Here is a 60,948-nt window from a genome sequence, read left to right as displayed (position 1 = left end):
GGTGCCACTTGGGAAAACATTAGTGTTCTTAAGAAGAAATTTTTCACTTTTGTTTTTCACTTGGCCAATCTGAACTGATCTTAGGGGTGCCTATATAGGGGTAGAAGTTGGGTGGAGAGACATGTTCAACTCCCTCAAGTCTCACACAAAGGCCCCTTCCTCCTTTGGAACAAACCAATAACTAGGAGTTGGCTCCCTATTAGTAGAGCTGCCTAGGAATCCTAAGGGAGGTACACATCTCTAATGAACAATTTGTGATAACCAAATAAAATAGCTCTACTATATCTATCTCTCGTATGTACAATTTTCCCAATCCCAAGGTAAATGCATAGGAAAAAGAGAAGGCCAAGAAAAAGGTTGTTTGTACGATATAGGTTTTTCATGTGAAAGCTTCTCCTTACTTCTTTGATGTCCAAGTCACATGCATGCTTGCACCTCATAAGTGTTGTTTTTCTTTACAGGAACTGTTCTTATATGCATAGACCCACAAGGCTCTCTCTCCAACATTACTGCTTTGTTTTTGGAGTAGGGTCGTCTTCATTATGGCATCCTGGATTTGGCCTCTTGAACTATCAAGAGCTATAAAAGGCAGCTAAGGAGTCTCTCCTCGAGGGCTTTCCAAATAGTTTCTCTCATTCTACAAACTTATGTAGACCTATGTCGCTTCCTTTCGTTAGTTGATCCTTGTTTATGTTGGTGTAAGTGGATAATTTTAGCGAGTACCCCAGGTTTATTTATTGCAAGTCGGAGGCTTTTACCTACTTAAGAGATTGTAAGACTCTTTCGATAAGAAAAAGGATCTAAGGTTGTCACTCTTCAAACAGATAGAGAAGTTGAGAACCTCCAAAGAATTTGCACAATGGTGCAAGTTTGAGGGGATTCAAAATTATTTAACTACTACCTACATTCCATCACATAATGAAGTTCAACAGAAGAGCTCGATGATCATGGAGATGGTTCATGCAATGTTTGATCATGCTTCCCTTTAACACCTTTTCATGCTTATTAGGGGTGCAAGTCATCAGTGGCACTTCAAAGTATTTGGGTATTTACCAACCTTTTTCATGTTCCAAAGGTGAGGTGGGCGAGCTCGCCGTCGCTTATGTGGTTCGGCAAAGTATGTGAAGATGATAATTTGTTGTCAAGCAAAGCTGCATTGATGCTGAGGAGGAGCTCCTGCTGATTGAGACAATGGCCCAGTAAAGCTGGCGTGTAAGCAGTTAATCCCAATTTATGTACCATATATATATCACCTTTCCTACCTCCTTTTTTCATCCATGCAAACAATTCGCCCCAGCGTATGATCCATTTGTGATCAACCATGCATATCCTATTGATCTCTCCCATAATCAACACACTGTCAACCTATTTGGATATTTGGGTAGCTACCTAAATTTAGATTCATCTCATGACTCAAAAGCTCTTGACAGTATTTATGAAACTTGATTGAAAAACTTGAAAGCCCAAAAGCATTATCTCTACATACCTACAACCAGAAAATCCATATTCTCTCCTTGAAAATCACATTCAATTTTGAAGGAATGTAGCCCAATAGTGTGCAATAGATCACACGAAGATTTAGAAATTTTCTCATGTAGGAAAACAAAGTCTTTTTCAGTGTTTTTCATACAATGGAAAACATCATGAGCTTCTGCTCGAGAGGCACCTCATAGCTAGCTAGGTACGATTGAAGGCAGGGGACCACCGGCCCTCCCACTGGGCCGGCGGTCCCCTGCCCCCAATCGTACCTAGCTAGGTATGCGGTGCCTCCCTCACAGAAGCTCATGTTGTTGAGGTAAGTCACAATGTGGGAATTATTGTGAGAATTTGTCCAAAACTTCTTGTGGATGATAGTTATATATGTCAAGCAGCGTCAACATGTGCACGAGCACTTTGATCAGCAACCGAGAGTTGCTCTCATTAGTTGACAATTAAAAAAACAAGCATCATGTGCACCTGAAACGAAGCAAGCTCATGGGAGAGGTAAAGTTCAATGTCGAGAGTCTTTCGCCGAAGTGACTCGACGGCAGCGAGCTCACCGTCGCTTATGTGGTTCGGCAAAGTATGTGAAGATGATAATTTGTTGTCAAGCAAAGCTGCATTGATGCTGAGGAGGAGCTCCTGCCGATTGAGACAATGGCCCAGTAAAGCTGGCGTGTAATCAAAGAGAGTCCTTTGGCTTTCATGCAGCCCAAGAATGGAGTAGATGAGAGTGATGGCTGATGTGGGTCTCCATCCCCCAAGCCATAGGAAAGCTGCCTCTAGAGGAGAATGTTGATGACCTGTATATACATACATACTGCACACACATGAGCATCTCTCTCTCTCTCTCTCTCTCTCTCTCTCTCTCTCTCTCTCTCTCTCTCTGATCTCACCGGCCATGCTGGAGAGGGCAGAGTCGTTGGAATTGAGGTGCAGCGACTCCTTGTACAAGTCCAGGCACCGCCTAAGAAGCTCTGTGATGTGGGCTTTCCACTTGATGGGGAGCTGCTGCCATTCTCGCAAATTGATCGAAGAGAGAGAGAGAGAGAGAGAGAGAGAGAGAGAGGGGCGGGGGGGGGGGGGGGGGGGGGGGGAACCAAAAAGCTCAAAGCTTTTGCGATTATATATAGATCTGGTGCTCTTTCCATGTCAGCAAGCTCAACAGCCAATCACTGTCCACCACGAATGTACGCTGAAGGCCTTTTTAGGGCTTTAGAGGGGAACGTGTCGACCATCCAAGGGCTGGTGGCTCATTTAGGGGGATATCGTGTCCCTTCGTCCCTGGCCCTTTTTGCCTTGCCCTGATGCTTTAACGGCTGCCCCCCCCCCTCCCCGCCTCCCCCCCTCCTCACACTCCACGTGCTCTCTTTTCTTCCTAAACATTTATACCCTGCACGCGTCCATGCCTCTCCATTGTAGCCTAGACGCCCTTATCTGATTCTAATTCTCATTCTGATTCTGATTCCTCCCCATTTTGTCTCTTCACACATTTTGTGTCTCACACCTCCTCCTTCCCTAAGAGTCTAAATTTACCCCTTTCTAGGATTTTTGGCACTGCGGTAGGCGGTTGCTATTGCATCTATTCAGTTATTAGTACAAAAGTGTGGCCCTGTACTACTGACCAAAATAGTAACATCTTTTTATACTTGACGGCGTGCCCTGTTCGTTGTGCGTGAGCTCTCTCTCTCTCTCTCTCTCTCTCTCTCTCTCTCTCTCTCTCTCTCTCTACGTGGCAGCAGAGGATGAGATGCTATTCTTTCAACTAGCAGTGCCACTCGTCTTATGGACGCCTTGTTTTTAATGTTTTTTTTTGAGTTTTTTTTTTTTTTTTTTTGGGGGGGGGGGGGGGGGGGGGGGGGTTTGGTAAGGAAGCTTTTTCTCCCTAAATTGCCAAACTTCCTCCTCATAAAGATATAGACAAAAAATATGATTGGAATTTTACAAATTTGAATGATTCTTCAATTGTATTATAGTTGCACACTCAGTCAACCTAAAGTAAGTCCCCAAAATTTATTGATACCCCCCACATATTCCTCTACCCCCTTCCCATGTACATTGGCGCACCTAGACCCACTACCTACCCAACACCTTGCACATGCAACCCCACTGCTTGTGACCCCTGGCCCTGGCCCGCTGTGCCTGCTAGCCACCTCCTTCCCTTCCCCCACCTCCCGCATGCTCATCACATGAGTGCAGGAACTCTTCCCTGCGACACAGGAAAGAAAGAGCATTGAGAGAGAGAGAGAGAGAGAGAGAGAGAGAGAGAGAGAGAGAGAGAGAGACCTTGGGATGCTTGCATGGCTACTCCGTCCGCGACAAAGAGAGAGTGTTGCCTGCTCATGTGCCAGTGACAGAGATATAGAGAGATAAATCTTTCACAACATGCAGTGGCCCAACACCTCTTGCGCCTACTTTCTTTCTTCACATGTTGTAGTGTCCATGCATGAGTCCGTGTGAGTGCGTGAGTGAGAAAACACGTGTACATATTGCTCACGATGGCAGTGCGCGAGAGAGAGAGAGAGAGAGAGAGAGAGAGAGAGAGAGAGAGAGAGAGAGAGAGAGAGAGGGTATCTTCTTACATACCAGTTAATTTACCTTTTCTCAAAATCAATATCGACCAGACATATTGTTGAAGTGGTGTTTCTTCCTTTTACCCTCTTTTGCAACCAACTAATGTGAATTTCAATTAATTGTAGGCTTAGCTAATGCAAAACTTCCTAGGGAGGAGGGGGGTCCTTACAAAGAGTTCCATACATGTGTCAGCAAGCTTATTGGTTCAGGTGCATACGTGTGAACTGTGTACACAGTAGGATCAAACCTAGCACCAAAAAATCCACCAAAACAAAAAGTCAAAGCTAGCTGTGTCAAGAATTAGTGAGAAATATCTAAAATTTCAAACCCCGGTGGTGGTGGGAAGCTCTCTTGCTGTGAAGAGATATTGAGCAAGGAGCACATTAAAGGAACTCTTGTTCAATTAAAGCACTCTAGCACTGCGCACAACACAAAACGTTGACTCCACTTGCAGCCATAACCCTTCAAATAACCACATAAGAAAATGTGTGAAGGTGGGTGTGTATGTGTGTGTACGCGGGGGGAGAGAGAGAGAGAGAGAGAGAGAGAGAGAGAGAGAGAGAGAGAGAGAGAGAGAGAGGGGAGGAGGGAGATAAAGGTTATAACTGCATCACCTACCTCTAGCATTAGCGTGCAATGCTTTGGAGCCAAAATATTCAAATTTCACTACTTCTTTCTATTTCACCAAGAAAAACTTAAACCATTTGATATTTCACATAAAAAAATTGGCCAAAAAAATGATAGATCTTTGATCACTAAATTAATCATACCCATTTGATTAACATTAATTAGCATGCTTGATAAAATTAGAGAGAGAGAGAGAGGGAGAAGTGACAAAGCAAAAACTTTTCATAGAATAAAATATACAAAAATTTTATGAATCATCTTCAAAAAGATCTCTACAAGTAGCATCATCTAGATCTAAATACATGGCTCCTAAATCAACAAAGAGAGAAATTGAATCGTCCCATGAGTGGCCTTAAAACATCATACATTAACATCATAAAAATTATTGGAGCAGTAGTTAAGCCAAAACGCAAGACTATAAATACTCATGATGGACAAACCTTGTCCTAAAAGCTCTTTTCTTGCTAGAGTCATTTTCCAAAAAAAAATAGGACTAGACAGCATGCAATTGAACAAGCTTTTATTGACAGCATGCTTTCCAGAAAAAATAGGACTAGACAGCATGCAGTTGAACAAGCTTTTATTGGAGCTCAAAGAAAAGGTGGGAACAACAATTTAGCCACTTCTTATGGTTTTGTTGTGAGTGGAAAAGCTTATGTTGCTAATGCTTTTGCTGGCAACACTTCGTTTGGAAATTCTGGTGATAAGGGCAAAAAGAAGATGCATTGCGATTGTAAAGCTAATGATCACTTGATCAAGCAGTGTCCAAAATTGAAGGCAAAAGAGGCTGGATCCACTACAGGATCCAATGCAAGTGAAGCAATTATAGAGTCTTCTGTCAAAGGAGATTGTGATGTTGATGTTAATGTAGAATGGGCATTTAGTGCAGAGTGCACTTATGATCCTATTGTCCATGATGCATGTATATTAGTTGATGCAGATTCACATGTCTGGTATTTTGATAGTGGTGCTACAAAGCACATTACCTCACATCATGATTTGTTTACCTCTATTGAGTTTGTCCCTCATGGGAATACGGTTACTTGTGCCAACAATGCCTCTTATCTTGCTCAAGGAGTTGGAAAGATTGTGCTTACTGCTGCAAATGGCAGTTCTTTCACACTTGTTGATGCACTTTATGTACTTGGAATCAAGAAGAATCTTTTGTCTCTATCTACACTTGCTAGACTTGGACTTGTAGTCAAATTTGTGGATGACAGATGTACAATTCATGATCTCAGTTTTGGTGGTGAAATTGTTACATCTTGCCTTTTATGTCGTGGGTTGTATAAGCTCACTTTGTATGACAAGTGTCGAGGAAATTTTACAAATGCACTTGCAGATTCAAGGGCTGTTTCAGATGCAAAATTGTGGTATGCACGTTTTGGGCATTTGAGTTTGCTGCATTTACAAAAATCTAATATGGTTGCTTCTTTGCCGCCTCTTGAAGCACTTGTCAAACATGTTTGTGAAGGCTGTATTTTGGGTAATGCAGCGTGCTAAGTTTCCTAAGGATGGGTCAGTTCGTGCTACATGCAAATTGCAACTTGTGCATAGTGATGTTTGTGGACCTATGCAAACTCCATCCTTGGAAAATTACTTGTACTTCATGACTTTCATTGATGACTACTCTTAGGGGGGTGCACTATGTAATCGTGTTAATGTATAACGTGAGTTCGAAAGGAGGGGTTTTAAAATGCAAAACTTTCAGGCAATTTAACAAAGATACATTAAAATAAGGGGTTTTGATATTCACTTTTTTTTTAAATCCTAAAATAAGGGATCATTTTATTAATTTTTACATGTTAAAAGAGGGGTTTTTTAATACCCCGTGAATGCACATTATATAGGGGGGTAGTGAACAGTGAACCCCTCGAGTGAGGACTCCAGCATGCATGGGTATATCCGTTGAAAGCTAAGCCCGAAGTGTTCCTGTGCTTCAAGCAATTTATTTCTATGGCTGAAAATGTCTCGAAATGTACTATGGGCACCCTCTGCTCTAATCGAGGGGGGGAGTATATGTCTCATGAATTTAATGCATTTCTGGCTAGTCGTGGGATAAAACACCAATGTACAGTGCCATATACACCTCAGCAAAATGGTGTTGTTGAGAGGAAAAGTAGGTCTCTTATGGAAATGGTAAGATGTATGGTCAAGAGTCAAGCTTTACCACATTTGTTTTGGCTTGAGGCTGTCATGTGTGCCACTTATGTACTCAACAGGTGTCCTAAAAAAGCGTTGCAGTCTATGACTCCATATGAAGCATGGCATGATAGAAAGCCATCTATTGAGCACATGAGTGTTTTTGGCTGTTTGGCTTATGGTCTAGTGCCACAAGTGCAGTGTAGAAAACTAGATGATAAGGCTGTCAAATGTATTTTTGTTGGTTATAGTGCTGAAAGCAAAGGTTACAGGTTGTACCATCTGCAAACAAAGAGTATTTTGGTCTCACATGATGTTGTGTTTGTGGAAGATTCTGTTCAACGTTTGCTGTCATGTACCAGAGACAGTAATGTAAGCTCACATGACATTTATGACACTTTGTTGCCTCTTTTTAATGGTGGAAGTACGAATGTAAATTCCAATGAGGAAAATGTACAACCTATGGGGGTTTTTGAAAATGTTATAGATCAACCTATTACTGATGCAGATGTACATGATGTACTTGATGAGGAAAGAGATGAAAATGAGCAGGCTAGATGTAAGCCAAAATGGCTGGTGCATACTTTGTGTGACAGTAAATTGGATGCACCTTTGTCTAGTCGTACTCGTTGAGGCTCTCACCGAAGTAAAGACAGCAGAAGTTCACAGCATGCATCTTATGCATCAGTTTGTTGTGCTTTACCTGTGTCTAGCTTACATGATGTTGAGGAACCTTTGTCTTTTGATCAAGCACAAAATTCAAAAAATTGGATGGCTGCCATGCAATGAGAATATGATGCACTTATAGAAAATGACACATGGAATTTATGTGATTTTCCTCCTAGCAAAAAGGCCATTGGTACAAAGTAGGTCTACAAGTTGAAACGCAAGCCAGATGGTGAGTTTGATCACCATAAGGCTTGACTTGTTGCAAAACGCTATGCGCAGCACAAAGGCATAGATTATGAAGAAACTTTTGCTCCCACTTGTCGTATGACTACTGTTCGTTTTCTATGTGCATTGGTAGCTCATTTTGGTTGGGATGTACATCAGTCAAACATTGTTACTGCTTTCTTGAATGGTGACATATTTGAGGAAGTTTATGTACAACGCAGCCTAGCGGTTTGTCAAGAAAAGACAAGAGGATAAGGTGTGCAAATGTAACAAAGCTTTGTATGGGTTGAAGCAATCTCCTCATGCTTGGTATGAGAAGGCTGACACTCACTTGGTCAAACGAGGCTTTCGTAACAATCCAATAGAAAGCACATTGTATGTAAAGCGTGAGGGTGATGTACTTCTCATTGTGGTTCTTTAAGTAGATGATTTGCTGATCGCTGGACCAAATGAGAGACATATTGCTGAATTTAAGGCTGATTTGAATGCTACTTTCAAGATAAAATATTTGGGGTTGTTGCATCATCACTTGGGCATATAGCTTAAGCAGTGTGATGGTTGTATTGCATTGTGTCAGAAACACATAGAGACATTGCTATGTAAGTTTGGACTTAAGGATTGCAAACCTATTGCCATTCTGTTAACCCTCACGGCACACGGACACCCTATCGCCTACGATGGACGCGTATTATGTATTATTTAGAGTCAAGTACCGGGCTTGTCAGACCAATAAGAAAAGGGTAAGAGTGATCGCCGATGAGAGACGCACTCTAACTGGGACATTCAAGGGATTAGTTGGCTAAGCATGGGCGCCCAAGTGTGAATGGGGTGAGCTCATATAAAAGCCAACTAAACCTAATTTTTACTCATTCTCTCATTTGTGCAATAGAAGAGTGCTCTTGCTCCATCTCCATCTTCTTCTTCTTCACCTCCTTGTGTGTGTGTGTGTGTGTGTGAGAGAGAGAGAGAGGGAGAGTGTGTGTGCGATCGAGCATTACGAAGGCACGACGGCGGCGAAGCGGTTGAGCGCGGCACGACTGCAGCTTCTTCTTCATCGCGGCGAGGAATCCACCACGAAGGCGAGCGTAGAGCGGTGAGTGACACACCCTTTGCTCTCTTGAGCTTGCTAGTTTAGGCTTGTTGTGTGCTTGGAGCCGTCTGCGGCTCGCACACGGTGTATCGGCAAGTCCCTTGCTTGGACAGTGCGGCAAGGAGCGCACATTTTTGGCGCCGCTGCCGGGGATATGCCCTACACTAAGCTCGGTTAGCACTTTACGCTTTCTTGTGGTGCAATTTCTATCATAGGAAAGGCAGGGAATGAGGGTGTGTAGCTGTGTGGAGATTTCTGTTTTTTGCGTTTTCTATGTTTTATGGTTTGCACTGCGCAGTTAGCATTTCTTGCGTTTTTGCATTTTCTGCATTTTCTGCATTTTCTGGTTCTGTCAAGCTTCAATTTCTGCAATATCTGCATTTTCTGTGTTAAATTTTCTATCAAGTTCCAGTTTCTGCAATTTTCTGCATTTTCTGTGTTTTTTCAATTTTCTGCAATTTCAATTTCTGTAATTTCAATTTTTGCATTTTCTGCATTAAAAAAATAAAAAATAATAAAAAATATTTTTTTTTTAAAAAAAATCTGGAAAAAAATTTATTAAAAAAAAACGGAAAATAAAAACGCAAGTGAGTTAAATTTTCGAAAATAAAAAACGTGAGTTTTAAAACGGACGGGTTGGTTTGTATAAAAGATAGATCAGGATCGGGATCATTTCCCCAAGCCCAAGCCCAAGCCCAAGCCCAAGCCCAGGCCCAGGCCTCAGTCATATGATATATACTAGACTCACTCTTATATATATACCCTACTCCCTCAAGAGAGAATGAGAGCATGTGGGAAAAGTCCTCCCCTCTCCTCCCTTCTCTTCCCACTTGCACCTTTAGAATTGCTATTTGGAGCCTAGTTCCCTAGCTAGGAAAAGACTGTTTCGGGCTTTTCTGGAGCAAAATAGAACCAAACGGAAGGCTGTAAAGAGCGCGTCCCTCCTAGCGATACGCTCGTTTCGAGCTATCACACGGCCCATTCCACGACACGCTCTAAAAAATCTAGCAAAAAAAAAAAAACAAAAAACACGCAAAAAACTAGTCACAAGGCCTCCTAGTGCAACTTTTTGACACCTTAAGGTATCAAAAGCACATGCACTTACGCTCTGGGCGGGTGCTAGAACACGAGCATATTGAGAGTGCCTCTGTTCATACGGACACCCATTACCCATCCACGAGAGGCTCTAGACCCTCATCGGGGACACAAGGTAGCACCACCCAAGACCCTAAAATAGCCGCTAGTGATTCCTCCTCCGACTCACAAATCATGGAAGCATACCCTACCCAAAACACTGAGAGAGAAGGCCATGCACCTCTCGAAGCTCCACAGCCTAGTACTAGTATGTTTAGCCGTTTCATGGAAACATTAGGTAGAGCTACTCGCTCGGAACCTGATGCAAATGAAGCACACGAAGGGGGTGGGGAAGTGGACTCTCCTTTCACATCGCACGTGGACCCCACACCCCCAAAGAGTGTCCATGTGGATATCCTGCCAACTTCTTACCAAGAAGGCCCTGTTGAGCTGCCTCCTTCAGAAGTTCCCTCTAGAGTACCATTGGTGACAAGTAAAACCACGGGGAGTAGCATTGCTTCTACCTCACAAGAAACCGTTAACACGTCGACTCTAGAAGGATTGTTCATTAATGATCATTGGACATACGACCTCCACACTGAGGTGTTGACGGATCTACACTCTGGCCACGCCTACCATGTAGGATGGATAGAGATTGTACAATCCACCTCTAGTGCCACGAGCATTGAAGATCAACAGAAAATGATATGTAATGTTATCCATGGCATTATTCAATCAGAAAGGCAAAACCGAGGGGTAAATATACTCTCAACTAGCCCCATGAGATTTCTGGATACGAGCAAGGCTCAACAGCCTACTCTATCACAAATGGAGACTCCTCTAATGAGCCCCATGGACCCATCTTACGTCATTTCACTTGGGGTCTCTATGCAATCTGAGCCTCCGAGCGACAACTTTAGCTTCCCTAACTTGGCTCAACCCTCTATTAAGGAAAACACAGTGCCAACTCCAGGGATAAGCCTGACAGAGAATGTACCGATGACATCTACGGTTAGCGCAGTGCCACTACCTAGTGTCGTAGTACCTAATATGGGGCCTCGACCATATGTGCCTCTAGCCCCTTATGCACACATGGCCCCCACACCTCCAATTGTACCACTTGCTTATGCTCCTCGAGCGCCGCTCCCTAGCCCTTATCCGAGTGGACCTATGCCTGGTTATGTTCCATATCCTGCATCATCCACACATATGCCAAGACCGGTACCCGTCCCTCTCCCACATATGATTCCAAGAGTACCTCCACCGGCCCTACCTCCTCACATAGGTGACTTGGCAGCGTTTGCTCAAACCATAGGTCGATCTATCGCGGAAAATATGCGTCATGCATCTGATAGAGAGCCTAGAAGTAAGGCAGTACAAATTGCCAAACTCACGCAAAAATTCAATGGGGACGAAGATGCTAGAAAACACATTGAAGTGTTTGAACAAGTATGTGATTCCTTAGGGGAACGCAACGAACTACATAAGTGCAATGCCTTAAGCTTGACATTAAGTGGGAAGGCTGGAGATTGGTATAGAACCCTAAGGGTGGACGAGAAAACAATCTACCCTACCCTTCGAAGGTTGTTTCTAAAGGAGTACATACGAGAAGGTGTGCTTTGGGGTGTAGCATCTCAGCTACAGAAGGCCGAACGTAAGGAAGGAGAGTCAGTAAGGGACTTCATTAGTCGTCTAAAGCACTTAAAATCTCGCTGCCCTGTAAATGAGCGCTTCAACAATAACCAACTGCTTGATCGATTCATTCGAGGGTTGAGGAATGAAGGAATCTATAATGGACTAGTGATTAGGGTATCACAACCTGGGAAGATGTCACTGCCAATGCAATCCAATTAGAGGACAACTTGATGATAGCAGGCATGAGGGTGTCTACTGACACGAGATCCACTAGCTCACAAGCCATTGAGTATGAACCCATGACTGCAAAGCCCATTGCCAATGAGCCAAAGGTATTTGAGACATTCTTGACAGACCTCACCAAGGCAATCCAAGAGTCTCTTAAGGATAATCGACCCCCTCAAAATAGTCACATGTATCCAAGAAGGGAGCAACAATGGTGTTCCATTTGCTTAGGTCCACATAGCACTAGTGAGTGCCCTACGTTTAGAGTAAAATTTAATGGAACTTGCAACGCATGTGGTAGGTATGGTCACCAAGCTAAGGATTGTTTAATGATCAAACGTATGATGGCAAATAGACCACCTGTAGCCTGGACGGATGCACCTCGAGCTCCTGTATTGATGCCTGCTCCACCTGTTGAGCAACTACCGCAACACATGGTCCCTAGATCTCAAAATGTTGTACAAGCTACACCGCTACCACCTCCTGTGCTAGGATCGCAGCCCCCGCATCCAAGAGTCGCCCCTATGAACCAAGTGGGTTGCGAGCCATCTAATGCTTATGCAGATGGCTGTGAGGAGGAAATAGACACTAGTATTGCCTACGGACTTGATACATTGGAAGAGTGTCCTATATACTACATGGAAGATTGTTGGGGGCAAGTCAAGCCGGTTTATCAAGCTACTGCTCTCGCATCCAGAGGTCAAAATATGAACACCCAGGCTAGGAGGCCACCTCTTCAATGCTACGAGTGTGGTGGACCACATCGGGCAGCGGAGTGCCCTATTAGGCTGCAAAAGAATGCTGCACAGATGCAAACGAATCAAGGGAGCACGTCTGCAATGCCAATACTCACATGTAATCGTTGTGGCATAGATCACTTGATTGCCCAATGCCCCTATGACCCAAATGCGCCTAAAATCACACCCCTAAATTTGGTCGAAATTGCTAGTGTGACATCGCCAATACCACCCGTCGCACCCGCTTATGCGATTACACGGTCCATGCTTCAAGGGCCAGGACATATCCTCGAAGAGAGAGATACCGCGTCAGTTATCCAAGCAAATAAAAAGAAGACACGAAGGAAGAAGTTGCAAAATACGGAAAATTCAAAGCCAAGTTCCAAAACAAACATAGGAACAGGAGATGACCCCGTGTATATGAATGACCTCGAGGATGATTCAGATTCAATCGAGACAATGGAGACTAGAACGAATACCACAAAGGGAAAGACCAACAAAGAAAACCGTAACATGGAACCAAATGAAAACCGAATAAGAGAAAACCATAAAGAGCCTCTGAAAACACCACAAGTGTTTCCAAATCCAATCCAAGACCCCAAAGATAAACCGCAGGGGCAAAAAGGGAAGAATCGTAAAAAGAAGATTGGGACGTACCCAAACCCAGTAGACGAGATTGAGCAGGTGAAACATCTAAAAGGTTTGGTGGAGGAGACTCAAAGGAAACTAGAACCAGAACCCATGCATGTCAAAATTCATGACACAGTGTTTCCCACGCAAGTTCATCCACCCCACATGAACCATAGACCGTTAGCCATATCTAGTATCATCCAAGAAGGGAGTGAGGACGGGACATCAGAAAGTGAGCATACACCTTTCTTGTTGGAAAGGATGTTTAACGAAGGAATACCTGATCCCATTGAGGAATATGAGATTCCATCCTCACCAGTTCCTAGTCAAGGACCTACACCCTGCAAAACGCCAATGAATGTTGCCAAACTAGTGGACTTCATGTCTTCTGAGGTCCGAACCACGATCATAGCAAAGCTGTATGGAGATCCTGAGTTATTCCTTGCACTTCGAGCATTCCTTAACGGAGAGCTACGAACGGGATTACCGCAGTTTGCGCAACCAAATAGGCCTGACTCGATTATGATTGATGAGGAAAATCATGTGCAATCACTTGACTTAGATGGACACGAGTCTGTGATCGAGGTACCCATTAACGAATTAGGGCAGTATTTTGAAGGCGACGAGTCTAATGCGACCCTACCCATCACTACCAAGGGATTAACTATAAAGGGAATTCTTGATGGTGGTGCGGGAGTTAGCATCGTTACAAAAGATTGTTGGGAATCCATGGGAAAACCCCGCCTCAGTGTTACTAACATTGTGGTAAAGATGGCAAATGGTACCATAGCCAAAGCTATGGGGATGCTCAAGGATCTTAAGATCAAAGTTCTAGGATACAAGGTACGACATACGTTCATTGTAATGGATTTCTCTAAACACCTTATGTCATATGAGATGATTTTAGGACGACCATTCATGAGGGAAGCACAAATGGTTCACGATTGGTCTAAAAATCATGTCTATTTGCAATTCCAAGACTCTGTCCTTAGAGTGGATTTGGTGACCGGTAAGGTACACCCCTTAGGGAGTAAAACCATTATTGATCATCGCTCTGACACCACGGTTCACTCGGCCCCACTACAATATTGTTACACTTGTAAGAAGGATACAGACATTGGCCAAGATTCTCCTTATATGGATATCCTACCTGGGATGACTGAGTTGGACAATGTGGATTGGGTCCACCTAGCATCAACCATAGACACTTGGGGAAATAGGGGGACGACCTGGGTAACGCCTGAGGGGGATGAAATGCCTGTACCCTTAAATATGCTATAAGCAATGCATATCGCTTCTGACAAGACTCATCCTAATGTAACGAAGAAAACATACAAGTGGGTCCCTAAAGCTTCTTTAGTGACCATAGCTAGTGCTAAAAAACAGAAGCCTTGTAAGAAACGTACCACTCGCTCCAAGAAAAGTAAGAAAATGGTGCGATGGATCCCTAAACGACTATTGGAAGCCCAAGGCTACTATCAAGGAAATGATCAAATCTGGGTGCCAAAACGTAGATTGTACTCTTACCTATCACCTGACCCATGTGAGCCCCATCCCGTAGCTCCAAAACGAATCAATGATCATGGAAAGAAAAAAATCACAGAATGCTACACACCCGCTCCCGAGCTAGTTTGGGTACCAAAGAAAGAACGATTTGTTCCACCTAGCTCAGGAAGGGGGGAGTCCCATGAAGCTTCTAGCTCCTCATGTAATACATCCATAGAGGTAAAAGCTTCTACACAGCCTCCATCTATAGTAGTGGACCTCCATGAAGCGACCAAAGAATCCACACCTCCCAGTGTTCAAGAATCACCTGATGAACCACTTCAAGTTCGATCCTGGGAGAGTACCTTACCACCCTTGCAGCTTGACGAGGCACCTAGGGTAATAGAAAACTACTTGCAAAAATCCTCACCTATTACCAACTGGAACAATTGGTTTCAAAGGGTGACAAGCTCATTTCAAACGGTATGATCTACCCAAGGAAGGGGGGAGTGTTTGTGGACATCTATCATTCACTTGCTTCCCTCTCAACCTTTCTCCCTGAGCTCTATATCTCCTAATCTTAGGGAATGTACATATAAAGCTTTATACTCACAAACAAAAAAATATATTTAAAAAAAATAAAAATAAAGAGCAAGAGCAATTAGCAAACGAGTATGCACATTAAAAGTCAAAACATTGACTCAGACCTACACATGTCACATCTGGTACAGTGAAACAGAAACCTATGCCATAAAACACCTTTGATCCTCATCACTTGAGTGATGGAGGGTAGGTAAGATTAGTACGATAGAAGTGTTTCTGTTTTAGAGTTGAGTGATTCGCAAAGTTCTCTTTTCCCACTAATGTGCCTCCTGGAGGGATTCCTTTTGTTTCCTAGTGTGTACAGGAGCGTGTTGCTATTGATAGGATTTGGACCTTCATGGAATCTTTCTCTCGTTCACACTTCAAATCAAGCGCGACCATCAACACAAACAGGTGTTTTATGTCCATTAGCATTGCCCTTATCTTTTTGCATCCATGTTTGTCTGCTTTGATTGTGATTGGTAGCCTAATATTCAATGCATTTGCTTAGTATCAAACATTTAATTCAATGTAATGTTTTGTCATAATCACTTGTCTAGGTTTAAAAATCAAGCAATCCATGGGGAATGCCTTCCTAATAAGCAATGGTTACTTAGGTTCTTAATCCGATTTAGGCAGCATTGTATGAAATGTACTAGGGCTTTCTAGTGGGCTTAACCCTAGTGACCTTTAGCTTAAGTATTATAAAAGGAGTTTACTAATGTGATGAGCCTGGGGAGGGTAACAGTGTTATATGACCCCCCAAAGTTACAAAATTTAAATGTTGAAAATGAACAAACAAAAAATCAAAGTGCCAAAATGTAAAATTTTAAGGTGGAAGAGAAATCCCTGCTTAAATTGGTACTTCACTCACATGTATCGCCTATGGTACTAGAGCCCTAGAGGTTCCCAGTGTGGGCACTTTTCCTTGAAAAGCAAAAAACCCAACGCATACAAAATAAGCACACACATCAAAATTGAATCAATGTGAAAAGACTTTGGGGGGTCAATGAAAAAGTAATCAGTCAGGCGATGATTTCATGAGAAATTCCTTTTATGGTAGTTTAACTACAAGGTCTTCTAGATATAGCCTCTAGTCAGCCCTCGAACATGAATACTTGGCTCTCGCGATTAAACAACTTAATTGACCACAGAAAATTAAGAAGCTTACCCATGGTATTAATATTCGATCTCTAGTGCCTTTCGATCGTCAAATTAGCGACCCCAGACTTGTTTAATTTTTTACCTTTACATCTGTTTATGCATTTGATTACATTGCAATTTAATGTTCATTGCTAACAAATTGTTTGAAATTCTTTTACCAATCAATTTGTCTACCTAAAACTGCATATTCTTTTTAAGAGAATGCAATTACTGTGCCAATGTTGTTTGATTTTGCAGTGACTGAAGAAGGCTAAGGACATTCATCTCAAATGCTCTTCCACCTCGACGAACCAGCTGCAACTCAATAGCTTCCGAGGACGGAATCTACATCACGAAGGGGGGCATGTTAACCCTCACGGCACATGGACACCCTATCGTCTACGATGGACGCGTATTATGTATTATTTAGAGTCAGGTACCGGGCTTGTCGGACCAATAGGAAAAGGGTAAGAGTGATCGCCGATGAGAGGCGCACTCTAACTGGGACATTCAAGGGATTAGTTGGCTAAGCATGGGCGCCCAAATGTGAATGGGGTGAGCTCATATAAAAGCCAACTAAACCTAATTTTTACTCATTCTCTCATTTGTGCAATAGAAGAGTGCTCTTGCTCCATCTCCATCTTCTTCTTCTTCACCTCCTTGTGTGTGTGTGTGTGTGAGAGAGAGAGAGAGAGGGAGAGTGTGTGTGCAATCGAGCATTACGAAGGCACGACGGCGGCGAAGCGGTTGAGCGCGGCACGACTGCAGTTTCTTCTTCATCGCGGCGAGGAATCCACCACGAAGGCGAGCGTAGAGCGGTGAGTGACACACCCTTTGCTCTCTTGAGCTTGCTAGTTTAGGCTTGTTGTGTGCTTGGAGCCGTCTGCGGCTCGCACACAGTGTATCGGCAAGTCCCTTGCTTCGACAGTGCGGCAAGGAGCGCACACATTCCCATGGAAGTAGGTTTGAAGTTAATTCTACATGATGCTAGTGATCCTGCAAATGTCACTCTTTACCAAACTGTTGTTAGATGCCTCATTTATGTATGCACGAGTTTGGATATTCAGTTTGCAGTCTCATAGGTTAGCAGATTTATGCATAGTCCAGGGTCTAAGCATTGGCAGGCTGTCAAGAGGATTTTTCTCTACTTAAGTGACGCTTTACATTTTGGCTTGTTTTATCCCAAGGGGTGATCATTGCTGCCAGACTTACATGCTTTTCCGGACTCAGATTGGGCTGGTTGTTTTAACCTGCGAGTCCATGTTTCACAATTACAGTTGAGTATGTATGGCTCAGACGCCTTATAGCTAATTTGGGTGTTGGACAGGACACTGCAAACACTATCTACACTGACACTCAGAGTGCATTGGGAGTTGTGAGAAACCCAGTTTTTCATGCTCGCATAAAGCACATTGAGGTGCATTACCACTATGTCAGGGAGAGGCTCTCAGCAGGAGAGATCGGCTTGGCTTATGTGCCAACACAGGACAGCCTTGCAGATATTTTCACAAAGGCATTGTCTCGTGAGAAGTTTGAAGCTTTCCGCAAAGCTTTGGTCTTACTCCCCTTTGTGGACTGATCATGTCCTCAGGGCATGGCACTTCCCTTTACTCATGTGCCAGCTCGCGTTCACCTCATCACTCCAAGGGGGATTTGTGAACATATACATGTCGTAGTGATGTGTGTGAACACACTTAGGACCGCTGGGGCATTTTTCCCCTCTTTAGGAGGTTTTTTCCCCCGCGCATTGTATATACATCCATCACTCAGGGCTATCTATCTTTCCATTTCACACTAAGTAATACACTCTCTGTTGTGTGCCTTGAGCTTCCTTCGTCTTCTCCAAGCTGTGTGTGTTTCCTTGCAACCCTAATTCCAACAATCATCATAATGACAATCATCCTCCTCACTAAAATTGGTTGCGGTGCGACTTGATTCATCGATCTCTCTCTCTCTTCTCGGTCTCCTCCTCATCCAAAGTGCTAGGTGGGAGAGGGTCGCATATGGTCTCCACTTCACTAATGTCAAAAATGGTGCTTCATTGAGGTATTACTGGAACTACAAACCAAAGTTTTGGTTGGTGAAAATATGGGATATAGTCGACCTGTAGAATAGAAGTTCAAAATGAGTGACTCCCCATAAACTACTTCCTATTTAAACCCCCCTCCCATTCCCTTTTTCTCAAAACTTCCTCTTTTGTTACTCCCACTAATGATCTTCTCTTAGGAGCCAAACGCGTTTGCGTTTGGGTTTAACACTTTATCCTTTACCTCCCTATTGAACATCCTCTCCTCTCTCAAAGCAATCAAGCATTACTATATTCCTGCTTCGAATTTGATTAATACACTTTTGTAACCTAATTTTTGGGCCCTCGCCCTCTGTTTTGGAGTGTTTTGCACGCCTTAATCATTATTACTTAAGCACATTTAGAGATTTTTTTCTCTTGAACTTTGGCGTTTACACACTTTATTCAACCACTTTTTAAACTTTCTTTCCTTTTCTCGTGGCTCCTTCACCTCCCATCACTTAGTTACTTTTTTTCATCGGGCGGTTTGTAAACCCGTAGAGAAGTTTTTTTATGCCTACTTAGCTGTTTGCTTGCGAGATTTTTCTTGGCCATGGGGGTTAAAACTCTTACCTTTTACACTCTTTTTCACTATACCTTTGCCTATACATAACCTTGCTTTCTCATTTATTAACCCTAGTCCCTGCCTCATTTTTCAAATCATTCTCCTCAGTGTCTTGAAAGCTTTAATACGAGCCCTTACTTCCATAACTAGATTCCGTGGATACCATATGGCCCCCCCTCTGTCCACTGGTTCTTCATTGTAAATTATGCTTGCCCTTTAGTACCTGATGTTGCAAACACTAACTATAGCTTGAGCTTCTACCCTTGCCTCTCTTTTCACCTCCCAACTACAATGTAGCTCACATTGCTTATGGCACCATAAACTCGCAATCTTCAGCCATGGGGACCCTGCCCATCCTCTTTTAAACCTGGCATTCATTCGGCTTTCAATTTTCCCTATCGGCTAGTTTTTCCATGCACCATCGCCTTCACCTGCACTATTGGCCCTCAACACTAACTCTCAGTGTAGACTCGTTCACCTGCTTCTTATGCCCACTCAACTTGTAAGTTTCAAATTGCGGCTTCGTCCCTTAGGTTGCACTTGCACACAGTCTTCTTTCTATTCTCCGCCACCCACTCTCAAGCTAGGGTTCTCAAGCTCCAAATTAACCCTACCCTTGCTTAAATCCTCTAGGTTTTGCAATACATATTTGCTCGGGTCTGAACCACCCTGCACTCCTTGAGAACCTACAAACACAACACTACACTATGCATTGTATTGCTTGCTAATCTCTCGTCTACAATAACCACCCTGCACTCCTTGAGAACCTACAGACAAACACAGCACTACATTATGCATCGTAATGCGTACTAAGCTCATGTCTACTGCAACTTTCTAGTGCTAATGCTCTGGCTGTTGTAGCCACTTCACAACCCGCCAGCTCTGTCTCGACCATGTTGTTCCGCTAGCCCTGTCTCAACCATGTTGTTCCGACAAGTGGGAGATTGTAACTAACTCTCGAACGTAAATGGCGGCTCCTCTTATTGTGGTTGTTCAAACCCTTGCTTTTACGACAGCAACCTTGGCTTCTACAATGACGACCAACCCTACCTCTAATGCCCTGAGTGCTTCCCCACCTTCTCACCCTACTCCCATGCAGCCGCTTCCCCTTATCCCTATTAACGACCTCACCCTTAACTTCAGTGAGAACCCTCAACCAGTCGACGACCCGCTACTTGTCGACAACCCTAATCACAAGAATTTTTGGACAAATTCTCACAATAATTCCCACATTGCGACTTACCTCAACATCATGATCTTCTATGAGGGAGGCACCGTATACCTAGCTAGGTACGATTGGGGGCAAGGGACGGCGGTCACCTAGCCACCAAAAACGAAGAAGAAGCTAAGAAGGTCCGCAAAAGAGCTCTAGACACAATCAATGATGAAGCTCTCCATCTTCCCAAAGCAAACAAATAGCCACTCAATCTAAGAATCAATTAGCTTCCGCTTCCTCTCCCCAACCACACTCTCACCTGACATCATTTAAGGCAAATAAGAGGGCCCCTTTCATACCGCCTAGATCTTCATCAAAGAGCGAGATTGGTTGAAACCCTTTCCCACTTGATTAAATCACTTGAGCTCTCCAAAAAACCCACCCTCCAACCTTCAATCCTCTCTTGGCAAGCCCCCTTCAAAGCTACCTAACCGTTCTATGAAATCGTCAACCTTGAAACAAAGAACTTCTCAATCCTTTGATGGACCGTTTCCTCCATCCACTTTGACAACCCCAAAATATCCCCTCAAGCATATTGAAAGCCACTTCACACCAAGAACACATGATTCTACCTTACGAAATAATCCCTTTCTTTCCATCCCCAAGAATGTTACTAAGCGAGGCTTGCCAAGCTCGAGAAAAGGTGTAGGGAGGAGGGACTAGGGCTATTACACCCAAGCACTTGGGTGCATAATCTGTTCACCAAGCCCCCCCTCCTTCCTAGCCTTTGGAATACCTCTTCTTCAAACTCGCTTTCTCCCATATGCCATTGAAGAAGCCCTTTTGTTCTACCCTCTCTACCTTCACCCAAAAGAAGAGAACTCCAGAAAGTCGGCATAAATTCTGGCTCCCACTCCCCCTCACTCACCCCGATGAATACAAGCTCTATATTTTTGGTAAGCAATCCACCCTTCTTTTTTATAGTAAAATTTCAAACTCTTTTGTTCATAACCTTTCATCCAGACCTCTTTCTTCCCATGAGCGGAAATTCTTAGGACTTGGCCTTAAGTACATTCCCCCACCCCCTAATCCCTCCCCCTCAAAGACTCTCCAAGAAAATGACAACCTAGCTAGAAGTCTACATATCAAAAACTCTTTCAAGAATGAAGGCCCCCTTCCACTCCCGTCCTTTAAGCAATCCAGCCCCACTTTGATGCCACCCATCCTTAATCCATCCTTGGACCTTATTCTCAAGAAAAATCACTCTAGAGTTTGCTTAAAACTTCAAAACTATAAAACACACCACTCTAAGGTCCCAAGATTTATTTCCCTAGCCCTGAAAACTCTAAACTCTGATGACACTATTGTTATCAAACCTACAGATAAGAATCTAGGTCTTACAATCCTTCCAAGATCTTGGTACCATTCGGAGGCCTTGAGGCAACTAAATGACCCCACCACCTATGAACGCATAGAAGGTGTTAACTTTGAGTTTTTAGCCTTCTTGCTCATGGACCCACTAAGAGCTTTGCCCTCCTTCCACTTTGGAGAGAGAGTTTATCCTAGCGCCTCTCGGGAGACCTTGTAAACCTTGTCCTATTTATTTCCTACCTAAAGCTACACAAACCCACCCTAGTAGCTAGGCCAATTTTCTCATGTAAGGGCTACTTATTTGAAAGGGCATCCATTTGGATTCACAAGGAACTTTACCCTATCCTTCTCTTACATAAGCAGCATCTCACAAACTCCCGAACCTTGGTAAAGGACCTCTACACCTTGAAACTCCTAACCAATGTTTACCTTATTACCTTTGATGTCAAGTCCCTTTACCCCAACTGCATTCCTATAGATGAGGGTTTGAAAGCTCTTAGGGTCTCCATTATAGACCATATGGACCCTCCAAAAGCTAGTTTCATTCTCTCCCTAGCTTCCGGCATCCTCTCTCACCACTATATTTCCTTCCAAAACACCACTTGGAAGCAGATTAAGGGCACTACAATGGGATCTAACTTTGTAGTGGTCTACTTCTGCCTCTTTCTTTGCCATCTAAAGAAGTTTTCCCCTCTTACCGCCAACCCTAGTCTGTTATACTACAAAATATACATCGATGATGCATTTGGGGTTTGGAATGGTTCAAAAGACTCACTATACTTAGCTCTTAAATCCTATGGAGAGCCACTGTAGGAACACATCACAATTGTACCCTCCATCTCTAGCACATCCATTGCCATACTAGACATTGAATTCTTCAAGGGGTCCTGATTTTAAAATCATGTTTTTTTGGACTCCAAATGCTTCCAAACACCTTGTAATGCATATAGCTACTTGTCGTGGATATCTTGGCACCCCACTGCTCAAAAAGCATCTTTTATTAGAGAGGAACTTAGGAGATGCATACGTAGAGAACGCTCATTAGAGGGATACCTTGAAATTCAAAGCCTCTTTTTTTAATAGGCTTAAAGCAAAGGGTCATCCTAGATATTTCCTTCTCAAGGTATTCCACTCTATCTCTTTTCTAGAGAAGAAATCTCTCTTGGCCTCCAACACCCCCATCACAAAGGTGTTTCCCGTTGTCATCAAAATCCTGTTCTCCCCCGAAGCTAGAAAACTTGATCCCTCCATCCTTATTAGAAAACCTACTGCATGTGCTTGCCAAAATCTTCCCCACCTTGCCACACTCCCTATACCTACCATATGTTGGACCAATGGCCATAACTTGCAAAGATTGTGTACATGGCACCACCCTAATGATTCTTTAGTTTTGTTAATATCCTTTCTTTGATTGTTCACAGTTAATGTGAATGACAATCCTTTCCCTCTTAACCTTCTCTCTAGATACCTGGAAGCATTCACGGTAGCCCCTACTTTAACCTTCTCCTCAACCCCTTCATTAAACTAGATTCTTGCCTCCCCCCTCCCCCCTTTTTTGGAACAAAAATTTTGTACCTACTATCCTAGGTGTCTAATATATCTTTGAAAAAGATCATTGCTCTCAAAACTCCCTCTTTTGTTACTCCCACTGATGAGCTCCTCTTAAGAGCAAAATGCGTTTGGGTTTAACCCTTACCTCCCTATTGACCATCCTCTCCTCTCTCAAAGCAATTGAGCATTGTTGTATTCCTTCTTTGAATTCAATTAATACACTTTTATAACCTAATTTTTGGGCCCCCACCCTCTGTTTCGAAGTGTTTTGCATGGCTTAAGTATCATTGCTTAAGCACACCAAAGCATACTGATTGTTAATCATCACTACCTTGTAATGGTGGAAATTAGGAGTCTGGAGAAAATTGAGTCGTTTCACTAACCTATAGTTCATGAAATTGTGCAAAGCACCATCGTCTACCAAGATTATCACCTTGTGACCTTGGATAAACCCATGCATATGCACCAACTCGTGTGAACCAAAGATTGATTGCCACATTGAGGTTGTGATACAACACTCGTGCACAACTTCTGTGTGTTTTAGTTTCACATTTAGAAAAATGAAAGAAGGAGTCGAGAGGCAGAAATTGCACCATGTGCACCGCTTTCTCCTTACCTTGGGTAGTAGATCTCCCCTTGGGAAAATCCTTTTTGCCATGTCCACTGCCTAAACATGTAAAACATAACTCCTTCTTAGCCTTCTCAAACTCTTCACTAGATATATGGCCCCTAGGCCCCTTGGGCTTCTTGGACGCATCAAATGCGTATACTATAAATGTTATCTTATTATATAAATGATGTGTTTGTGCATTTGCATGTACAGTGTCAGACACATGAGTGTTATGCAATGATTTTTCATTGGATCATTGTGTATATGCGCTTTCACTATAGACTCCTCAAGCGTCTTGTGGTCCTGGGTTTTAACATGCTTCTTGAGCTCTTGTGTTAACCCACGGATGAACCAACGCACTTGCTAAAATGTATCCAGACACTCCAGCTTGAGAATCACATCACAATAGTATGGCATATACTCCAACGTCGTCTTATGCTAACTCATAGAGCAGTTGTTCCATGTAGACCAATTTATGTTTGCTTCATTTATGGGTGAAAATTCCTTTGCTAGTACATCCTTGAAGGCTTCCCATCTATGGTATGATGCCCTTCTCCTTTAGCAATATCCACCATTTGTAGGTCTTATCCTCTAGTGATAGACTTGTTTGCACTGCCTTGATTGCATCTGAGTGCGTCTAAGATCGTGAATCCCATCGCATTTGCTCGAGAATATATTCATAGTATCTTCAATGTGCTCCTTTTCCTTTCCTCTAAAAATTGGTGGCTTGGTGTTCTCTAAAAATTAATCCACCTCTTTTTGAGAGAGAAGGTGCAACCCCTCCAGATTAGAGCCTTGCTCGTGCAGACCAGGAGTGCTCCCGCCAAGCACGAGTTTCACAAAAACCCTAGTATGTTCATTAACTTGGCCCTTGGCCAACTGTTGCATGAACTGCACAAGCATATCAGACATCTTAGTGACATTCACATTCAATTGTGCAAAATCAAACTCTAAAACAATCAAACATGTTTGCAGTGCTCTAAACTCTTGGATATCAAGCAAAATGATGATATCTTCTAGCCCCGTTGGCACGTGAGCACCATCCATGAGAGTGGAGGGTCCATAGGACAACAGGAAAAACTGGTGCGGGATTCTCAAAATCAGACATATGTTGCATGTCAATATCTGAATCCATGGCATAATGTGCTATGCTAGCCAGAGAGAAGATGTACCTTAGAGAAAAAGTCACCTGCCAAAACTAAACCGTAACTAGCTCTAAGCAATCGCAAAAAAAATCAATTAGCCATGTTAAATTAATGCCATCAAGGCATAATTGAATGTCGATGTTGATCACGAACTTTGGAAATCACCATCCAATGAATACTTGAAAAGCCATCAGAAAGACCATGTCCAATTCAAGAAAGATAGACCACAATTTATATATATATCAAAAAAAAAAGCTAGGTATTACACTATAAAACCTTCAAAACATTTACTGCGATCATCTATGGTGTGAGGAGTTTTTTTGCCAATTAAAGATTACTACGTGTTTTGCCGCATTTTGTACCACTAGTATTACCACATACAATATTGCCCCCCCTTTGGTGCTAAAATATTCAAATTTGGTCACTTCTTTCTATTTTACTATAAAAAACTTAAAGAACATGATATTTTTCATAAAAATGCACCAAAAAATGGTACTGAGACATGAAACGATGGTTATTTAAATAGACTACCTTGTGCAAGGCATCTAGCCGCTTCATCACAAATGATGGCCCACAAGTAGGACACACATTGTAGCCTAATGTGGACAACCCTTCACAAAACAAAAGAGGCTCGTGCTCTTTTCTCGAACACCGCATGCATTTCACCCTAGTGACTGCATCCTTGCATTCATCGCATATTCTAAAAGGCTTTGCACAGTAGCGGCAGCAAGCTCTCTTATTGTGAAGAGATGTTGAGCAAGGATCACAATAAAGGAGCTGTTGTTTAATTAAATCACTCTACAATGGCAGGAGCACTCTTGCACTAGGCACAACACAAAATGTTGAGACCACTTGTAGCCATAACTCTTCAAATAATCACAAAAAAATGCGTGAAGGTGGATGTGTATGTGTGTGTGCGTGAGAGAGAGAGAGAGGGAGAGAATAACATATACAAAATGTTTATGAATCATCTTCAAAAAGATCTCTACAAGTAGCATAATCTAGATCTATAGCCATGGCTCCTAAATCAACAAAGAGAGAAATTGAATCGTCATTTGTAGATGTGTTGGCTTCATCATCTTTGAATTGGTCATCTTCCATATTATCATGATGATGATAATCATCCTCCTCGCTAAGATTGGTTTTGGTGGGACTTGATTCATTGATCTCTCTCTCCCCTCGGTCTCCTCCTCATCCAAAGTAGTATTTGGGAGAGGGTCGAAGATGGTCTCCACTTCATTAGTGGAAAAAATGGTTCTTCCTGGAGGTGTTACTAGAACTACAAACCAAAGTTTTGGTTGGTGAATTGAGGGGATATAGATGACCTATAGAATAGAAGTTTAAAATGAGTGACATTGGAATTATGATACAAACAAAAAGGCCCTCAGATCGTCCCTAACCCCCAATGAGTCCGCTTTGTCGACAATGTGGTCCCAAAGGGTGTGCCCAACATTCTTGAATATTTGCATGGGGTCCATATATTTTTAAGTCCTTCCAATATGGATGCCTAAAAAATATGGAGTACCTTGACATACCTTTTGGTGTAGACGGGGATGGATCACTTTTGTATCGCTCTTCCCAAAAGATTGCCCAATTTGCCAACACCTCAAATGTTGACGCTCTTGCCGAAACTCTGGCCAGTGAGTATTGATGTTCCTCCATGCAGTTGAATTGGTAGGGACATGCATCATTATATCAACATGTGTTGAATCCAAGGGGACATGCATCATTCCATCAACATGTCGAGGCTCTTGCCGAAACTCTGGCCAGTGAGTATTGATGTGCCTCCATGCAGTTGAATTGGTAGGGACATGCATCATTATATCAACATGTGTTGAATCCAAGGGGACATGCATCATTCCATCAACATGTATTGAATCCAAGGGATAAGTGAAAAACGCATCAATACCTTACGGGGTAAGTTAGTCCCGATCATGCCAACCTTGTAGCATGCCTCTCCGCACTCACGATAGGAGGTAGCATGTGCATGCTGATTGTAGAACTATGCAATCATTGATGCATGCATGGATACACTCATACTCCATGCCAAGTGCAGTGACATAAGGTCTTGGTTGTCGATGATCCCAAAGGCATGTAATGATCTCTAGGAAGCATTTTTCCCATCAATCTACAAACGAGCAAATAATCAATACAAATCCATGAGGAGACCAAGAAGACATTATAAAAGACAAAAAGTAAAAATAGAACTTACTTAAGGAGTGCATCTACATTGGCATTGCTCCAACAGATTTTGCTTCCAAATTAAGGACTTCCAACTATGCTTGGAGCAACGAGTGCACCATCATAAAAAGGTCTTTGGGCACTTGATAGCAACCTCTTCTCATTGCTTGTGCCCCTTTATTGCATGGTCTACAATCCTCTTTGCACATGTTGGCTTTATGTGCAAACAACTCATCAACCATGTTGAACATGTGCTCATCCTCATACTCGAATTGTCCAATCTTTGAAAATTCACATGTGCTCTAAAAAATGAATAGTTAGTAGATTAGGTGTAAGCTGAATTTTGAATAGTGACAGAAAAGAAAACACTAAAGAAATAGTTAAAAATGTTGAGAGAAAAGTTTTAAAAAATAAAAATAGTACTAAAGCTAGTGTGTATTAGAGAGGGGGTTGCAAAGTTTAGAGCCCTACAACATAAGATAATTTTTTGAACGTTTTAAAAATTCAACACACGATAATGTATGCGGTATTAGATGCAACATCAACAATAGGTGCAATAATTTCCATGATATTGTTTGGCGTTCTTAAAAAAGAAACAAAGCAAGGTATGCCGCATTTTTGGACATATCTTGCTCTCTTCAACTCATCACCATCACACCCACTAGCCAAAACCTCTCCCATTGTCAGGACACCGGCAAGGCCGGACTAGACAAGGGCAGGGCCGGGCTAGGCAGTGTGAAAAGGGAGTCCAACTAGGGCAAAGGGCCAGGGGCTATGCTATATAGTGGGTGGTTGGGTGGTGGACTCCTAGGTTCTAGTTCCCCTTGTCTTACATTGGTATCAAAAGCAAGGTTCCTTTTTTGGGAAAGGCACAGCCGTGGAGGAGGGGAGCCACACAATTGTGCATGCTTTTGTGCATGTCGGGGTCAAGGGGGCATGGAGCATCCCTCCTGTGAGGAGGACAACAAGGCAAGCACGTCGTGGGCAACCCCCCTTGCATAGAGGAGCCGCCGAGGCGGACTTGCACCAAAAGCGCCGTTTGCGAGCTCTACGGCTGCGCGCCGGGCAGGGCGGGACTTCACGTTACTAGGCCGGAGCCCCTACCTCAACACAGTGAGCTCCACGACGGGAGCGACCTTCTGCGCACTTCTTTGAAGCGTCCATAGCCGAATGTGGCATTCTTTTTTCCACTTGAGGGCGCTCAACCCCCTTAGGGGTTAGTGGCCATACACAAAATTTAAAACATAAGGGGCGGTACCCACAGTGGGGTACCCCACCCCCTACTCCACGTGCGGATTCGGCAAGGCCGAAAGATGCGGCATAGCATCGACGAGGCCGGCACAAATTTCGAGCCAAATTTTTTGTGTATTACGTAGAAACTCAGAGATTTCAAGAACACCACTTCGACGGAGTTCAAGTACAATTTTTTTTATAAAATCAATTAACGCTTTCAAGTCTAATTGATTCGGCTATCAAGAACTTGTGGAATTCCATATATGGCAGACAATTCGAATCACTCTCCATCGGGATTTTATTGATTTTGATGGAATTAGCAAGGCTAATTACACTTTGCGAGTGCTCTCAATATCAGGTATTTTTTCTGACTACTCCTTGCACCGCACTATGTCGCCATGGATTCGATATTCAATATGACATTCGATTTTGAGCAAAGTATGCCTGAACCTGCCAATGATGGCCCGCGGCCGGATCCTCTCAAGGAGAGTACCCGCAATGCTACGGCAGGTGATGATACTTACAAATTGCTCGATATTCAAGAATTTCGTGCACTTCAATCATGCATGACAGTCATGGATGAAAATTTTAAAGCTTTAAATGAAAATGTTACTAAACTATCCACATTAGTAATTCAATTAATGCAACAGTAGTCCAAGAGTCCTGCTGACACGCACATGCATGAGCACGTTGCTACACAAGGACAGGGCACTTCTAATCTAGGGCAAGGCCCAAATGTTGATACGTTGCATACTCTCACTACAAAAGAGGTGGATGAATTGTTGAAAAACACCAAACCACCGATTTTTAAGGGAGAAGACCGAGACCGCAATAAGGATGCAGTGAATATCTTTCTCAGCAAGTGGGATGGAATTTACGCCTTACGGCGTACTCCAGACACAGTCAGAGCCCTGCAAACGAGCTTAACTCTAGAAGGCAAGGCCTACAAATGGTGGATGTCTCTCAAGGAGAAGAACATCATACCACAGAGTTGGGTAGCTTTTGAAGCAATGTTTAGCAAAGAATTTTTGCCTACAAACGAGGCCGATCGGAATTGAACGGCTTGGGACACATGTTCCATGCGCCAATACCCATCACTACTTGAATATCTCTCACTATCGGGATGTTATCCTCAAGTTGGAAGGCTTAGATACCTTTCAACAAGTACAGGGGTTCATACGAGGTCTGACACCCGAGCTTAAGAAGTATGTCAAGACCCAAGACCCTAAAACACTTGAGGAAGCCATAGTGAAAGCACACATTCATGATGATCCACATGAAAAGAAAACACATAATAGTCACGTGCCTGCTAATACACATGGTAATACACACACTCAGTATGGGCACAATAAAGAAACATTTATAGTTGCCAATTCGGATGCATCTAAAAAACCCAAGGGGTCCAGGGGTCCTCTCTCTCCTGAGGACTTTGATAAAGCCAAGAAGAAAAAGTATGTTTTTAATGTTTAGGAAGAGGCCATGGCAAAAAGGATTGTCCCAAGGGAAATCTGCTGCTCAGGGCAAGGAGAAAGCAGTGCACACGGTGCAACTGCTGCCTCTTGAATCTTCCTCACAATTCTCTACAGTAGAAGTAACACACACTGCGGTGGTGCATGAATGTTGTCTCACAACTTCCATGTGGCAACCAACCTTTGGACCACATGAGTTAGTACATATGCACGGATATCTGCAAGGGGACAAGGTGCGCATCTTGGTAGATGACGGTGCTACTCACAATTTCATCAATTACGGATTGGTGAAAAAACTCAAATTGCCTCAAACTTTGAGTACCCACCGCTACAAGGTAGCAATGATGAATGGACATGATACTGAAATCTAGGATACTCAATGCCGAGCTGTTCCATTGGAAGTACAAGGGTACTCCACATGCTTGGATTTTCAGGTTATGAACATGGAAAGGGCTGATGTGGTTCTTGGTAGGGAGTGGTTGCATAGCCTAGGACCATCACTGAAGTGTAGCTATGAGCACAACAACTTGATGTTTGAATCCCATGGCGCACATGTGTTGTTGTTAGGAAAAAAAGATATACCTTCATCACCACTGATTTGTAATGTTGAGCTTATGCAGCTCGTTTCTGATAATGAAATAGATGAGGTGTTCTTGTGTTACTCACTGTCTCATTTTTTTTCTAACATTGAGTCTGTTGAACATTCCTCAACGCCCATGCTTCTCTCTCCTTTGTTCCACCAATTGCTAATTCTAAATAAGCAAGAAAATTACAAAAATTATTAAAGGAATTTCAAGATGTATTTCCTAATGATTTGCCATCAGGATTACCGTCGACACGATCCGTGCAACATAGCATTGACGTGGCTGCAGGCTGTAAACCTGTTAGTAAACCACCTTACCGTATGAGTTATTCAGAAGCTGTCGAGGTGGAACGTCAGCCTGCTGACTACCTTAGCAGAGGGTTTACACAACCCAGTTCTTCACCATGGGCTTCACCTATCCTATTAGTGAAGAAAAAAGATGGCAGTATGCGCATGTGCGTAGACTACCGTGGCTTAAATGCGGTTACAGTTAAGAACAAATACCCATTGCCCAGAGTAGATGAGTTGTTTGACAAGCTCACTCATGCTTACATTTTTGCGAAAATAGACTTGCGGTCTGGATATCACCAAGTCCGTATTCGACTTGCTGATATACCCAAAACTGCATTCCGAACACGGTTTGGACACTATGAGTTCTTGGTGATGCCCTTTGGGTTAACCAATGCACCCGCAACATTCATGACACTTATGGATAGTGTCTTGAAGCCATATTTGGGCAAATTTGTCATTGTTTTCCTCGATGACATCCTAGTCTATAGTGCTTCTGAAGAAGAACACTTACAACATCTCAGGCAGGTGTTTGAGTTGTTACGCACAAACAAATTATATGCCAAGGAATCTAAGTGTGATTTTCTAAAAGACAAAATTCACTATTTAGGGCATGTTATTTCAGCTAACGGGCTATATATAGGTCAACTTAAAGTGGATACCATTCGGAAATGGCCTTCTCCTAAAAATCTGGAAGAATTACAATTTTTTTGAGATTTGCAGGTTTTTACCGAAGGTTCGTTAAAAACTATGCTCAAATTGTTGTTCCCATGACGAATCATAAAGGCAAAGGTAAAGCTTTTCAGTGAGGATCCGCTCAACAGCACAGTTTTGATACGCTCAAGGATGCATTAGCTACAGCTACTATACTGGCTCTTGTAGATCCTTTGAAACCATTTGTTTTGGAAACGGATGCTAGTGACCGTGCTATTGGAGCAGTCCTGTTACAAGACGGACGGCCGATTGCATTTGAAAGCAAGAAGCTTGATGCAGCTCAGCAGAACTATTCTGCTTATGAACGCGAACTCTATGCAATAGTGTCTGCCTTAAAAACATGGAGGCATTATCTCTATGGTGCTCAATTTGAGACCATGAAAGCATCAAATGGTTTACACAACAAACAGACTTGAAGGGTCGAAAAGCTAGGTGGGCCGAGATTCTTCAGGAATATGACACCAAGCTAAGGTATTGCAAAGGCCGGAGTGGTGGATGCTCTAAGTCGAATGCCAGAGATCAATTCTCTCTTGTTCACGGAACTTCGTAGTGAATTTTTAGATTCTCTCAAAGGCAAATATGAGCATGATGAAGCATATTCCAAAGTGTGGAGCCATGTTCAAAAGAGGGATCCTTCTCACTCCAATGAAGGTAGTGTACAGTTAACCTCCACACCTAATTCTCCTTTATCAAGTGATGAACTACAGCGATGGAAGCATTTCACCATCGACAATGGGTACCTACTCCATAAGGGGAGAGTTTGTGTACCGACGGACACAGACATTCAGCGCCAAATTCTTTATGAATGTCATGATAGTCCAAGTGCAGGGCACCCGAGGATTAGAAAAACTTATGCCCTCGTATGATGACAATTTTACTGGACAGGTATACATGGCTTTGTTCAAGCTTATGTCTTGCATTGCCAAAAATGTCAAGTTAACAAAGCAGAGCGCCTGAAAGCAGGAGGACTCTTACATCCTTTGGAGATTCCCAATGGAAAATGGGAAAGCATCTCTATGGATTTTATTATAGGTTTACCAACCACTGTACGAGGTCATGACTCGGTATGGGTGGTCGTAGACAGGTTGACTAAACTATGTAAGTTTAGTCCGACCAAATCAACAGTTAAGACACCAGAACTAGCCAAGTTATTTGTGGACAATCTATACAAACTGTATGGTTTGCCAAGTAACATTATCAGTGAGCGTGATCCCAAGTTTAATAGCCACTTTTGGAGAGCTGTGTTTAAACGATTGGGTACACAACTGAACCTCAGTACTGCTAATCATCCAGAAACAGATGGTCAGATGGAACGAGTTAACTAGGTGCTAGAGGATATGCTAAGAGCATATGTCTGCAAAAAACAATCAGACTGGGAAGAATACTTACCTATTCTTGAGTTTGCCTATAATAGTACTAAGCATGTCACAACAGGCTTTAGTCCTTTCATGCTCATGTATGGGTTTCAACCTAGGTCACCAGTTATGGTGGGGTTGGCAACCAAAAAACTCCAACAGGTTAAGGGTTTTCTCCAAGACCACATGGATATGCTGAAACTTGCTCGTCAGAATGTCTGACAAGCACAGGATCGGTATAAGAAGTACGCTGATGAGAAACGTCGGCAAGTTACCTTCGAAGAAGGGGAGGAAGTATTTTTACGTGTGCCAGAACATTTAGAAAGTGTGAAAATTGGGCCAACACCTAAATTATCTCCCCGATATTGTGGGCCTTTCAAAATACTCAAGCGAGTAGGGGATCGTGTCTACAAATTATTACTACCTTCACATTCTCGCATTCATCCGGTGTTTCATGTAAGCCGTTTACGTAAGCGGTTACATGGGGATGACAATGTCATTGACCAACAGGTTTTGGTTGATTTCATTGAACCTCCTACCTTACCGCATGAACCTGAACGTGTTCTCGATTATCATGAGTTGCGTACACGTCATCATGTACGTCAACAAGCCTTAATCAAGTGGAAAGACTGACCTGAGGAAGGTGACACTTGGGAAAACATTAGTGTTCTTAAGAAGAAGTTCCCCACTTTTGTTTTCGAGGACGAAAACTCTTCTTAAGCTCAATCGCAAAGAAGGAAGGAAGCTCTACCATAGTGGAAGCTCGACAGCAAGGAAGTTCAAGCGAGAGGAAGCAAAGAGGTAAGTTTTTTCACACCCCCCACCTTACCCTATTGTTTTTCTTTTTCTTTTTTTAACACACACACACTCTCTCTCTAAAAAGAAGTAAATCTCACCTCTTGCATGATCCTCTCTTGGTTGGTTGCGGTTGGCTTGTCCTTTTTTGCTTTGCTTGTGGTCCATGTGTGTTTAGTATGTGATAGAGGTAGATAGTGCGTGTGTGTGTGTGTGTGTGTGTGTGTGTGTGTGTGTGTGTGTGTGTGTGTGTGTGAGAGAGAGAGAGAGAGAGAGAGAGAGAGAGAGAGGAAAATATTTCTTGATTAATGTAGGTTAATGTTGAATGAATAGTGTGTGTGTGAGAGAGAGGAAAAGATTGCTTGGTTAATGTGTAATTGAGTGAAAAATTGCTAAGTTCGAAAATAATTGAATGAGTACAAAAAATAGCTAAATGAGTTTAAAGAGAAAATCAAACGTCAAAAAGAGTAAAATGAAAAAAATAGAGTTAATATAAAGAAAGTTTGGATTAAAACATTTGGGATTTAATCCAAACTTTCTTTATAGTAGATTAAAGGGGGACGTGAGAGAAAAAGTGTAGAAATAGTAGAAAAGGGTAGAGAGAGACAATTAGAGATAGTTGTTGTTGGTTGTCTCATTTATGTATGCAACACAAGGCCGGATATTTAGTTTGCAGTCTCACAGGAGGTCAGCAAATTTATGCATAGCTTGGCTCTAGAGAGAGAGAGAGAGAGAGAGAGAGAGAGAGAGAGAGAGAGAGAGAGAGAGAGAGATAGATAGATAGATAGAATTATCGTCCGCGGAGGTCAATATGACCTATGGGACCGAAAAGCAAAATGTTACATCTCAGTTAAGGACTGAGGGTCCAGCGAGAGGTGAACAAAAGGGGAAGATAGGATAAACAGAATCAAAATCAAAAACCCTAAGGGGGAGAGAGAGAGGGGGAAGCCATTTTGGGAGTTCGAAACTCCTGGATAATGGCTTTACCTCCTCGATAGACTGCCCATTTTCCTGCCACGCGCGCTTCTCGTACCTTTTGTAGTTCTACCTTCTTGTGTTTGAGTTGGGTGGGTGTGAGGTCTTCTGCAAACCAGATTTTAGTGTCCTTGAGGAGCCTTGATTGCTCAAGGATTTTGATTCGGTCCGCCTTGGTCTTGAAAGTGAAGATCGCATGGTTGGTACGTTGCTCATGTGTAAGGAAGGTGATTGTGGCTGGGTCCCACTCTATCATTGGGGTTGTTGCTTGGATGCGAGTAAAGCACTCCTGGAACTTGAGGTCTCCCTCTCTTTTCCAATCACTTGGAAGCCCGCCAATGCGAACATTGAGGGTGAGGTTCTCTTGCCGTTGTTGTTCGCGTAGCGTGGATGCCACGCGATCGTCAACTTTGTGGAGAATGACCTCCTGTACTTGATTTTTGACCGCCTTGGTGAGGGTGGTTTCTACTTCTTCTTTTGTTTTGTTGAGCTTGGCTTCCAGCTGTTCCGTTTCTTCCTTCTTGTAGTTCTCCATTGCAGTGAGCCGAGTCTCGATCGCTATGAGCCTTTGTTTCAGCTCGTCATTTTCCTTGCGGAGTCTTTCGACTTCATTCTGAAGTCGGATGGTGCTGTCCATTTTGGGAGGCATTGCCACAATCCCTGCAAAGGTGGCCTTGCTGCGGGATGAAGCTCGGGTAGCCATGACTATTGTTCGGGGTTGCATTGGTGGAAATGGGGCCAACCGACAAAAGCTTACTGTCGTGGGTGGGCTTCGGCTAGGGATAACCGACAAAAAGCGAGCTTCCTGTCGTGGGTGGGCTTCGGCTAGGAGATAACATACAGTGAAACCATGGCTGAATGTCGCCGCGAGCTTTTGCAGTGGTGGGAAAGCACCACTCTCTCAGGTTGCAACTTAACACTCAAATGGGACTACTGGCGGAGGAACACCAAGCCGCGAGGGCGAGAAGTCGGGATCAAGGCGGTGATGTGCACAGAAGGCGAAAGCTGTGCCGGTTGTGCAGGGAATGTCGAGTTGTGCAAGGGCGACGATGAGAACTCTATGGGAGGTGAGACGCAGCGCGAGCAGACAGGTCGTGGAGCTTGTTTGCAGGCGGGCTTGGAGGCTTGACGCCCCTCCACAGGCCGCCCTTGATCCTGGGAGGGACACAGGGGTGTGTTGAGCTTAGGGTTTCGCTGTGTTGAGCCGACGAGAGAGAGAGAGAGAGAGAGAGAGAGAGAGAGAGAGAGAGAGAGAGAGAGAGAGAGAGAGAGAGAGAGAGAGAGAGAGAGATAGAGAAAGAGAGAGAGAAGAGATTATTTAGATAGAGAGAGGGTATAGAGAGAGAGGGTAAGTAGGTAGAGATATAAAGAGTAAGTAGATAGAGAGATAGAGGGTATATATATATATATATATATAAGTGGGGGAAATCTCTCTCTCTCCAAGCACTATATAAGTGGGGGCTTAGAGAGAGAGAGAGAGAGAGAGAGAGAGGGGGGGGGGAGAGCTAATTGATAAGCTTTTGACTTCTTATGATAGCCATACCATTAAAGGGGGGAAAATGGTCATAGTCAATTGCTTGAATTAACTTCTCTGAGTCCCTCTCTCCCTTCCTCTCTCTCATTCTCTTCCTTAGCGTCCACTTATGGAGCCACACGCGCGCGCGTGCACACACACACACACACAGAGGTTGCTTATGTCTTATGCAAGGATCGATTGGAGAATTGAGACCAATGGATCTCCATTGCTCTCTAAGTATCCTCTATCTCTCCAATTGCTTATAAATTGTTTGAATGGCCTTCTTTGAGTCCCTCTTTCTTTCTCCCTCTCTCCCTTCCTCTCTCTTATGGAGTGCAAGAAGAGAGAGAGAGAGAGAGAGAGAGAGAGAGAGAGGAGAGAGAGAGAGAGAGTGAAAGATAGATTTATTATGTCTTATGCAAGGAGGGTTTGGTTAATTAAGACTCCAATTGGTCTCCATTGCTCTCAAAGAGCCTCTCTCTCTCTCTCTCTCTCTCTCTCTCTCTCTCTCTCTCTCTCTCTCTCTCTCGCCCATCTTGTTGAGTGCGATCCGCACCATTGCCTCCATTCGTCTGAGCTCCCACTCTCTACGCTGTGAGACATGACATTGGGGCACTAGTGAGGAGTCTCATCAACTTTGCACCTTATGCCCTCGTCAAGTGCGAGAGAGTGAGTACCACACACTACTTGAGTGCTCAGCTTTTGACGGACTCTCTACTGCAACGCTCATTTCAGCCTTTTTTTAGCATCGAGAGTCACTTATGACCTCCACTCAAACCACATGACATGTTCATTTGGTCCCATAGGTCATATTTGACCTCCCAGGACGATAATAGAACTCTCTCTCTCTCTCTCTCTCTCTCTCTCTCTCTCTCTCTCTCTCTCTCTCTCTCTCGCGCGCGCGCGCGCTCAACAAGTGGGCACTAAGCAATCACTTGTTGAGTGCAAGAAGGACAGAGGGAGAAGGAGGGTAAGAGAGAGAGGTGGAAGGAGAGCTTTTTTTAAGAGTGCTTTTGAGCTGCTTTTAAGTACCTATATAAGAGGCCTGTGTGAGGGGTCATTTTATGCAATTATTGTTGAAAATAAAGTACTACAGGTATCGCCCTTCAAATATATTTGACCCTTGAAAGTGTTGTATCCCCATTTGGGTGGCCACACCTTATTTTGTAGTTACATGAAAAGTTGCTCTCGAGAAATTGCTTCCAATTGTTTGAATTTCTTGAATTTAGTTAAATTGATCGAGAAGTGAGTTTGTGTGTGTGTGTGTGTGTGTGTGTGTGTGAGAGAGAGAGAGAGAGAGAGAGGAGTGGTTTGATTTTGCAATGCACTATGGAATGTTTAAGTTAGTTGAGAAAGAAATAGGGATAGATGTACACAAGCATAGATCTAGAGAGATGTATGACAAAACCTGGAGATAAAAATATGAAAGAGAACAAAGAAAGCTTAAGAGAGCTTTTTTCCAATGTTTGTCAAGCAAGGGTATTTCTACAAAAAGCTCCCTCAAAAAGCTTGCTCCAAACCTCAACTCGTTTGGTGCCACTTGTAGATTCTTATACATTCAACATATAAGAATTGTTTCATTAACTTCAAAGATCAATGGCCGATCATGCACGCTATGTCAAGGGAGCATTGCATGCTCGATTTTAAAACGCCTCCAATGAGCATTTCTTGATGCAATATTTGGAGGGGTATATCAGAAAAATTCTAAAAAACAAGCAATCAAGTGTACAACAATCGCAACCAACTAGGTCACAAATCCAGAGAGGAGTTATCTTGGAGGCAACATGGCAAATGTAGAGTGGGAGTGGGCCATGCAAGAAAAGGGCGAGGAAGTGGCAACAAGCTCATCACACAAACAACAGTGCGAAGCTCGAGCCAGGCAAACTCTCATGCACTATGGTTTGAGAGGCAAAGCAGCCTGGAGATAAATATATAAGTAATTTTCAATTGTGCAAGTTCTATATAGAAGATGTTTTAGCTGACGAAACTTTTTTGGCTATTTTTAACTTAGGAAAATGTCTCTCTAACCCACCCTACTAGAGAGATGGTCATCGAGAGAGAGACACATAGCTCAATGTTTAGCCATGGTTGTTAAAACCATCATATCCATTGTGAGCAATTCAACACAACAATCAGATCTCTACAAGTGGCAAGTATAGTTAATGAATATTATATTAATCATTTTGAGTTATTGATTTATCTAATTTGGTTTTGGTTGTTGTATAATCAGAGCGATCAAACGTATGTACCTCGGAATGAGGATGAGGAGGACAAGGAAGACGAGGACTTAGATTGATAAATATTTTTTTGTAGTCCTCTTTTACAAGATGGCACAACAAACCCTCATGGTTTGGACATAAAACTCATCTGGAATTTTGGCTTTATTTGTAATTGAATTTAAGTATTGGTTTTTGTGCTTCAAATTATGCAAGGTGTGACATGTAATTTCAAAGTTTTCTTTTTGCACACTTTTTAAAATGCAATTGATATTTGATATGTTTTATGCAAGTCAAAAATAAAGATGCTCATTTAGGCCATCCAATTTCATTTAGGCCATCCAAAATTGGATGGCCTGAATGAGCATCTTTATTTTTCAAAAGTCGTGTAGCGATAATAACCGCGGTAATATTGACAGTAAAACATGCGATAATAGGCGCGGATATATGGCTGCATCTATTACCGTGCATATTGTTGTTGGATATATGGCCGCATCTATTACCGTGCATATTGTTGTTGGATCACTACCGCGCACATTGTCACTCACATAATTTTTTTCTTTCTATTTTCCTTTGTTAATTTGTGGCAATGATGGCGGCTCTAGACTTTTCCTCTTATAGTGTTATCGGCTTTGTTTGGTGCAACCCTTGGTGATGTCGCTTTGCTAGTCAAAATATTTCTGATTAGAGAAAATCAAAGAGATCCTTACTTTTGAAATCCTCTGAATTTTTTGAAAATTTCTAAAATTGCAGAGGTTCTACAACAATCTCCGCTCGTTACCTTTTCCTTTAAATGTATGGGCTTTCACTGCTCTTGCTTGAAGAGGAAAGGTGAGGGGGTGTGGCATGGGTACATTCCCTTAGGATGTTTTTTTCAAAGGTCAAAGGGTGGTCATTGGCCTTGGTGGGTGCCCGTTGTGTGAAAAAAAAAACTTCAAGGCTACGGCGGAAAATAAAAAATGCTACATGAGAGAAGTTTGCTTGTGCCACTCGCTATAAAGCTTGAGAGAGAGGGTTGAAGAAATGTTTTTTTCTCCCTCCCTAGCATGCTCCCAATGAGCTTGACAAGTAGCAATTTGGTGCAAGAGGTTGCTCCACTTCTCCTCCTTCCCTAAGCGACCATGCTTGCGTGCGCTAGAGAGAGAGAGAGAGAGAGAGAGAGAGAGAGAGAGAGAGAGAGAGAGAGAGAGAGAGAGAGAGAGAGAGCTCATGCATGCCTTTTCCAAGAATAAGGCTCCACAAGCTGTGTTTGCTGAACTTAGCTTTGATACCACTGTGAGATGAGAGTGTCTCAAAACCCTCTCTCCTCCCAATCTCTGTGCCCCCTTATAAACCCCAAGCTCAATTTAGACTACCCTTAGCCTCTGGCTCTTGGCCTGACATTGCCAAAAAGGGTGATGCATATATTACTAATGGCAAGACAAAGAGGTCGCACTCATCATCGTGCCAAAAGTAAGGATCATGGGAACCCTTGTAGAAAGTCTAGGGGTTCTTTCCACAACGTTGAGTGTTATCATTTCCATAACAAAGGGCATTTGAAGAAATATTGTCATGCACGGAAAAAAGACAAGAAAAAGTCTCAAGAGAGCACAAAATATGACAATGATGGAACGGGCAAAGCTAAGATTGAAGAGCTCAATACGGTAGTCTCCTGAGATTGCAGATGTGCCTAAGGTCCTATCTCCTTGAGATAGTCTAGTATTTACAACATATTTTAGTCTAGATGCTCTTGTTGCAAAAGATGCTAGCTTTATCAAAATTGGATCATGGAATACACATACACATGGCATAGTGAAGCTTATGAGATGTTATCATACATATGTGGTAGTGATGTGTATGAACCCACTTAGGACCACCTGGGCATTTTTTCCCCTCTCTAGGAGGTTTTCCCCTCATGCATTGTATATACGTCCATTACTCTAGGGATATCTTATCTTTCCATTGCACACTAAGTAATACTACTCTCCTTGAGCTTCCTTCATCTTCTCCAAGCTGTGTGTGTTTCCTTGCAACCCTATTTCCAACAATTGGTATCAGAATAGGTTGCATCCTCCCGGGCACAGTCGCGAGCATTGCTAGCACACCCCTATACACTTTCTCAAATTTTAGTGAGCTTTGGCGAGCGTCAGCAGTTCAACATATACTTCAAGAGGGCTCAAAGAGCTTGGTCTGCTCATATTTTCCATTCCAACTCATTTTGGCCTTCGTTTACGCTACAAGCAGTATTGTGCAGGCAATTTTGTTCTTTTGTGCATAATTTTTGTCAGTGCTATTTTCTCCACAACAGGTTCCTTACAGTCTTCTTTGGGTTGTGCTATATAGCACTCATTAGTCCCGCTTTGTTTCTCCTCTTTTTGGCAGTTTTCACATCAGGTGCATGCATTTTCCATGGCTGACAACAACACAGATGTGCTCTAGATGTTTGTTGCCGAGTATAGATTGGATGAGGACAATTATCCAATGTGGACTCACATGATTCAACATGTTCTTGTGTTAAAGGGTGTTTGGAATATTGTGAAGGGCATTGATGTACGTTCTGGTTCTATGGATACAAGCAATGTTGAGGATGTTACAGGTTTTGGTGGGGCAAGATTGTTGTTGCTAGAGCTGTTTTGCCTATAGTTGAGCAGGCTTGTTGGGATGCTAGAGATGCGTAGGCTCATGCATTGATTGTGTTATCCGTGATGCACACTATTGCTCCTCACATTTGTTCAGTTAAATCTGCAAAAAAGGCTTAGGATATTCTAGCTGGTCTTTATGTAGGCCGCAATGAGGCTAAAATTGCATTGCTACGTAAAGAGCTGGAGTCGAAGATTATGCATGAGGAAGATGAATTGGACACTTTCCTTGCTAGTATCAAGGATATTAATGAGCAACTTATTTTTGCAAGCAAAGTCATTTCTAACATTTCCCTTGTGCAAGCTGTTTTTGATTGTTTGCCAGATTCTTACTAGACTTTTGCTAGTACTTGGAGACTTATGACCCAAGGAAATCCAAAAGTTGTCAAGTTTTATGCATTATGCACATTGTTGTTGCAAGAGTCACTTTCAAGGAAAAATAGGAATAAATAGCATGCAGTTGAACAGCCTTTTATAGCTGCTCAAAGGAAAAGTGATAACAGCAATGTAGCCACTTAGAGCTTCTATTGGAAACACCTCATCTGGGAATTTTGGTGAAAAGGGGGAAAAGAAGATGCATTGCCATTATTGTAAAGCGAATGATCACTAATGATCAAGCATTGTCCGAAATTGAAGACAAAAGAGGCCAAGAAGAAAGAGGTTGGCTCCACTACAAGTGTATAGATTGCATACTCTTCTGTGAAAGGAGATTGTGATGCTGATGTAGATATAGATGCAGAATGGGCTTTTAGTGCAGAGTGTACTTATGATCCTTCTGTCCATGATGCATGTATGTCAGTTGTTGCAAATGCTCATGTGTGGTACTTTAATAGTGGTGCTACAAAGCACATTACCTCTCGTGATGACTTGTTTACCACGAGGCTTTTGTAATACTCCAACAGAAAGCACTTTGTATGTAAAGTGTGAGGGTGATGTACTTCTCATTGTTGTTATATATGTGGATAATTTGCTGATCACTGGTTTGAATGAGGCACATATTGTTGCATTCGGCTTAGCTCCCACTCCCTTCAATGCAAGACAGGGCGTTGGGATAATAATGAAGAGTCAAATCGATTGTCATTAGGAAGGGAATGGGGTCTAAAGGGGCCTCTTTATTTGCCATGGGATTAAGAGGAGATTATGGAAGGAGCAAATGGGTGGATGCCATGTGGATTAAAATGGTGGGTATGGCAGGGCCTAAAAGTAAGTGGTCAAACTTTTACTCTTTTATAAAATATAAAGAGAAAATCTCTTATAAATTCAAAAAACTAAACTTTTCTCTAAATAGTTGAGTAAAAACCAATCCTTTCTCTCTCTAGTGGCTACCAGTTTCTCCCCCTCTCTCTCTTAAAAGGGGGTCCCTCCAAAAATGTGATGATCATTCCCTCCCTCTCTCTCTATTGTACCATCTCTCACTTCTCTTCACTTCACCTTGCAAGTTGCTTCTCTTTCCTTCCTTTCAGTTTTCCATCCCAAAAGCTCTGCAGCAGAAGTTTGAACCTCCTTTCCCTTCTCAAGCTTACTGCATTCTTGAGGGCTGCATTCTCCTCAAGCTGACGTTCTCCATTTCTCCATGGGCCTCACTAAACACCTCTACCTAAATCTAGAGAGGATCTACTTCCCTCTCAAGCTTTGAAACATTATCTTCCCCATTAAGCCAACAAGTAGGTGGAGCAGTATAGCAGTAAGTGGCATCCTTCACCTTTGTGTACCATCAAGAATCTTACTCTTTATACAACTGAGAACATGGATGTGCAATGTCTAATCATAAGTGTTTGTATGTAGGTTGTGCCACTATTCCCCATGGCATCATCAGGTACTCGATGACCTAGGAGTGTCATTGACTCCATTTCATGCAGCAATGTACAAGACGACAATGGATATTGGGTGACAATGGAGTTCAAACAAATGATGTGGGTGACAATGCAGCCCAGCTCAAGAGGTGCACACAAGGTCTCAAGGAGATACATGGCTTCTTGAGTACACCATTGGAAGGGAAGAATCATGGAGTTCAAGCAAACACAAGACGACAAGAGGCTTGCGAAGGTGCAGCATGTGTATGTTGCTTCACAACTAAAGCTAGAGACAGCAGTGGCTCCATCGAGGTTTCCTACAAGCTATAATTTTACTCCTCTTTCAAGTTTTTTGGTCGTCTATTTAGTATTTTTTCCTTGTATGTTGCTTTTAATGACTGTAAGATTTCTATTGCTTGTTCATATTTGCATATGTTTTTTCATCCAATTTTATAGAGTGGGACCCAATAGAGTCCTTCAAAGGAACTTTTGAGGCCATCCACACTGAGCTTGGCAAGTTGCTCTATGCTGGTTGTCCATCCTCTGAACTTACCTCACATGACATTTTTTTTTATAATCATACTTATGTCACACCTAGGCGAAATGGGTATGGTAATCTTTCTCCGATTCACTCACCAACCTTGGAGAGTTTGGAATGGACTAAGCAAACAATGCCTTGATTGCAGCAACCAAAAGGAGAATTGAGGCATATGTGCAAGCAGAAATGAAGTGCACCTATGGTTCCCACAAAGCCACAGTAACATGGTTTATGTCCCTTCATGTGTGTGTGTTTATATTTTGACTTCAGAGTGTTCACAAGACACCAACAATGTGGACTTGCAAATGGGGAAGTGCAATCAATGGATTCCTTGCATCTGGATAGGAGACTAAGGTGGTCATCCACCAGGGAGATAGAATCAAGTGCTCTGTGGTTGCTGACAATGTGGTGTTTAGATACCATATTGCAAAGCAAACCTTGTCAATGGTCTTTCCCTATAGAAGATGGAAGCTAACGATGGGAGAATGGGAGACACTAGACTTTGATGTTGCTGCTAGAGAATTAGTTGACCTACGAATACGCCTCCATGACGATGAGTGAACCACATTACAGTGAACAATGACTGGCACCTCAATCACCTTCACGAGTATCTTATTTCAAAAAAAATTGCCCAAGCAATATCTCTTTGTAATCAATGAAAAGGTTGTTCACTCCAGAAAAGAGAAGAGCTTTCTGTGTGAGAATGTTCCGTTTCCATGATGTATTTTTGTAAAAGCTTGTAACTGACAGGCATTTTGCTCCGAGTAATGCATACGATGTTTTGAATCTCGTTTTTGTGCATACCAATTGAAACTTGAAAATAGTTTGCCCATCCCCTAGCCTGCTAGATCATTCATGATCAACAACAGCAAAAAGAGATATGAAACTCGCCGCGTCACAAGTCTCCTCATCCCTCACATACATTAATTGTTTTGCAGACACCTCATCTTGCTCCACCATCATCAATCTAGCATGATACAATTTAAGACGCAATCCATTTACCCTTGACTAATGTAAAATCCCATCCAAGTTAGCCAGCTGATATGTACCATTTAGGAAACACTCGGCCACCTTAAAAGGGCCTTCCCACTTAACTTGAAACTTCTTTTGGAAGGTGTTGTCCAGCTTGTTGTTGTAGCACAAAACCAAGTCATGCTTCTTGATACCCTTACTTTTGACCTTTTCATTTATCTTTGCCAAAGCCTTATCCTGCATCTGCCCATAATGTTCCAATGCACTCATCCTATCCAGCTGAACCTCTTGTAATTGTAAGAGCCTCTCTTTGAATGCATCACTAGGCGGCCCAAGCAACTTCTCTAACATCTTGACCGTAGGCAACTCTACTTCCATAGGCAATAGTGCTTCCTTTCCATATACCAAATGAAATGGAGTAAACACTGTACCTATCTTCACAGAAGTACGATAAGCCCATAATGCACTAGGCAATTCCAAATCCCAATTCTTTCCTTGGTGCTCTATCACTTTCGAAAGAATTTGTACCAACTCTCCATTGAATCTTTCATTTAATCCATTACACTGTGGGTAATAAGGAGTGGTATGATGGTGCTTAATCTTCATCTTCATGCATACAAAGTCTAGCAATTTAGCTCTAAATCTTGGCCCCTTGTCTGAAAGTAGCTCCAATGGCACCCCAAACTTTTAACCTATTTCATCATACACAAATTTTGCCACATCCTTTGCAGTGATTTGTTTTACTGCTATAGCCTCTGCCCATCTAGAGAGATAGTCCACTGCAGTCAAAATATAGCTTTTGCCCCTGCTTGTGATAGATAACTGGCCTATTGCATCAATCCCCCACTTTTCAAACACATCAAATGCCATAATGGTTTTTCGTAGCTCTGGCTTCAACACTCTCTTCCCAAATGCTTGACACCTATTGCAAGACCTACACCAATGGTGAACATCCTTGTGCAAACTAGGCCATACATACCCTTCTTGCAAGATCTTATGCAAGGTGATCTTTAGAGCAAAATGTCTGTCACATGCGCCTTCATGATTCTCTTCCAACACTCTGTAAATCTCCTCCCGCCAAGGTACACGTCTCAACACGAGATCAGCCCCTTTCATGTATAAGACATCACCAATCAAGTTGTGCATGTATGCTCTACGCACAAAACCATACTTCTTAGACTTTTGAATGTCCTTCGGAATGATTCCTGTTAGCAAAAACTCCTCTTCTTGAGCCAAACTTTCCCGGTCATGATAAAGAGGTAAATTGATCCTCAACACAAATAGCTTCCCAATCATGCTTTGAGTTGCTTCATGTGCCTCTCCATTTAGAGCACGTTCAATGTGTCTGATGCTCCATGCTTCAACCTTTTTTAACAAGCCTTTAATTCTGAAACACATTTCCTTCAATGAGGTGTTCTTGCTCTTCCACACACCCAACACTTGCTTCACAACTAACAAGGCATCACCTTTTATGCTCAACCTTCTAATCCCATGCTTCAAGCAAATGTGTAATCCGGCTTCCAACGTAGAACATTCAGACTCATTGTTACTATGAGCATCCAATTTGAACCCTCTCTTGCATACTAGCTTCCCCTCTGGATCATAAAGTGTTATACCCTTTGAAGTTGCATCATGGCTCTTTCTGTATGAGCCATCAAAGAACAACACATGTGCATTGCTGATCTATGGCACTTCTTCAACTACCTTTGTCACCACCTCTTCCTTAACAAGAAGATGATTCTCCTTGTAAGTCGACAAATCGGCTAGGGTAGCTCTTGTACTGTCTTCCACTAAAAAAGAGAACTCAAACTCTTGCAGCTCAATTACCCATTTCTTGACCACATTTGACATGTTAGTGCCATTAATTAATTGTGGCAAAAAGGCGTAACTCGTCAAGAAAACAAAAGGTCGTGGTAGCAAGTAATGACAAAATCCTCGACAAGCAAATATTAGATTGGCCATCACTAGCTCTACTTCCAAGAATTTTCTCTCTGCTACCAACTTCACTCGGCTTGCACAATACACTCGCCTCATATAATGGCTGCCCTTCCCCTTTTGCAATAGCATGGCTTCAATGGCATCATCCCCTACTGATGGATTTACATAAAACACTTGCTCCCAATCAGGAGCCTGCATGGTTGACAACCCCCCTAACACCTCTTTCACCTCCTGAAACACTTCTTCACACTTGTCATCCCATTGCAATGGATCATGCTTTGCCACTTGTTGTAATGGATAAAGGAGCTGTGAAGACAATGGAATAAACCGTGCCATGTACTTTACTTTGTGTATAAAGGTTGCCAATTGCTTCATACTCGTAGGTGATGGAAGAAGAATAATAGACTTAACCTTGTCTGGATCAGCCTCAATGCCATCTTCTGACACCATATGGCCCAATAACTTCACCCTTGGTTGTGCTCGATGACATTTCTTTGGATTCAGTTGTCCTCCACATTCATCATATCGAGCGAATACCATCTGCAGCTTCTCATGGTGGTCAACCCTACTGCTGTAGACACAACCTAGCATGTTTAGGTTGAGATTCTTCATTAAATCTACCACTTGCCTCATGTCATGCCTTAGCCCATCATCTTGCACTGCTGTAGTGACCACTGCTGGCATAACCTGAGGAGTAACAAAAACCACTGGTTCATGATGAACCCCTGGCATGCGACCTTGCAAAGAATCCATAGGCTGAAATTCAAACCTCATGGGCAAAGACTCTACTCCTAGTTGGCTCATTTTCCTCAGCTTCCACTCTTTGTTCCTTGCCACCTCCAATGCCGCTCTTCATATGTCCTAGGCTTCTTTAGCTCCACTCTCCAACGTATATTCTCCCAAAGACCAGCCAAGAACATGTCCTTCTTCATCATGTCAGGTGGGGGTACCTGTGGTGCTAAGGCCTTGCACATCCTTTCCCATGCCATTGAAAACTTACGTATGTATGCATCTACTAACTCACCTTCCCTTTGCATGAAACCTTGTACTTCTTGCCACACTTTGTCAGGATCTTCTGTCTTCACAAACTCCACTTCCAATCCATGCCTTAGATTGTCCCAACTCAATCTTACAGGTGGATCAACCACACTCAACTCCTCTTAAATGCTTTGGACCAAACTTGTGCATCACTCTTCAAAAAAATCTGAAGAAGACGTAACATCTGTGCCAGATCATGAATCTGGTTGCTAATGCAGGCAACCTCCATCTTTTCCAAAAAATCTTCCACATCTTTATCACTTCTTCCATGAAACTCCGGATAAGAGAAAGCCATGGCGACCCAAGTTTCAATGCTTTGAGAACCCCTTCTAACACACATGCAAGAACCCAAAAATGTTGACTGACTCAATCCCCAGAAACCTCAATGGAGATCAACTTTAGATAAGGACAAACACATGCACATCAAATGAGTTTTCATAGTTAATCATCGGAATTACAACAGGCAAAGGACATTCTAGTATCTCTCTTAATCTTCTTGGCCCAAACATAAAGACTATGTGCTGCTGGAAAAAAATCTTCCTGGACACATGAACATTTATCTGGATTCTTTGTGTTAAATAAAAAGGAGTGAATTGAGGTCCATTTTGATCATCCATTAAAGCCAGCTATGCAGCTCCCAAGAAGGCACACCTGACTTATCCTCTGATTTTGCTAGAATTTAAGCAGCATAACAGTATAAATGGCTCAAAAGACCAAAAAACCAGCCATCACAACTTGGAAAAATTTTGGCAGAGTTTTTCCCCCAGAAGTAGAGCAGTAAGAACCCAAAATATAGACTGTATATGTATGCATAACCTGCCAACAATAGAGCAAGAGCATCAAGTAGGAATCACTAGTACATAGCCTATGGCAAGGTCACGAAAAGGGTGCTCCAGCCACCTGTATCACTGAAAGGATCTCACGTTTGAGAATCCCCCAGCTCAATAAAACCTCACTCTATCGACCCTCTCACGAAAGCTTATGCAAATCTCGTATAGTCAAGTCTGAGAAATGACTATCTTCCAGACCAAGTCTCAAAACTGGTTGGGACTGCCAAATAAAACCAAGTATGGCTCCACAAAGGCGTACAATGGCAGTATCCACAAGTATCAGACAATACCAGAAAATGCGCTCAAACAGGCGCTCAATGACGCATACCCATGGCAACTACAAGTAACTCCCACTTACCAATGTATCACTCTACTCCAGCTACCTGTACATGTGTGAATCACCTGTACTTGTACCTATCCCTATAACCTGTAATCTGTAATCTGTACTCCCGAAGCTGAAGGTACTCGAAGAAGATTCTCAGTGGGGGCACCAAAAGAATGTGAGCGGGATGGAAACACATACAACACCTCTATAATGACCCGACACACACTCTTGGGATGATACACACACACACACACACTATAGGGCACCACTTGGCTTACACAACCCACCTGGCCGAGATAGGGAACACACCGATGGAGTGAGAGGAGAGAGACTATCCATTTGCCCACTCCATATAGAGAGAGAGAGAGACACACACACACACCCAAAAAACTCAGCTCCAAAGAGGATAATTTCTGATGTTTAGATACAATTGATCTTGGTCCAACACCAATGGGGCAAATAGCTCACACAATATGGGTAAAATTTGCCAGATACAATCACAAATTGGAGCAGAGGCTTCGCTCATAGGAGAAACTTACACAACCAAAATAGTAGAAAAACAGTGAGGAATTTGGCAAAATGGACAGTGCCATCACGTCTTGAACGGCCCAAAACCCCAGTCTACAATGTCAAAGTGCTCAAATCCGACCTCGGATGAGCAGTTTATGGCCAAAACAAGCTCTAATAGCAACAAAAACTCACTTGCAGGTGTTCCTCCTCTTCTCCCCACGTTTTTTCCAGTCTTCTCTCTGGTTTCTCAGTTCCCACACTTAGCTTTATTACTTGGGCACCTTTGGCCTTTAGTTGACCTCAAACGGACCCCGAACAGGCCAAAAAGTGGCCTCGTAGTGCATAGTTGTCACCCTACTGCATCCATCCGCGCACCTTGCACTTAACTTTTTCCAATAATGCATCCCACAACCATGTGAAGTGGCCCCCAAATACAGTTCTCACGATGATCTTTTTGCATAATTATCATAAGAAAACACCCACGTTGTGTCCGTACTTATCCACGTGCAAGTCTTGACCCTATTTGACCTCCTGACGCCACTTGATGCCATCTGACGCATCTACTTACCTCATGCCGTCGGCCCGTGGATAGCTTCCTTGAGAAGTTTTACGCTACCAACTCCTCATTATTATAGAAAAACACATTGATACTGGTGACGATGAAAATCGATGCACTATGTACATGTTGTCCTACCTGTACACATGTGGGCACCACGTAACCGCCTGGCTCTGAAGAATACATATGTGCAATCCCTTGCTCCAAAAAACTCCTAACAACGACATTGCCAAAACATTAGGACTCAGAGAAGATGAGTCGCTCGTAGTGCTTGCTATCTATGTTGGGCATGAAGGATCCTAGTGGAAAGGAAGAGAAAGTAAATTTTCAAATTGACTTTGAAGACCAAGGTCTCCTAGCAAGCCTCTCTTTCCTCCTCAATAAAAACAAACAGAAGTTGGTGCAAACAGCAGCAAGTACACTTGTGAAAATCAAATCATGTGCCTCATTCTACGAAAGCGCACCGGAAAGCACTTTTCATCTACACAAACCACTGATCGCGATTGGTAGAGATTATTGATCTAGCATCGATCTTACAAAGAAAAATCTTGAAGAGAAGGATGAGGAACTATGGTAAACAAATCTTAACCTCGTAGATTGTCTATTATTCCTTACTACAAGTGTTAAAGTCATTTAAAATTCTTTGCAGACGGCATACGATGTTGATAAGTTCGCAATGAATATTGGAGGTTCATGCAAAGTGCCCATGGGTAGGGATAGCTCGCTTTGGCACTACCTGAGCTACTTGGGGCCATCGATTCTTAGATTTTCTCACATAGAGTTCTCCAAGAATGGTTCTATGGAGCTGCTAAAGTGCAAAGCATTAAGTGCCATACTCATTGAAGATTCCCCCACCCTAAATGCTCACAAAAGTATATTGGTGGATCGAGAGGCAACATTGTACGCCTTTACAGGCAAGCACCCAGGCTCAGTCCTCTCCCACTATGCCTTGAGCCTAGGTCAAGGATTGACCCAGAGGAAATTGCAAAATCCCTTGGCATTAAGTCAGCCAATCATCCCATACCCACCACAAATGTAATTTACAGTAAAACTAATCGACCATGATGTAATATCAAAAACAATACAAAATAATTGTTTTTGTCAACAGTCGGTACTTGTTTTTTTTTGTGATTCATATTGTCCAATAAATTTTATTTCTGCAACACATGCACAGAACCTCGAACATGAAGCTACCCATCGGTCACGGGCACATCTCGATGATTTTTTGCAAAACCGGGCAACGGGAGGGCATATGGGGTCAACCGGACCACCAATGAGCACGTTGGCGCCCAACGAGGTCGGACGGGGAAGAAAAGCACCTGTGCACCACAACGCGCAAGGAGTAGATCTGTCACTGAATCCCCTGCATGCCACGGCATGCAGGGAGAAGATCTGTCAGTGAAAAATCAACTCTGCACGCCGTGGTGCACATGGGCTTTTTTTGCCCCGTTCGATCCTTTCGGGCGCCGTCGTGCTCATTGGTGGTCTGATTGACCCCGTACGCCCCCCCATCGCCCGGTTTTGCAAAAAAATCACCCGAGATGTACCCATCGACCAATGGGTGGCTGCATGTTCGAGGTTTCGTGCATGTCGACATCGTCGGATGATCCGTGTGTCGTGGTGGTCAGCTTAAATTTAACATACCCAACAATTCAAATACTTATAAAAACCAATGTACAAAATCAAGTTGAACAATTGCACGGAATGGTAGAAATTCGACATTTGATATTATATGAAAAGATTACAAATCTCACCAAGAGAGAGTACATGGGATAAACTATTTCTGATGAAGGCATCCTTCACTTTGTAAATTGATTGCTAAAGCTAAATCTGTATTTTTCAATGTTACGCGCTTAGCATGCACCATATAGGAAACGCCATCCTCAAATAGCTGCAGCAAAATATCTTCGGCAACATCCTGTAGAACTAGTAAAGCTACACATTGTATACGTGTAATAGAATTGCTATATGTTAACCCTCATGCACATTCCTATCACCTACGATGGATGCCGTATTATTTATTTGGTAGAGTCAAGTACCGGGCTTGTCGGTCCAATAGGAAAAGGTAAGAGTGATCGTCGATGAGAGGCGCACTCTAACTGAAACATTCAAGGGTTAATTGGCTATGGGCGCCCAAGTGTGAATGGGGCGAGCTCATATAAAAGTCAACTAAACCTAAATTCACTCATTCTTTCATTTGTGCAATTGAAGAGTGCTCTTGCTCCATCTCCCTCTTCTTCTTCTTCATCTCCTTGTGTGTGTGTGTATATGTGAGAGAGAGAGAGAGAGAGAGAGAGAGAGAGATTGAGCATTGCGACAACGGCACGGCGGCGGCGAAGCGGTTGAGCGAGGTGCAACGGCGGCTCCTTCTTCTTCGCGGCGAGGAATCCTCCACGACAACAAGCGTAGAGCGGTGAGTGAGCCATCGCCATCTTTGAGCTTACTAGTTTATGCTACTTGCATGCTTGGAGCCATTTGTGGTTCGCATACAGTGTATTGGCAAGTTCCTTGCATTGACACGTACGATAGACGCGCACATTTTTGGCGCCGCTTCCGGGGAATGCCATACACTAAGCTTGAATGGCACTCTGTGCTTCTTTGTGGTGCAATTTCAATTGTAGGAAAGGTAGAGAAGGAAGGTGTGTGTGTTGAGAAAAAGGAGTTTTTTTGTTGCTGTGTATTATTTTGTTAATAAGGAATTGAAAGGTACTGTTTTTTCTTTGTTAATAAGGTTTTGAAGGTACTGTGTTTTCTCTATGATAAGGTGTTAGTATTAAGGTTGTAGATCCATAATGTTAGTTCTGTGTAAAGTACTGTAAGTAGTTCTGTTAGCTAGTGAGTTGTTGTAGTAGTGTGTTAGTGTGTAACAGTAGTTATATTAATGGTAAGTAGGTAGGTTAGGTGTGTGTGTGCTCGCGCGCACATCGCGACCAAGGCGACCTTATCCCAAAAAAAAATCCAAAAAAATTTAAAAAATTTAAAGGTAGGACCGGGATTGGGAATATCCCCTTGATCCAAGCCAAGACCCAAGCCCAAGCTCACGCTCAGGCTCAGGCCTCAGTCACCCTTTAAAATTACGTATTTTAGCCTCACACGTAGCTAAAAATCGACCTTTTTGAGGACCAATGGAGCTTTAGGTGACCGAACGTTGTGTTGTAAAGCACACTGCAACCCTCTGAGTGATACGCTTATTTTGAACTATCACACACTTTAATCAAAAAATTGATCATTAAAAAACATCAAAAAATGAGTGAAGACAAACGCCTAAAAAAGTAAGCGGTTAACCTTCGAAGTTATTCGTTGACGCTTGTAGGGTGCCAAAGGCACATGCATCTGCACTATGGTCGTGTGCTAGAGGCCGAGCAACTAAAGAGCATTTCGATTTACGCGAGTTCTCAATATCCATCTACCTTAGGTTCCGAGCCCTTAGCGGGTACCCAAGGTAGTACAAACCATGACCCAAACATAGCGGCTAGTGACTCTTCCTTTAACTACGACGTCATGGAGGGTTTCCCAATGCCTAATCCTGATAGATCAAGCCAAGATATGCATGCCATGTGCCCACAGTTCGGGCCGAGTGTGCTTAGCTACTTGAAGGAAACCTTTAGTAGAGCCACTCGCTCCGAACATAGAGCTAATGATGTAAATAAGGGGGGTGGGAAAGTAAATTCTCCATTCATGACCAACGTAAACCCTATGCCCTTAGAGAATGTGCACGTGAATACTCCATTCATTGCGCCCCCTGACTCTTCAGAACTATTCCCTTGTGAAGTTATATTACCTGATGGTAGAAGCCTTACCGAAGTGCAAGAGGTTGAGCGGTATATCCTTGCAACGAGGGAAAATGAAATTGAGAGCTTATGCAAGGTGGAGCAAAGAAGAGAGTTAAAAGTGAAAGCCCCTATGTCAATATCCTTGCTAGGAGAGCAATCAAGTGCTCCTGGCTTAGCAACTGCTAAGGACCAACCCCTAGAAAGCAACATTGCATCTATTTCAATGGACACCCCTAGCACCTCAAGCTTAGATGGAGCATTCCTAAATGAGAACTGGGAGTACGAACTACAAATGGAAACTCTAATTGACCTATACACATGTCACACCTATCACGTGGGTTGGTTAGATGTCCTACAATCCACAATGGGTGCTACTAGTGTGGAGGATCAACAACAAAGAGTTTGTGAGGTCGTCCATAGGGTTATTGAGCTAGAGAGACAGAACAAGGGGATCCACATACCTTCAAAGGGTCTCGTGAGATTCTTGGATACAGGGAAGGCTAAACAACCGACCTTATCGCAAATGGAGACTCCCTCGGTAAGTCCGGTGGATCCTCCATATGTTGTTTCGCCAGGGGTCTCAGTGCAATCTGAGCCCATAAGTGATAGCTTTACCTTTTCAAGTCTAGCTCATCTTTCCCTTGATGACACCACGGCTACTATGCCTACCCCAATGATGGGCATGCCGAGAAACACGCCATGGACCTCATTTGTTAGTAAAGCACCGCTACATGGTAGCTCAATGCCTACAACAGTACCTACACGTGTGTACCAATCATATGCACCTATGGATCCTCGTACTCATGTAGTTCCTACGCCTCCCATTGTTTCAACTACCTATGCTCCACAACCACAACACCCAAGTTCTTATTTCCATGGGACCATACCGGCTAGCATTAGCTTGTCACATCCGAGTTTGTTATGCCTAGGGCCACACATATGAACTTTGGGCCACCACATGGCACAACACCGTACCAAACGTGGAACCCAAGGGCTTCCTATACGCCAAGCCCAATGCCAATACCTACTCCACATGTAGTCTCTGGAGAACCTTCACCCACGGTGCTTGCTCACTTAGGTGACTTGGCAACATTTGCTCAAGCTGGCCAATCTATTGCTGAGAATATGTGTAACACGCATGATAGAGAGCCTAGAAGTAAGGCAGTACAAATAGCCAAGCTCACACAAAAATTTAGTGGAGGCAGGGATGTGAGAAAGCATATCGAAGTGTTTGAACAAATATGCGATTCTCTAGGAGAACACAATGACCTGCATAAGAGTAATGCTTTAAGCCTAACCTTAAGTGGGAAGGCAGGGGATTGGTATAGAACCCTAAGGGTGGAAGAAAAAACGATTTACCCTACTCTTAGGAGATTGTTCTTGAAAGAATACATACGAGAGGGAGTACTTTGGGGTGTAGCCTCTCAGCTCCAGAAAACCCAACAAGAGGAAGGAGAGTCAGTGAGAGACTTTATTAGTCACTTGAAGCATTTGAATTCTCGTTGTAATCCAAATGAGCGCTTCAATAATAATCAATTGCTTGATAGATTTATTAGGGGATTACGACATGAGGATATCTAAAATGGTGTAGTCATTAGAGGTATCACCACTTGGGAAGCAGTCACCACCAATGCGATCCAATTGGAGGATAATTTAATGATTCAAGGAGAAAGAGTGTCTGTTGAGCCTAAATCTATTAGCTCGCAAGCATCGGAGCATCAGCCAATGACCCTAAAGCCTATTGCTAAGGAGCCAAAGATATCTGAGATGACTTTAGTAGATCTCACCAAGGCCATTCAAGAGAGTCGTAGAGACAATCGTGCTCCACAAAACAATCATATGTATCCAAGACGGGAGCAACAATGGTGCTCAATATGCTATGGACCGCATAGTACCAGTGAATGCCCTACTTTTAGAGTAAAATTCAATGGGAATTGCAATGCCTGTGGGAGGTATGGTCATCAAGCTAAGGATTGCATAGTATTTAAGCGTGCGATGGCCAATAGACCAACCTTAGCATGGACAAAGATGCCTCGAGTGCCTGCATTGATGTTGGACCCACCTCTTGAACAAATATCACAACACATGGTCCCTAGGGCCCCGAAGTTGTTCAAACAACACCCTTACCACCTCCAGTGATAGGACCGCAACCACCACATCCGAGAATCACTTCTGTGAATCAAGTGGGTTGTTAGTCATCTATTGCTTGTTTGGAAGGCTGTGAGGAAGATATAGATGCTAATATTGCCTATGGGATGGATGTGCTTGAAGAAAGTCTACAATACTACATAGAAGACTATTGGGACAAGTCAAACCTTTTTATCAAGTAGCTTCTCTTGCTGCAAGAGGCCAAAATATCAATTACACTACCAAGAGACCACCTCTTCAATGCTATGAGTGTGGAGGTCCACATCGTGTAGCCGAGTGTCCTATTAGGCTACAAAAGAACGCCACACTAATGCAAACCAATCAAGTGAGCACATCTACAATGCCGATACTCATGTGTAATCAATGTGGCATAGATCATTTGATTTCCCAATGTCCAAATAATCCAAATGCACCAAAAATCATGCCATTAAACTTGATTGAGGTTACCGAGGAGCCATCACAAAGTACACCTGTGGTACAGTAAACGTACTCACACGATCGATGCTCCAAAAACAAAATTATATTCTTGAGGAAAGAGACACGGCATCAATTGCCCAATCTCAGAAAAGAAGAAAACACGAAGGAAGAGATCGCAAAAAGCAGCGAAGTTAGACCCCAATTCAAAGACCAACAAATGGATTGGTGACGACCCCATATATATGAACGACGCTGAAGAGGATACTGATTCAGGTGAAACCATGGAGACCAAAATGACCACTGAGATAGAAACCAACAAGGAAGATCTTCATGAGCCACAATGGCCAGGATCCAAGAAGAAGATAGGAACTTATCCAAACCCTACAAAGGAGATCCAGCGAGTCAAGCAATTAAGGAGTTTGGTAGAAGATGCCCAAAGGGATCTAGAACCAGCACCTAGGCAGATCCAGATTACAGACACCGTGTTTCCTACGCAACAACAACCTCACTAAGTCCATAGATCCTTAGCCATACCTAGTGTCATCCAAGAATAAAGTGACTTAAAGTCATGGGAAAGTGGGCGTACTCACTTCTTAATGAAAAGAATGTTTCCAGAGGGACTACCTGATCCTATAAAAGAAATGGATATCCCATCTTCCCCACGTCAAGGGGCTGAAGCCCAAAAGGTGCCGTTAAACATTGCCAAATTGATGGATTTCATGTCTTCAGAAGTTAGAACCACCATCATGTCCAACCTATATAAAGACCCTGAGCTAATCTCAGCTCTTCGAGCCTTCCTCAATGGAGAACTGAAGTTTGGGCTACCACAATTTGCACAGATGGATGGAGCTGGGGAGATGCCAATAGAGGAGGAACACTTAGATCCACAACCCAACCTAGATGAGAACCTTGTTATAGAAATACTTGTTAACAAGTTGGGACAATACTTTGAGGGTGATGTATCCAATGCGACCATACCAATCACTACTAACGGATTAATTGTGAAGGGAATCCTTGATGATAGCGTTGGGGTTAGCATTGTGACTAAAAATTGCTGGGAAACTATGGGAAGACCTCACCTTGCGACCACAACCATAGTAGTGAAGATGGCCAATAGGTCTATTGTTAAGCCTATTGGGATGCTAGAAAATCTCAAGATCAAGGTCTTTGGACATAAAATAAGAGTTACCTTCATTGTTATGTATTTCTCCAAGCACACTATGGCATCTGAGATGATCTTAGGACGTCCTTTCATGAGGGAAGCAAAAATGGTGCATGACTGGTCTAAAAGCCATGTCTACTTGCAGTTCCAAGATTCTGTCATGAGAGTGGATCTTGTAATTGGTCGAGCACATCCTCTAGGAAACAGGTTTATAATTGATCATAGATCTGACACCACGGTTCACTCAGCCCCATTGCAGTATTGTTACACGTGTAAAGTGGACACTGATGTTGGGGAAGATTCTCCTTATATGGATGTACTACCTGGGATGACTGAGTCGAACAATGTGGATTGGGTCCACCTAGAAGCAATCATAGACACTTGGGGAAACAAGGGGACGACCTGGGTAACACTTGAGGGGGATGAAATGCCTGTACCCTTAAATATGCTACAAGCAATGCATATGGCTTCTGACAAGACTCATCCTAATATAACGAAGAAAACTTACAAGTGGGTCCCTAAAGTTTCTTTAGCGACCATAGCTAGTGCTAAAAAACAGAAGCCTTGTAAGAAACGTCCCACTTGCCCAAAAAAATGTAAGGAAACGTGGCGTTGGATTCCTAAACGACTATTGGAAGCCCAAGGCTACTATCAAGGAAATGATCAAATCTGGGTGCCAAAACGTAGATTGTGTTCTTACCTGTCACATGACCCATGTGCACCCAATCCTGTAGCTCCAAAACAAATTGACGATCGTGGAAAGAAAAAAATCACAGAATGCTACGCACCCGCTCCAGAGCTAGTTTGGGTACCGAAGAAAGAACAATTTGTTCCACCTAGCTCAGGAAGGGGGTAGTCCCATGAAGCTTCTAGCTCCTCATGTAAGGCATCCATAGAGGTAAAAGCTTCTCCACAGCCTCCACCTACCATAGTGGACCTCCATAAAGCTACAAAGGAATCCACACCTCCCAGTGTTCAAGAATCACCTGATGAACCACTTCGAGTTCGATCCTGGAGAGTACCTTACCACCCTTGCAACTCAACGAGGCACCTAAGGTAATAGAAAACTAATGGAAAAAATCCTCACCTAGTACCAACTGGAACAATTGGTTTCAAAGGGTAACGAGTACATTTCAGACTACCCAAGGAAGGGGAGAGTGTTTGTTGACAGTTATCATTCACTCACTCCCCTCTCAACCTTCCTCCTTGACCTCTCAATCTCCCAATCTTAGGGAATGTATATATAAAGCCTTATACTCACAAAAAACAAAAATAATAAAGAGCAAGAGCAATTAACAAACGAGTATGCACAATAAAAGTCAAAACATTGATCCAGACCTACACATTCACATCCGGTACACTGAAACAGAAACCTATGTCATCAAACACCTTTGATCCTCATCACTAGAGTGATGGAGGGTAGGTAAGATTAGTACGATAGGAGTGTTTCTGTTTTAGAGTTTAGTGATTAGCAAAGTTCTTTTTTCCCACTGACGTACCTCCTAGAGGTATTCTTTGTGTTTCCTAGTGTGTACAGGAACGTGTTGCTGTTAATGATTTGGACCTTCATGGAATCTTTCTCTCTCCACTTTTCAAATCAAGCGCGATCATTAACACAAACAGGTGTTTCTTGTCCATTAGCATTGCCCCTTATCTTTTTTGCATCCATGTTTGTCTGCTTTAATTGTGATTGGTAGCATAATGTTCAACGCATTTGCGTAGTATCAAACATTAAATTCAATGTAATTTTTGTCATAATCACTTGTCTAGGTTTAAAAATCAAGCAGTCCAACTAAGCTAGTTTGACCAAGCTAGGTGTTAGAGATCTTCTCTTAATACCATGGGGAATGCCTTCCTAATAATCTATGGTTACTTAGGTTCTTAATCCGATTTAGGCAGCATTGTGTACAATGTACTAGGACTTTCTAGTGGGCTTAGTCCCTATTGACCTTTAGCTTAAGTATTACAAAGGGAGTTTACTAGTGTGATGAGCATGGGGAGGGTAACAATGTTATATGACCCCCCAAAGTTACAAAATTAAAATGCTAAAAACGAACAAAAAAATTAAAGTGCCACAATGTAAAATCTTCAGCTGGAAGAGCAATCTCAGCTTGATTTGGTACTTCACTCACATGTATCGCCTATGGTGCTAGAGCTCTAGAGGTTCCCAGTGTGGGTGCTTTTCCTTGAAAAGCAAAAAACTCAAGGCATACAAAATAAGCACATACATCAAAATGTGAAGGAGTACGAGCGGAAGTGAGACGCGAGAGAGAGTGCGAGAAGAAGAGCACGAGGATATGGTGAACTCGCTCTACTGTAATGTGTAGAGCATAGTGAGTTTTTATTAGGTTTTTACAAAAGAATATGTGTACATACCTGGCGGCCCGCCCACTTACCTGGGCGACCACATTGGGCTTTATACCCCAACAACCTCCCACTTAAAGTCCAATGTGGTACTTTAAGTGTGAGAGAAGCTAATATACAAGAGATGTAGAGAAGTGATGTACTACCCTACACCTAACTGCTTGCGAAAATGCGCAAAGCTCTCTGAGGGAAGTCCTTTTGTAAGTAGATCAGCAGGATTTTCTGTGGTGTGAACTTTGACAAGTTGAAGTTGCTTATCCTCGAGCATTTCCCTGATGAAATGATACTTCACATCCACATGCTTTGTCTTTGAGTGATAAACTGGATTGCGAGCCAATTGTATAGCACTTTGACTATCACAATATAACACAGGCATCTCTTCTTTGATTCCCAAATCTGTTACTAGTCGATTAAGACAAATTGATTCTTTGCATGCCTCTGATGCTGCAACATATTCAGCCTCTGTAGTAGACTGAGTAACACAATCTTGTAATCTAGAACGCCATGATACTGCTCCACCAGCCAATGTAAAGACATACCCTGACGTAGACCTTCGGTTGTCTAAGTCACCTGCATAATCTGAGTCTGTAAAACCCTTTACACTTAGCTCCTGACTCCCATAGCATATACGCATACTCTTTGTAGCTTTCAGGTATCTCAATATTCCTTTCACTGCCTCCCAATGTTTCTTGCCTCGTACTGCAAATGCAATGTCTGGGCGAGTAGCAATCATTGCATACATCAAACTACCCACTGCATACGCATATGGAATCTTATCCATTTCAGCCTATTCTTCCTCAGACACAGGACAATCTTGTTTGCTAAGTTTCACATATGGTGGCAATGGAACACTCAATGCCTTTCCCTTCTCCATATTGAAACGTTGCAAAACCTTGTCAATATACTCTGTTTGAGATAACCAAATCAACTTCCTTGATCTGTCTCTCTCAATGCGCATACCAAGTATATGACTTGCCTCACCCATGTCTTTCATGTCAAACGATTTTGCCATCTTTGACTTCAAAGCTGAAATTTCTTCCAAGTGCTTGCCAGCAATCAACATGTCATCCACATACAAAATAAGGATCAGCCAACTGCCATCCTTAGCCATCCTTGTATATAGACAGTGATCGAACTCACTACGTTTGTAGCCTTGAGAAAGCATAAACTTGTGGAATTTATGGTACCATGCCCTCGGTGATTGTTTTAAGCCATAAAGACTCTTTAACAATTGGCATACCCAATCTTCCTTGCCTTTCTCAACAAACCCTTCTGGCTGCTGCATGTAAATTTCCACATCTAAATCACCATGCAAGAACGCTGTCTTGACATCCATTTGGTGCAACACCAAATCTAATATGGCAACCAATGCAAGAAAGCATCTCAATGTAGTCATCTTGACCACCGGAGAGAAGACTTCATCAAAGTCAATGCCTTGTTCTTGCTTAAAGCCCTTGGCAACAAGCCTTGCTTTGTACTTTGGCTGACTATCATGAGCGGTGATCTTATACCTGTAAACCCATTTACAAGGTAGAGCCTTTTTGCCCTGTGGTAATTTAACTAGCTTCCATGTCTTGTCATCTCTGACTGCATGGCCAATTGCCAATTCCCGGAGTCCTTCATTTGCACTGCTTCCTTGTAACATGAAGGCTCATTGCAATCAGTCAACATGACATAGTTCATAGATGGAACAAACCTATCAGGAGGTCGCGTGACACGTCCAGATCTACGCACAATAGGTGGCTCAAGCTCAGCCACAACCTGTGGTTCCAATCTATCCGGTCCTTGCTCCTCTTGAGCCCTGACATTTTGTCTTGCACGTGCAGGTCCATCTTCTTGGAAGACAACTCTTCTAATCTCC

The 60,948-nt window shown here is 42.8% G+C and overlaps 1 protein-coding gene across 1 annotated transcript; it reads right to left on the bottom strand.

The window, feature by feature from the left end:
* Positions 1-1,762: 1,762 nt before the first annotated feature.
* On the bottom strand, positions 1,763-35,076 carry LOC147441188 (uncharacterized). Its single transcript, XM_086483401.1, has 3 exons — positions 34,661-35,076; positions 2,376-2,614; positions 1,763-2,282 (listed from the first exon to the last, which is right to left on the bottom strand). Exons 1-3 carry the CDS (start codon positions 35,074-35,076, stop codon positions 1,921-1,923), a joined length of 1,017 nt encoding a protein of 338 aa, XP_086339527.1. The 3' UTR covers positions 1,763-1,920.
* Positions 35,077-60,948: the final 25,872 nt, after the last annotated feature.

This window comes from Adiantum capillus-veneris, chromosome 15 (assembly GCF_014529385.1).
Source record: "Adiantum capillus-veneris isolate H3 chromosome 15, ASM1452938v2, whole genome shotgun sequence".
Taxonomy (NCBI): domain Eukaryota; kingdom Viridiplantae; phylum Streptophyta; class Polypodiopsida; order Polypodiales; family Pteridaceae; genus Adiantum; species Adiantum capillus-veneris.
Note: the sequence above shows the minus strand (reverse complement) of the source record. Positions and strands in the feature narration are given on the sequence as shown.

Bases quoted from the DNA above. Each gene is read 5' to 3' on its own strand.
- LOC147441188 (XM_086483401.1), bottom strand. From the start codon at position 35,076: ATGGCTACCCGAGCTTCATCCCGCAGCAAGGCCACCTTTGCAGGGATT. The intron at 2,615-34,660 runs GTGCTTTACTCG...AAAGAGCACCAG, and splicing joins GGAGACCTCAAGTTCCAGGA to ATCTATATATAATCGCAAAA. The intron at 2,283-2,375 runs GTGAGATCAGAG...ATGTATATACAG, and splicing joins TGCCCTCTCCAGCATGGCCG to GTCATCAACATTCTCCTCTA.